General features: G+C 47.2%; 5 protein-coding genes across 5 annotated transcripts; 2 read left to right on the forward strand and 3 right to left on the reverse strand.

Moving 5' to 3' along the window:
• The first annotated feature begins 25,395 nt into the window (after positions 1–25,395).
• On the forward strand, positions 25,396–28,221 carry LOC123116595 (bZIP transcription factor 29). Its single transcript, XM_044537534.1, has 4 exons — positions 25,396–26,457; positions 26,547–26,679; positions 26,824–26,908; positions 27,735–28,221. Exons 1-4 carry the CDS (start codon positions 25,460–25,462, stop codon positions 27,920–27,922), a joined length of 1,404 nt encoding a protein of 467 aa, XP_044393469.1. The 5' UTR covers positions 25,396–25,459; the 3' UTR covers positions 27,923–28,221.
• An 876-nt stretch (positions 28,222–29,097) lies between these two features.
• On the reverse strand, positions 29,098–29,883 carry LOC123116596 (protein LITTLE ZIPPER 1). The gene is made up of 2 exons (XM_044537535.1): positions 29,643–29,883; positions 29,098–29,520 (listed from the first exon to the last, which is right to left on the reverse strand). The coding sequence occupies exons 1-2, from the start codon at positions 29,744–29,746 to the stop codon at positions 29,301–29,303; spliced, it is 324 nt and encodes a 107-aa protein (XP_044393470.1). The 5' UTR covers positions 29,747–29,883; the 3' UTR covers positions 29,098–29,300.
• Positions 29,884–40,122: 10,239 nt separating this feature from the next.
• LOC123112749 (ycf49-like protein) lies at positions 40,123–41,666 on the reverse strand. The gene is made up of 4 exons (XM_044533823.1): positions 41,381–41,666; positions 41,191–41,269; positions 40,797–40,865; positions 40,123–40,345 (listed from the first exon to the last, which is right to left on the reverse strand). Exons 1-4 carry the CDS (start codon positions 41,617–41,619, stop codon positions 40,232–40,234), a joined length of 501 nt encoding a protein of 166 aa, XP_044389758.1. The 5' UTR covers positions 41,620–41,666; the 3' UTR covers positions 40,123–40,231.
• A 193-nt stretch (positions 41,667–41,859) lies between these two features.
• LOC123112748 (probable sodium/metabolite cotransporter BASS5, chloroplastic) lies at positions 41,860–45,275 on the reverse strand. The gene is made up of 8 exons (XM_044533822.1): positions 45,000–45,275; positions 44,720–44,826; positions 44,456–44,586; positions 43,563–43,756; positions 43,215–43,467; positions 42,817–43,070; positions 42,660–42,742; positions 41,860–42,311 (listed from the first exon to the last, which is right to left on the reverse strand). The coding sequence occupies exons 1-8, from the start codon at positions 45,136–45,138 to the stop codon at positions 42,246–42,248; spliced, it is 1,227 nt and encodes a 408-aa protein (XP_044389757.1). The 5' UTR covers positions 45,139–45,275; the 3' UTR covers positions 41,860–42,245.
• Positions 45,276–63,229: 17,954 nt separating this feature from the next.
• Positions 63,230–65,058, forward strand: LOC123116597 (disease resistance protein RGA2-like). The gene has a single exon (XM_044537536.1). The coding sequence runs from the start codon at positions 63,230–63,232 to the stop codon at positions 64,469–64,471; it is 1,242 nt and encodes a 413-aa protein (XP_044393471.1). The 3' UTR covers positions 64,472–65,058.
• The last annotated feature ends 5,494 nt before the right edge of the window (positions 65,059–70,552 follow it).

Here is a 70,552-nt window from a genome sequence, read left to right on the forward strand (position 1 = left end):
GGGATAAATTATACCTGCCTCAAGGAGCTTTAGTATCTCCTTTCTTACCACTTCTTTCATCTTAGGATTTAACCGTCGTTGAGGATCTCTAACTGGTTTGGCGTATTTCTCCACATTTATTTTGTGTTGGCATAGAGTGGGACTAATGCCCTTAAGATCATCCAGAGTATATCCAATAGCAGCACGGTGCTTCTTCAGAGTTTTCAATAATCTTTCTTCTTCTTGCTTTGAAAGGTTAGCACTAATAATAACAGGATATATTTTCTTTTCATCAAGATAAGCATACTTAAGATTATCGGGTAATGGTTTGAGCTCAAACACGAGATCACCCTTGGGTGGAGGGGGATCCCCTAGGATTTCAACAGGTAGGTTGTGTTTCAGAATAGGACCCTATTGAAGGAAAACTTCATCTATTTCCCTTCTTTCATTCATAAACATATCATTTTCATGGTCTAACAAATATTGTTCTAACGGATCAGTAGGAGGCACGGCAATAGAATCAAGACCAATAATCTCATCCTTACTAGGTGATTCTTTATCACGGGGTTGTCTACGAAACTTAGCAAAATTAAACTCATGAGACATATCCCCTAAGCCAATTGTAACAATATCCTTTTCATAATCAATCATAGCATTAATAGTATTCAAGAAGGGTCTACCAAATATAATGGGACAAAAGTCATCTTGTGGGGGACCAAGAACAAGAAAATCAGCAGGATATTTAACTTTCCCACAAAAGACTTCAACATCTCGAACAATCCCAACTGGCTTAATAGTGTCTCTATTGGCAAGCTTAATAGTAACATTAATATCTTCTATTTCAGCAGGTGCAATATCATGCATAATTTCTTTATATAAGTCATAGGGTATTGCACTAGCACCCATATCACATAAGCCATGATAACAATGATCTCCTATTTTAACAAAAACGATAGGCATGCCTACAACAGGTCTATGTATCTTAGCGTCTGGTCTAGCAATATTAGCAGCCTGTTCACAGAAGTAAATAACATGCCCATCTAAATTATCATCCAAGAGATCTTTAACTATAGCAATACTAGGTTCAACTTTGATTTGCTTAGGAGGTGTATAAGTCCTAGTATTACTCTTATGAACAATAGTTGAAGTTTTAGCATGATCCTTTATCCTAACAGGAAAAGGTGGTTTCTCAACATAACTAGTAGGAACAATAGGATCATTATAAGTGATAGTCTTATCTTCAACTGTAATAGGTGCGACTACTTTTACTTCAATGGGAGGATTATATTTAAACCACTTCTCTTTAGGGAGATCAACGTGAGTAGCAAAAGATTCACAAAAAGCAGCTACTATCTCAGAGTCAAGTCCATATTTAGCGTTAAATCCATGAGAAGCATCGGTATCCATAAAAGATTTAACACAATCAAACTTAGGTGTTATACCTGACTCCTTACCATCGTCGTAACCCCAATCTTCAGAGTTGCATTTAATTCTTTCCAATAAATCCCACTTGAATTCAGTAGTCTTCAGCATATAAGAACCAGCACAGGAAGTATTGAGCATGGTGCGATCATTGAGAGAAAGCCGAGCATAAAAGTTTTGAATAATCATTTCTCTTGAGAGCTCATGATTGGGGCATGAATATAACATTGACTTAAGCCTCCCCCAAGCTTGAGCGATGCTTTCTCCTTCACGAGGCCAGAAATTATATATGTAATTATGATCACGATGAACAAGATGCATAGGATAGAACTTCTGGTGAAATTCCAACTTCAATCGTTTATAATTCCAAGATCCCGTATCATCACATAGCCTATACAATGTCAATGCCTCTCCCTTCAAAGATAAAGGGAAGACCTTCCTTTTAACAACATCATCAGGAATACCTGCAAGCTTAAATAATCCACAAACTTCATCCACAAAGATAAGGTGTAAATCGGGATGCAATGTTCCATCTCCTGCAAAGGGATTAGCTTGCAGTTTCTCTATCACACGCGAAGGAATATCAAAGTAAACATTTTAAGTAGGTTGAGGACCAACTCTTTGCTCTACTAGTCGGGGTGAAGATACCCCGAACAAGCCCCTCAAAGGATTACTTTCCATAGTAACAAGTGACAGAAAATTTCAGCACACTATATAAATGTTTCCTTACCAAGTTCCACTCACCAAAGGCGCTTCACTCCCCGGCAACGGCGCCAGAAAGAGTCTTGATGACCCACAAGTATAGGGGATCTATCGTACTCCTTTCGATAAGTAAGAGTGTCGAACCCAACGAGGAGCAGAAGGAAATGACATGCGGTTTTCAGTAAGGTTTTCTCTGCAAGCACTGAAATTGTAGGTAACAGATAGTTTTGTGATAAGATAAATTGTAACGAGTAACAAGCAATGAAACTAAATAAAGTGCAGCAAGGTGGCCCAATCCTTTTTGTAGCAAAGTAAAAGCCTGGACAATTTCTCATAGTGAGAAAAGCGCTCCCGAGGACACACGGGAATTATCGTCAAGCTAGTTTTCATCACGCTCATATGATTCGCGTTCGGTACTTTGATAATTTGATATGTGGGTGGACCGGTGCTTGGGTACTGCCCTTACTTGTACTAGCATCCCACTTATGATTAACCCCTATTGCAAGCATCCGCAACTACAAAATAAGTATTGAGGTAAACTTAACCAGAGCATTAGACATATGGATCCAAATCAGCCTCTTACGAAGCAACGCATAAACTAGGGTTTAAGCTTCTGTCACTCTAGCAACCCATCATCTACTTATTACTTCCCAATGCCTTCCTCTAGGCCCAAATAATGGTGAAGTGTCATGTAGTCGACGTTCACATAACAGAACTAGAGGAGAGACAACATACATCTCATCAAAATATCGAACGAATACCAAATTCACATGACTACTAATAGCAAGACTTCACCCATGTCCTCAGGAACAAACATAACTACTCACAAAGCATATTCATGTTCATAATCAGAGGAGTATTAATATGCATTAAGGATATGAACATATGATCTTCCACCAAGTAAACCAATTAGCATCAACTACAAGGAGTAATCAACACTACTAGCAACCCACACGTACCAATTTGTGGTTTTGATACAAGATTGGATACAAGAGATGAACTAGGGTTTTGAGAGGATATGGTGCTGGTGAAGATGTTGATGGAGATTGACCCCCTCCCGATGAGAGGATCGTTGGTGATGACGATGGTGATGATTTCCCCCTCCTGGAGGGAAGTTTCCCCGGCAGAACAGCTCCGCCGGAGCCCTAGATTGGTTCCGCCAAGGTTCCGCCTCGTGGTGGCGGAGTTTCGTCCCGTAAGCTTGCTTATGATTTTTTCCAGGGTAAAAGCCTTCATATAGAAGAAGATGGGCACCGGAGGGCCACCCAGGGGCCCAGGAGACAGGGGGCGCGCCCAGTAGGGGTGGGCGCGCCCCCACCCTCCAGGCCAGGGTGTGGGCCCCCTCTGGTGTTTTCTTCGCTCAATAATTCTTATTAATTCCAAAAATAACTTCCATGGAGTTTCAGGATTTTTGGAGTTGTGCAGAATAGGTTTCGAATATTTGCTCCTTTTCCAGCCAGAATTCCAGCTGCGGCATTCCCCCTCTTCATGGTAAACCTTGTAAAATAAGAGAGAATAGCCATAAGTATTGAGACATAATGTGTAATAACAGCCCATAATGCAATAAATATTGATATAAAAGCATCATGCAAAATGGACGTATCATCTGGCATACCGCAAAATGGAGGAAACACACTTGTCTTGGACCTCCTATGGTCGAAACGGGGTCCTGTTGATCGGGAGGGGTGTGGCATACCGCAAAACGGAGGAAACGGACTTGTGTTGGAGCGCTACAGTTGAAATGGGGCTCCTGTTCATCGGGAGGGGTGTGGCGTACCGCAAAATGGGACTCCACGGGATATTGTTCATCTCCATCGTCAACCTCCTCCAGCCTCCACAGGCTAGTGTTCATCCACCGTCGACCTCCTCCAGCCTCCACCTGTGACTGTTCATCCATGGGCTCCTGTTCATCCAGCCTCCACCGTGCGCTACTCCACCGGCTACTGTTCAACCACCCCTCTCCACGGGCTCCTATTCAACCACCCCTCCATGGGCTACTGTTCAACCACCCCTCCACCGTCTACTGTTCATCCACCCCTCCACCGTCTACTGTTCATCCACCCCTCCACGGGGTCGTCCTGTTCATCCAGCCCTCCACGGGGTCCTGTTCATCCAGCCCCAACCGGCTCGATCGATCGGGGTCATGTTCATCCAGAGGCAACACCACGGGGTCCTATTCATCCACCCCCACCGGGAACTGTTCATCCAAACCCCCCTACAACACTCACTATTCATCCAGAGGCAGCATCGATTGGCTTCAGTTAGTAGCAGTAGCGAAGGAATCGCTCGATCGGGTTCAGTTAACAGCCATCGATCGATCGCGGGTTCAGTAACGCGTAGCCTGCAGTGCAATCGCCCGGGTTTAGTTAGAGCCCATCGCCTCGCTCGGGTTCAGTTACAGCCCAACGCCTCGCACACACGCGTGTACGTGTACGAGAGAAACGCGAATCGCTCGGCCCCCGACCACCCATCGTAATCGGGAACTCCCTGAAATTTTCCTCGCCCTCGCTTCTACCATGGTTTTTTTTGTCATGGACGGCCCAAAGAATGTCATGCAGTTGCGTCTCCGGCCCGCCCAGGACGAAAAGCCCATTTTCTGTCATGATTTTTTGTCATAGAAGTAGGAGCCCACCACATCTATGATGATACCGGGTTTTGTCACAATTATCGTCATAGAAGTGTCATAAGTATGATAGGAAAAAAATTCGTTCAGCCCAAAATGTCACGCATGTGTCTTTTATTTGTAGTGGGTGTCCACGGATGCCAAGAAGCAGGCTAGGTCCCGGTAGGGTCTCAACCCCAAGTTGCGTCGTGATCTCCACCTGCATCATTGTGATACATTCCAGGCTCTTGTGAACAAGGCCATTAATGTAGAGAGAGCTCAGCTCACTTATGAGGGATCTCTATCCGGCTCTAGCCCTCAGAAGCGCCGGATTTGGGTTCCGAACTCCGCTCTTCCACCCGATTATCCACCGAGGCCATCCTACATGGCGCCTCACCCAGCTCAGTCGGATGCTCCACCCAGGCCTACTGGTAGACCGCTTGTAAGTGCCGGTCTGTGTCCAACTTCAGTAACTTGCTTCACATGCGGGAAGCCAGGACACTATGCACGTGACTGCTCTCACACTAGTTATGCTCCAGCCCAGCCCGAGAAGTCTGTTGGTTGTGCTAAGCCATCAGGAAAGATGATCAGTGCCAAGCCAGCTCGCACTAAACGTGGACATGTGCATCACGTCTCAGCTAAAGACGCTCATGATGATCCGGATGTCGTTCTTGGTACACTCCTTGTCAATTGTCATCCAGCATCGGTTTTGTTTGATACTGGAGCATCTCACTCTTTCGTTTCTGAAGGCTATGCTCGTTTGCACGAAATGTCATTTTGTGATATGCCAACTCCGCTTGAAATCCAAACCCTAGGGTCTAACCAGCAGAATAAGCTATGGTAACGAAATCCTTGTTGACAGACTTGTATTCCTTGCATCACTAGTAGCCCTCAAGTCTTCATATATTAACATCATCTTGGGTATGGACTGGATGACAGCTCATCATGCCAAGATTGACTGTTACACCAGGTCTGTTCAGCTTACACACCCATCTGGCAAGATAGTCACTGTCTCCACTAGAGTTGCAAAGCGTCAGCTCTATGCTCTTAATGCCAGCCCTCTTCCAGACCTTGAAGATATTCCGGTAGTCCGTGACTTTCCGGATGTCTTTCCAGAGGAACTGCCAGGTGTTCCACCTGATAGAGATGTAGAGTTCGTCATAGATCTTATCCCAGGAATCGCTCCAATCTCTAGGAGACCTTATAAGATGGCACCCTTAGAACTAGCCGAGCTTAAGAAACAACTTGATGAGTCCTTGCAAAAGGGCTTCATCCGTCCTAGTTCTTCTCCTTGGGCTTGCCCCGTCCTCTTCTTCAAGAAGAAGGATGGTACGGACCAGATGGTTATAGATTATCGCCCCGTTAATCTGGTCACGATAAAGAACAAATATCCGCTCCCCAGGATCAATGACCTGTATGATCAGCTCACTAGATCCTCAGTCTTCTCCAAGATGGATTTGAGGTTAGGCTATCACCAAATCAAGATCAGAAATGGGGACATACCGAAGACGGCCTTTGTCACTCGTTATGGCCAGTACGAGTATACCGTCATGTCTTTCGGTCTGACCAACTCTCCAGCTACATTCTCTCGCTTGATGAACTCGATCTTCATGGAGTACCTAGATAAGTTCGTCGTGGCTTATCTCCATGATATTCTTATTTACTCGAAGAACGAGGAAGAGCATGTCGAACATCTTAGACTTGTGTTAGAAAAACTCAGAGAGCACCGCCTTTATGCCAAGTTCTCCAAGTGTGAATTTTGGTTGCCAAAAGTGACCTACCTAGGCCATGTGATCTCTAGTAAGGGCATTGCTGTCAATTCTGAGAGAGTTAAGGCCGTTCTTGATTGGACTCCACCTGAAACAGTTAAATGATGTCTACTACACAACCTTCTTCTTGTAGACGTTGTTGGGCCGCCAAGTGCAGAGGTTTGTAGGCCAGTAGCAAATTTCCCTCAAGTGGATGACCTAAGGTTTATCAATCCGTGGGAGGCGTAGGATGAAGATGGTCTATCTCAAACAACCCTGCAACCAAATAACAGAGAGTCTCTTGTGTCCCAGCCACACCCAATACAATGGTAAATTGTATAGGTGCACTAGTTAGGCGAAGAGATGGTGATACAAGTGCAATATGGATAGTAGATATAGGTTTTTGTAATCTGAAAATATAAAAACAGCAAGGTAACTAACGATAAAAGTGAGCGTAAATGGTATTGCAATGGTAGGAAACAAGGCCTAGGGTTCATACTTTCACTAGTGCAAGTTCTCTCAACAATAATAACATAGATAGATCATATAACAATCCCTCAACATGCAACAAAGAGTCACTCCAAAGCCACTAATAGTGGAGAAAAAATGAAGAGATTATGGTAGGGTACGAAACCACCTCAAAGTTATCCTTTCTGTTCTATCTATTCAAGAGTCCGTAGTAAAATAACATGAAGCTATTCTTTCCGTTCAATCCATCATAGAGTTCATACTAGAATAATACCTTAAGACACAAATCAACCAAAACCCTAATGTCACCTAGATACTCCATTATCACCTCAAGTATCCGTGGGTATGATTATACGATATGCATCACATAATCTCAGATTCATCTATCCAACCAACACAAAGTACTTCAAAGAGTGCCCAAAATTTCTACCGGAGAGTCAAGACGAAAACATGTGCCAACCCCTATGCATAGGTTCATGGGCGGAACCCGTGAGTTGATCACCAAAACATACATCAAGTGGATCACGTGATATCTCATTGTCACCATAGATAAGCACGGCAAGACATACATCAAGTGTTCTCAAATCCTTAAAGACGTAATCCAACAAAATAACTTCAAGGGGAAAACTCAATTCATCACAAGAGAATAGAGGGGGAGAAACATCATAAGATCCAACTATAATAGCAAAGCTCGCGATACATCAAGATCGTGCCATAGAGAGAACACAAGAGAGAGAGAGATCAAACACATATCTACTGGTACATACCCTCAGCCCCGAGGGTGAAATACTCCCTCCTCGTCATGGAGAGCGCCGGGATGATGAAGATGGCCACCGGTGAGGGATCCCCCTCCAGCAAGGCGCCAAAACGGGCTCCTGAGAGGTTTTTGGTGGCTACAGAGGCTTGCGGCGGCGGAACTCCCGATCTATCTTCGTATTCGATGGTTTTAGGGTATAAGGGAATATATAGGAGAAAGAAGTCGGTTGGGGGAGCCTCAAGGGGGCCACGAAACAGGGGGGCGTGCCCAGGGGTGGGTGCGCCCTCCTATCTCCTGGCCTCCTTGAAGCTTCCCTGGCATGTACTCCAAGTCTCCCGGATCATGTTCGTTTCAAAAATCACGCTCCCGAAGGTTTCATTCCGTTTGGACTCCGTTTGATATTCCTTTTCTTCGAAATACTGAAACAAGCAATAAAACAGCAATATGGGCTGGGCCTCCGGTTAATATGTTAGTCCCAAAAGTAATATAAAAGTGTATAATAAAGCCCGTAATCATTCAAAACAAATAATAAAACAACATGAATGCTTCATAAATTATAGATACGTTGGAGACGTATCATTAAACAAGTTAGGAGTTTCCTTGGTCTAGCCAGTTATTGTCGCTGCTTTGTTGAAAACTTCTCCAAAGTGGCCAAACCTCTCACGGAACTTCTCAAGAAAGATAAAAAAGTTGAGTGGTCCCCACAGTGTGAGTACAGTTTTCAGGAACTGAAAAGATGCCTGACTTCTGCTCCCATACTTCTGCCACCGCATTTCACAAAGGACTTTGTTATCTATTGCGATGCCTCACAACAGGGACTAGGTTGCATTCTTATGCAGGATCGTCATGTGATTGCCTATGCATCTTGACAGTTGCATCCACATGAGGAGAATTACCCTACACATGATCTAGAGCTTGCAGCCGTAGTCTATGCACTCAAGACCTAGCGACACTACCTTCTTGGTAAACGTTGCGAGATCTACACCGATCACCAGAGTCTCAAGTATATCTTCACCCAACCAGATGTGAACCTTAGGCAAAGACGTTGGTTGGAGGTGATCTCAGATTATGATCTAGGTATTACCTACACCCCAGGCAAAGCCAATGTCATGGCTGATGCGCTAAGTCGTAAATCCTATTGCAGCAATCTCATGTTGCAGCGGGGCCAACCACTTCTCCATGAGGAATTCTGTAAGCTTAATCTTCACATTACTCCTCACGGATTCATTTCTACCTTGGTGGCGAAACCTACTCTTGTGGATCATATCATAGAAGCCCAAAAGCATGATACGGGGATTACCCGGATCAAGAGAAACATTGCCAAGGGTATTGCTGGTAGTTTCTCTATAGATGATCGAGGTGTTGTTTTCTTTGGGAACCGCTTGGTGGTCCCCAAGAAGCAACATCTTTGGCAACTGGTTCTTAAGGAGGCACATGAATCTCCTCTCACGATTCATCCCAGTAGTACTAAGATGTATCAGTACCTACGCTAGAGGTTCTGGTGGACTAGGATGACGAGAGAAATTGCTCAGTTCATAGCTAACTGTGACGTTTGTCGTCGCGTTAAGGCAGAGCATCAGAGACCTGCTGGCACCCTTCAGCCTTTAGGTATTCCTGAATGGAAATGGGATAAAGTTGGTATGGACTTCATCACTGGCTTTCTCAGGACCAAGAGAGGGAATAATGATATCTTCGTAGTCATTGATCGACTTTCCAAAGTGGCTCACTTCCTACCTATTCGAGAGAGTATCACTGCTAGTCAGATCAAAGACTTATATATTTCTCGAATAGTGTCACTTCATGGTGTTCCACTAGAAATCAAGTTAGACCGTGGTAGTCTTTTCACATCTCATTTCTGGGAGAGTTTCCAAACTGCTATGGGAACCCATCTTTCCTTCAGTATCGCTTTCCACCCTTAGTCAAGTGGTCAGGTGGAAAGGGTCAACCAAATTCTCGAAGACATGCTTAGAGCTTGCGTTATCTCATTCGGTATGGATTGGGAGAAATGTCTTCCTTTTCCCGAGTTTGCTTATAACAATAGCTATCAATCCAGTCTCAAGAAAGCTCCTTTTGAGATTCTCTATGGACAAAGATGTCAAACACCTTTGAACTGGTTAGAAACCGGTGAAAGACAATTCTTTGGATCGGACATGATCCAGGAGGTAGAAGAGCAAGTTTGCATCATTCGTGAGAACTTGAAAATAGCCCAGTCTCATCAGAAGAGTCAGTATGATCGACGTCATAAGGAAATGACTTATGAAATTGGCGACAAGGCTTACCTTCGGGTTACTCCTTTGAAGGGTACCCATCGTTTCGGTATCAAGGGCAAATTGGCTCCTTGTTACATTGGTCCTTTTCGCATTCTCGCTAAATGAGGAGAGGTTGCCTACCAATTGGAACTACCTCCACATCTTTCCAGAGTGCATGATGTCTTCCACGTCTCTCAACTCAGGTGTTGCTTCTCGGATCCCATCCGCAGAGCGGACCACGAAACGCTTGATCTCCAAGATAACCTCACCTACCGAGAGTACCTGGTTCGCATTCTTGATCAAGCAGTGCGTCTTACCCGATGTCAGAACATCAAGTTTCTCAAGGTTCAGTGGTCTCATCATTCCGAGAGAGAAGCTATTTGGGAGCGAGAAGATCGTCTTCGACTGGAGTACCCCACTTTCTTTCCGTCGACCCCTGAATCTCGGGGCGAGATTTTTTCAAGTGGGGGTGAGTTGTCACATCCCTAGTTCTGGTATGCTCAAGGCTAGCTAGTCATGTGTGCATCATGTTTAAATTCCATTTAAGTTTGAAATGGGGATTTCTGAAACCCTCAGAAACCATTTCTGGAAATGACCTAGATAAAAATTGCTCCAAAAAGGTCCAAGAAAATGTTCATGATGCTCTCTGGAAATTTTGGTCAGAGGTAAAAATCAAACCAATATTTTTAGGAGCTCATAAGTATTTATTTTGGCCATTTGGATTAATCTAGTAATTATATATATATATATATATATATATATATACGGTCTATTCTGCTAATATTAGTAGAATAACTATTCTGCACACCACTTCTGCACTGCACGCTGAACGCAAGTGCACGTCATTCTTTGAACCAAGTGTGCTGCAGTACTCACACGAGTGAACTTCTCGTTGAAAAAAACTGCACGCGTTATTTTTTCGGTACTGTTTTCGCTCTAATTTATTAACCGTTTATAGGAATGAGGCATGTAATATACCGTTGAAAAGCTATGGATTAGTCGCAACTTCGACCTGTTGAACACTTTTTGATATTACACACAGTTTAAGAGCAGTTTTGAAATTGGCGCGTCCCATGACGAGTGACAGCGAGTGTTTTTTGGCGATTTCTTATAAACCGCTCTCGGAAAATGAAGCAAACGATACGCCGTTGGATAGATATCGTCGAGGCGCATCTTTTTCATATATAATGTTTTCTCTAATTCGTTACAGTTTAAGAGCAGTTTCAAATTTACTAAATCGCGGAACTCTGTTTTTCAATTTGTTTTGAAATTTTTGGTACTGTTTTCGCTCCAGTTTTTGAACCGTTTATCGAAACGAGGCGTGTGATACGTTGTTGGAAAGCTATGGACAAGGCGCAACTTTCATATGTTGAAATGGTTTTGAGATTCCTTACGGTTTTTAGTTAATTTTGAAAATCATGCGGCTGACTTTGAGAGGCAGCGGCTGTTTTTTCGCGAAATTTTTACGAACGGCTGGTCGGAATAATTCAAATCATACGCTGTTGGAAAGATATCGACGAGAAGCAACTTTTTTATGTAGAACACTCTCTCTAATTCCTTACGGTTTAAGAGCAGTTTTGATTTTATCGAAAAGCGGACACTGTTTTTCGCGACACCCAAATGGACGTGTGTACTTCATCCGATTGAAAACCGCACTGCAACGGACGAAAAACCACACTTCATCACACGGGTAAGAGAACTGCATAGTTTCTTTTATTCAAATGTGATTTTTTCAAGAATGGGAAAGTAGAGTGCACTTCACATCGGGTGTAAATGAACCACAACACTATCAAGAAGTGAACCGCGTTACTTTTTTTCGCTTCCGTAACAATTTTTTTGCACTTACGAGATGAACAACATCATACGGCCGACCGCACTGCTTTTGAATGAAAACCGCACTGCATCGGATGGGCAAGCGAGCTGCATAATTTGTTTTGTCGGACGATTTTTTCTCATACGCAAGTGAACAGCATCACTCTCAAAAGTGAACGACATTCGAAGACCGAACGCACTGCAAGTGTTGATGTAGTCGACTGAATTCTGAGACACACGAAAACATTTTTTGCGACACTCTGTTTTTCATGACACCAAAATCGACGAAGAAACTACATCAAACAGGGAACCGCACTGCTTCAGACTAAAAACCGCACTGCATCATACAGTCAGGTGATCTTCATGGGTTCTTTCATTATTTTTCTAACTTTTTTATGAAACATGAAACACCTTTGTGGGATGAGTGCAATGCACATCAAAGGTAAAGTGAACCACAACACAAATCAAAGTGGGATGCATGACTTTTTTGTCGTTTTCAAACTACCTTTTTATAAATACTCTCGCACTGAATTACCAGGCTAGGGTAATGCATTTTTTAAACGCATTTTATGAAGTTTGCATGGTTGAGAGTAGTTAACTGCACTATTATTTTCCATTTCTTCTTCTCACTTTTTTATGAATGCCACACACACACACACATACATACATACAAAAAACCTACACTGTCGCTAGCCGAACCGCAATTGAGGACTAGCTGAGCTACACTATACCACAGACCTAGCATCGATCCAAAAGAGGATTGCAGAGCGCCCGTGCTGAAATGCATCCATCCAAAAGAGGATGTCACCTGAAAAGGACGTTTTCGTGTTTTAAATTGTGTGGACGAGGCAGCAATCGAGCTGCGCAGGGGAAAAACAACCCCATGGAACTTCACACAGCCTTGTTGCCACACTACATCACACGCACTGCACACACAAGCGAACCTAACCGCAGTGCACATCCGGGCGGACAGCATTGGGGAAACCGCACTGCACACGCGGGCGAACATCACTGGGAAACCACACGCCTGAGTGTCACGCCGCCAAAATCCCGAGCTGCACACGCCAATTCAACAAACTGCATTGTTGTACGCATTGCAGCGATGGCGAAGCTGCACAGCCAAAATCCCGTGAGGCCAAACCGCACACATCGCTTGACCGCACTGCAGCGCTGGCCAAGCTGCACACGCCACAACTGCAGAAGCCACATGTTGTGCAAACAACAAACTGTAGCAAGGTCGCCGACGACCAATTCACGACACCGGAGTTGACCATCGCTGGACTGCACACACACACACACACGAGTTGAATTGTCGGAGCTACGCACTGCCACGCCGCCGAGCTGCACGAAAATATGAAAATAGAACCGCATTAGGTGCTGGAGGCAGATACACGCAAAGAGCAGCCCGAGGAAGATGGGCGGGGGCGGCACACCGAGATCCGCACCGGAGATGCGAGGTAGGTGACCCCTGCGTTTGGATCCGGCGTGAGATGGGGCATGGCACGGCAAGGTCGCCATCGCCGGAGGATGGAGCAGATGTTCGCAGCGGCGTCGTCAAGCTTGGTTGGGGGCGGGGGCGTTGTGGACTACGCCGTGGAGACCCGCCCGTGAAGACCGACCATCGTGGGGGTGGGGCCGTGGCCGTGGAGGCCGGCCGTCGCGGGGCGGGGAAGTGGCCGTGGAGGCCGGCCATCGTGAGCCAGGGTCGGGGTGGGGCGAGGGCGGTGCCTCGGGGTTGGGGGCGGACAGGCCCTCTTCCGGCGGCCATGGAGGCGCGGGGATCCAGGCTAATGGAGGCATGGTGGCGCGGATCCAGGGCCTCGGCTGGTGGCAGCGGGGTGGACCATCACCGGAGCGGCCTTGGGAGGCCGGGGTAGGGGGTGGTGGGAAGGGGCTGCTCGGGGCGGGGCGTGGTTGGAGGTGGTGGCTGTCTGGCTCCGGTGCGGGGCAGAAGGCAGTTGGAGGCGGCGGCGCCGAGATAGGAGAGGGAGCTGGTTGGTCGTGGGGAATCGGAGGAGGCATCGGTGGGAGAGGAAGATGGACAAAGAGGTGGAAGAGTGGTGGGGGTGGGGACGGTTATTTTCGGTGGGTTCGTGGGAGGCTCAGGGTGTTAGTAGAATAAGACGTTTCGGTGTGCAGAATAAGACTCTTAAGGGTGTTATCAGAATAGACCCATCAATCGGGCTTATTCTGCTAACAGCCGACGCAAACCCCGCGCAGAACAAAAAAATGAAAACCCACCCGACCGGCGCATCTTCCCAACTCCTCCCTCGATCCACTCCACCTTCCTCCCACGCCCCACCCCCAGATCCACCAACCCCATTGCCGCGCGCCATGCCCAGGCCGGCCTCCCCCCGCCGCTCTGCCCAACTGCCCCACCTTCTCCAGCACCCCCGCCCCGCCCTCGCCGCCTTCCCGCCCGCAAAAAACGTCCTGGATAGAGCAGCCCGCCTCGTGATGCACCGGCCGGAGGGGCACTCGTTCCACGCCAACCCACCAGCGCCGCCAGGGCCCCGGCCGCCCTCCCGCCCCACTCCCGAGCGGCGCGGCCTCACGGTGGATTTGGACAACCACCGCAGCGGCCTCACCCGTTCCCCTCCTTCCCCCGACACCCATGGATCCATGGTGGCACCCCCGCCTCCCGATGTGTGCTGGAGCGAGGTGGCCGGCGAGCTGCCTCCTCCCGGCGTGGTCAGGCTCCATGGCCGGCGGAACAACATCGCAGTGCTGTCGGGCTGCTCGGCTCCACCCTATCCCCCACAACCGTAGCCTCCGACGACACTCCAGGCAACGGGATCGAGCCATCCCATGTCAGATCCCACCGCCACGTTCCCTGCAGGTGAGCGGCAGAGGGATCCAGTGCGCGCGGTTCCCACGGCTCCCCGTCTCATCCTCTTTCCACACATACTGTTGTCTGGCCGCCGCCCTTCACTTCCTCTAGATCCCATCACTGTCACCCCTTCCTGGCCTACCCAACGCCTCCACAGCATCGCTGCCACTCATGCACGCAAAAAATGTGCAGCTCGTCGACCATGGCAGTGCAGCTCGCGGGTGCGCGTGATGCGGTCCTCTTTCCTCTCTGCATTACACTTGTGTTCATCCACCCGGTTGAGCCTCTATGCATTTTTTTCATTCTTCTGACGCAGTTCGCCGATCTGGCTGGTGCGGCTCGCCGCTACGTGTGTGTTCAGTTTTTTCATTCGCTTTCATGCCGACCAGATTACTGGATTTTTGCAAAAGATGAGAGAACATCAAAAGACACGTGTATATATAGTATTGATTTTTTCCTGTTCATTGTGAACACACTTATTGTTTACGTTGTAAAAAACCCAAAGAAGGCGGTTCATTCCATTCGGGAGGAAGCTCGGTTGTGCGGGCGTGCGGCTCGGCCAGCTCGATCGTGCAGTTCGCTTGATGCGCCTGTGGTGTTGTGTGTACAAAAACAATAAAAAATGCATCGGCGCTTGCAGTGCGCTTCGTCGTAGTGTGAAGTTCCGTGTGTCGCCATTTCAGTGCGGTTGCCCGTCTTTTTAGAAGTAAAATGTGAGTGTGGTCGTGTACAAATCATGCAGCCTGCTTACACGTTTGATGCAGTGTCGTTTTTACTCTGTAGAAGTGTGTTTTTCTATCTCAAAGAAGCTCACTCGCTCAGTCCCCGCGGTTTACTCGCCCGGTCTACGCACGTAAAAGAAATGAGTTTGGAATAAACTCACGTGGTTCACTTTTGGTAGTGTCGCAGCCCGTTTACCGTAGTCTCGAGGTTCATTTTTCATAGTATTGTGGTTCACCAACACTTGACATGAAGTGCACTCCACCTTGTGTGGGAAAATTTACGTCCCACAAAAAAATCATGCAATGCACTTGTCCATCTCATGAAGTGCAGTTTTTAGTCTAAAGCAATGCGCTTTGCTACCTTGTTTGGAAAAAAATTTACATCCCACAAAAAATAATCATGTGGTGCACTTGTCCGCCTGATGAAGTGCAGTTTTTAGTCCAAAGCATTGCTTTTTCTGTCTGATGCAGTTCCCTTCATCGATTTTGGGTCCGCAAAAAACAGTGTCCGCATTTCGCTAATTTTAAAACTGCTCTTAAACCGTAAGGAATTAGAGAGAGTATTGTACATGAAAACTTTGTGTCTCGTCGATATCTGTCCAATGGCATATCATTTGAATTATTTCGACAAAGCGGTTTGTAAAAATTTCACGAAAAATGGCTGCTGCCACTCATCATCCGCCACATCATTTTCAAAATTAACTTAAAACCGTAAGGAATCTAAAAAATATTTCAACATATGAAATTTGTGCCTCGTCCATAGCTTTTCAACAGTATATTACACGCCTCGTTTCGACATACGGTTAAAAAACTGGAGCAAAATCAGTACCGAAAATTTGAAAATAAAAATAAAAAACAAAATTCCGCGATTTAGTAAATTTGAAACTGCTCTTAAACCTTAATGAATTAGAGAAAACGATAGGTATGAAAAAGATGCACCTTGATGATATCTTTCCAACGGTGTATCATTTGCTTCGTTTCGACGAGCGGTTTAGAAGAAATCGCAAAAAAGCTCGCTGCCACTCATCATGTCTGCACCATTTTCAAAATTGCTATTAAACTGTGTGGAATCTCGGAAAGTGTTCAACATGTAGAAGTTGCGCCTAATCCATAGCTTTTCAACGGTATATTACACACCTCATTCTGATAAACGGTTAAAAAACTAAAGCGAAAACAGTACCAAAAAACAACGCATGCAGTTTTTTCCGACGGAAAGTTCACTCGTGTGAGTACTGCAGCACACTTGGTTCAAAGAATGACGTGCACTTGCGTTGAGCGTGCAGTGCGGAAGTGTTACCAGAATAGTTATATGTCCAAAAATTATGCTAGTTGTTGAGGAGCTCTGGAATAATACCACTAGCTCCTACAAAAATTGGCATAAGAAAATAAAATGGTTTAGTAATTTTTTATTAAATCAAAACAAATGTCAGAAAAAGAAAAAAACAGAAACAAAACAGAACAGGAAAACTTACCTGGCGCCTCTGGCCGGCCCGTTCCTGTTCTGGCCTAGCCCACCAGGGGCATAGCCGTCTTCCTCCTCTTTCTAGTAGGCAGAGGGGAAGCGGTGCCCGACGCCGTGCGCGCCGGCACGCAGCTGCCTGCCTGGCCTCTCTAGGCCTTCTCCTAACGCCCAGACATCGCCCCGCACCCCCTCCCAAGCCTCTCTCACTCTCTTCGGTGCCCATTCCCTCTTCCCCCTCGCTCTCTCTCTCGCGGCCGAACGCACCCATCATCGCCGTCCACAGCCATTGTGGCCTCGGCCACTGCCGCACCTCCCCGACGCGCTCCATAGCTCCGTCGCGCGACCCCCTCTCCCTCCTCATCGAGCCAAGCAACCCGGGCAGCTCCGCTTTGTCCTCGGTGTCGTCGTCTTCATCTTCGACCGCCCGAGATCAACGACGACCCTCTGGTCACACCAGCCCTCCCCTGAGCTCTCCGACGACGCCCCTGAATTTGATGTGAGCTTCCGCATCGGTTCCTCCTTCTCCCCTACCTCCCCGTGCTCCGTAGCCGTGCGCCCACTCGAACCGAGCTCCGGCCGCCGCCGCGAGCTTCGCTCCGGCGAGCTCCGCTGCCCTGCAGCCTCCCGCTTGCCCCCTGGATGCGGACGAGCACGGGCTTTGTCCCGGTGCTCTCAGTCGTCGTCCCCGCGGCCTGTGGCACGGACTCCGCCGCGTCCAGAGGTCGCCGGCGACGAGCCCCGTTGCCTGAGCCCTACCACGTGGGCCCGGCCTGGTAGGTGATTAGCTTAGCGCTAATCGCCGACTAACTAACCCCCCTGTCACTGACAGATGGGCCCCGGTGCCCTAATCTTTTATTTAGGCTAATAACCCCCCCCCCCCATTAACCTTGAGACACTGGTTTGACCTAGTCAGCTCCGTTGACCTGCTGACGCAGGCATGACACACTGTTGGCGCAATTATTCTTTTCTGGTTTTAAAATAAATCAGGAAATCGAGAAAATGATATAAACTTCAAAAATTCATAGAAATTCAACCGTAGCTCAGATTGGAATAATTTATATATGAAAAATTATCAAAAAAATTCAATCTATCCATCTATACTAGTTTCATGCATGACAAACCAACTTATACTTACTGTATAAATGAAAACATATAAATGGCATTTATAAAGACTTCACTTGGAGTTGCATTTGAATTCTTGGTTCAAATGGACTTCATCCAAATAAAAGCTAGTTGCATTAGCTCAAACAACATCTCATACTCATGCCATGTTCATGCATCATATTGTTGCATATGCTTGTGTATTGATTGTCGACATCGTTCCCTCTCGATAGGTCCTGCTCCGGAGAGTGTTCCAGAGTACCTGTCTGAGGAGCAGTTCCCCCCCTGTTGATCTACCAGGCAAGCAAACCGCCGTGTTCATTCTCATACAATCCTACTCTCTCGCTCCTACTCTCTGTCATTGCATTAGAACAACAACAATTCAACTGCTACTTTGTGCTGTGGTAGTTGAACCCATTCCTCTACATGACCTGTCATTGCCACGGTAAATAGTTGAAACCCACTAGCATGTGTAGGAGTTGATTGAAGCCATTGTTGTGTTCCTACCATGCCATGCCTGCTATTGCTTAGAGTGTGTCAGGTCTGGTTCATTGGGAATGAATTGGAGTGTAGTGCTCTATGTTCTGATGCTGAGGGTTAAGTGTGTGAACACGATTTGGTAAAGGTAGCGGTGAGAGGCCATGTAGGAGTACATGGTGTGTTGTCTCACTAGAACTGTCCTTAAGCACTGAGTTCTGTGTATGTTGTCCAATGACTAGTTACTACCACACATTGGGTTCTGGTAACTCGACCTCTCTCGACTTATTAACCGACTTGATCTCTATCCAGGAGTCGCAACTAGTTTCTAGTGTTTGTAGATAGTGTTATTTTTCTACCAAGTGGCACCCGGTAGGGTGGGCTTGGGACAGACTAGGCACACGTGGCCTGGTGTACCGAGTGGCACCCGGATGGTGGGCTCGGGAACCCTGCACACATCGTTTGGGGTCATAATGGAAACCTCGGCCGGACTCCCTTGCGGATAGAACCCGAATAGGCGATAAACCTGGACTAGAGTCTTGTGTGGTTAGCCAGGTCGTGGCCGACACCCTGATACGTCTCCAACATATCTATAATTTTTTATTGTTTCATGCTATTATATTACCCGTTTTGGATGCTATCTTGAGAGAAGCCACTAGTGAAACCAATGGCCCCCGGGTCTATCTTCTATCATATAAGTTTACCATCTACTTTTATTTGCATCTTTACTTTTCCAATCTATATCATAAAAATACCAAAAATATTTATCTTATCATATTATCTCTATCAGATCTCACTTTCGCAAGTGGCCGTGAAGGGATTGACAACCCCTTTATTGCGTTGGTTGTGAGGTTCTTGTTTGTTTGTGTAGGTGCGTGGGACTTTTGAAGAGCCTCCTACTGGATTGATACCTTGGTTCTCAAAAACTGAGGGAAATACTTACGCTACTTTGTTGCATCACCCTTTCCTCTTCAAGGAAAACCAACGCAAGCTCAAGACGTAGCAAGAAGGATTTCTGGCGCCGTTGCCGGGGAGGTCTTCGCTCAAGTCTAGACATGCCAAGTACCCATCACAAACTCATCTCCCTCGCATTACATTATTTGCCATTATCCTCTCGTTTTTCTCTCCCCCACTACACCCTTGCCGTTTTATTCGCCCTCTCTTTCCGAATCTTCCCCCTCTTTACCGTTTGTCTTCCTGTTGCCATGGCTGAATTAAAAAGAGCTAAGGGTCCTTTCCAGGGTTTTAGTACCTTGGATAGTCCCACTATCCTCTCTAAGCTCATAAATAATGATGCTATGGACAGACCCACCGGTGTCACCAATGAGAGTTTGAATAATTTTGATGAAGATGACTCCGGAATTTTTCGTTATTTACTTGATGAGCCTTTAAAAGATGCTTGGGATAGGTTATTAAGGATTCGGGCTAGCTATGTGCCACAATATCAAATTGAGGTTTACTTAAAAAGTTTATATGTTGGCTTACCCGCTTATTTCAAGCAAGTTCTAGATTCTATTTTTGAAGGAGGTTTTCTTGAAGGGTGTGCTATAGATACCTATGAAAGAATGAAAACTATATTTGGGCACCCCATGAATGATAAGGTTGAATCTACCACCCTCTTATGCTTTTATCAAAATGAAATTATCAAAGAGATGAAGGCTAGCTTAGATGCATATTTCCGTAACGTGCTTAATCTTACTTCCTCCATTAATGGCAATGTGCTTTCCCAAAATAGAAGGATGAATGCCATAGAAAGGAAATTTGCTCTTTTCATTCCGAATGCCAAAGATGGCACTACTTAGATCTATTCTCGCTTTTATGCCTAGCTAGGGCGTTAGACGATAGCGCTAGTTGGGAGGCAACCCAATTTTATTTTTGTTTTTTGTTTTTGCTTATTTTTAGTAATAAATTTTTCATCTAGCTTATGTTTAGATGTGTTTTCATGTTTTAATTAGTGTTTGTACCAAGTAGAACCTATAAGATAACCTATGGTGATAGTTAATTTGATTCTGCTGAAAAACAGAAACTTTGTGTACACGCAAATAATTTTAGTAATTCACATAAAAGTGCTTTTGCGTTGATTCTTTTTGCTGTAGATAAATAGAAATATTTTCCAGGACTTCCTATTTTGGTAGGATTTTTAGAGTTCCATAAGTATTCGAGAGTTACAGATTACTACAGACTGTTCTGTTTTTGATAGATTCTGTTTTTCGTGTGTTGTTTGCTTATTTTGATGCATCTATGGCTAGTATGTAGGGGTATGAACCATAGAGAAGTTGGAATACAATAGGTTTAAAACCAATATAAATAAATAATGAGTTCATTACAGTACCTTATGTGGTGGTTTTTCTTTCTTGCACTAACGGAGCTTATGAGATTTCCTGTTGAGTTTTGTGTTGTGAAGTTTGCAAGTTTTGGGTAAAGATTTGATGGATTATGGAATAAGGAGTGGCAAGAGCCTAAGCTTGGGGATGCCCATGGCACCCCAAGATATTCAAGGATAACCAAAAGCCTAAGCTTGGGGATGCCCCGGAAGGCATCCCCTCTTTCGTCTTCGTCTATCAGTAACTTTACTTGGAGCTATATTTTTCTTCGCCACATGATATGTGTTTTGCTTGGAGCGTCTTGTATAATATTAGTCTTTGCTTTTTAGTTTACCAAAATTATACTTGCTGTACACACCTTTTTGGAGAAGCCCACTTAATTAGAATTTATTAGAATACGCTATGTGCTTCACTTATATCTTTTGAGCTAGATAGTTTTGCTCTAGTGCTTCACTTATATCTTTTAGAGCACGGCGGTGGCTTAATTTTGTAGAAATTGTTGATCTCTCATGCTTCACCTATATTATTTTGAGTCTCTTAGAACAGCATGGTATTTGCTATGGTTATAAAATTGGTCCTAGAATGATGGGCATCCAAGTTGGGTATAATAAAACTATCATAGAAAGTGAATTGGATGCTATGATCAATTTGATACTTAATAATTGTTTTGAGATATAGAGGTGGTAATATTAGAGTCATGCTAGTTGGGTGATTATGAATTCAAAGAATACTTGTGTTGAAGATTGTGATTCCCGAAGCATGCACGTATGGTGAACCGCTTTGTGATGAAGTTGGAGCATAATTTTATTTATTGATTGTCTTCCTTATGAGTGGCGGTCGGGGACGAGCGGCATGAGTTTATCCCTCTACATCATGTCATCTTTCTTAATGCGTTACTCTGTTCTTATGAACTTAATACTCTAGATGCATGCTAGATAGCGGTCGATGTGTGGAGTAATAGTAGTAGATGCAGGCAGGAGTCGGTCTACTTGTCACGGACATGATGCCTATATACATGATCATGCCTAGATAATCTCATAATTATTCGCTTTTCTATCAATTGCTCGACAGTAATTTGTTCACCCACCGTAATACTTATGCTATCTTGGAGAAGCCACTAGTGAAATCTATGGCCCCCGGGTCTATCTTCTATCATATAAGTTTACCATCTACTTTTATTGGCATCTTTACTTTTCCAATCTATATCATAAAAATACCAAAAATATTTATCTTATCATATTATCTCTATCAGATCTCACTTTCGCAAGTGGCCGTGAAGGGATTGACAACCCATTTATTGCGTTGGTTGCGAGGTTCTTGTTTGTTTGTGTAGGTGCGTGGGACTTTTGAGGAGCCTCCTACTGGATTGATACCTTGGTTCTCAAAAACTAAGGGAAATACTTACACTACATTGATGCATCACCCTTTCCTCTTCAAGGAAAACCAACGCAAGCTCAAGACGTAGCACACCCTCGCCAGGATTTCGCTTGAAGGTTGCCGAGATACATGATGTGTACATGGCGGTAAGTGGCGAGAGCGTGTGTGAAGAAGTACACCCTTGAAGGGTTAACATGATCTATTCGAATAGTCGGGTCCGCGGTTATGGACTTCTTGGATGCTTACGTGGTACATAGAAAACCTGAAGTGGATACTCTAAAATGCTCAAGACAAGTGTGAGTGTTATGGATGGCCTTATCATAGGGAGACGGTTATGAATCCATAGTAGTGTATTGTGTGGTGATTAGTGGACTCGTGTGCGCTATCTCACCTCAAAGAAGTTACTCGTAGTCGTAGAACAGGATAGCCACTGAGTCAAAGCTGGCTTGCTGCAAGTAAACACCACATTACCTTCTTGATACAAATGCATGTATGATAGGATCTGATGTAAGTCTTGCTGAGTACCTTTGTACTCATGTTGCTTTGTTTATGTTTTTGCAGCGGAGACTTCGGTCTTACTAGTTTCCGTGGACTTCGAGAAGTAGCTTGTACCTCAGCTACGATCTTGATCGGATGTTGTAGATAGTCAGGCTCTTCAGCCTTTTTCATTTGTAGATGTCTGTACTCAGACATGTAATGCTTTCGTTTGTTGCTTGTATGCTCTGAATGTAGGGTCATGTGACCCCTGTTTGTAATAAATGCTATGATGTCTCTTCTGAGTCTTTGTCTATATGAGTTGTTGAGTTATGTTGTGATGCCATGTTGTACATCACATACTTGCATGTTATGCATATGTGTAATGTGTATTGCTATGTGTGGGATCCGACAACCTAGTTGTTTATTCTTGGTAGCCTCTCTTATGGGAAAATGTCTCCTAGTGCTTCCACTGAGCCATGATAGCTTGCTACTGCTCCGGAACACTTAGGCTGGTTGGCATGTGTCCTTCTTCGTTCCTGTGTCTATCCCTTTGGAGAAATGTCACACGTTGTTCCTTTAAGTCCTTGTAGCTCGCTACGACTTGGGTTCACACGTTGTTGATCGACACGTTCGTTGCTGGGTCATGTATGCCTGTTCCTATAAGTTAGTGCCACTTTGAGTTTACGACTAGTCATGTCGGCCCGGGTTCTCTTTCATATGGATGCTAGCGACACAATCATATACGTGAGCCAAAAGGCGCAAACGGTTCCGGGCCAGGTAAGGTGGCACCGGTGGGAATACCGTGCGTGAGGCCGCAAAGTGATATGATGTGTTACATGCTAGATCGGTGTGACTTAGAATCGGGGTCCCGACACCATGCGTCATTCCATTTCTTCCACATGTGTGTGGGCCCATCACGGCCATGCGGCGCATGCGAAAGAGATCGTTTCATGTTTTCCTCGATGCTCCATGTGTTCCCTCTCCACATTCACTCGACGGATCCTTGTTGCACCATCGACACCTACATTATCCCACATTTTGCCTCACCGTATTTCATCCCCTTGATTACCTTAGCGGCCCGACCAAACCCCTCCATTCCTGCCTCTTCTCGACATGGATGATGACCCAGTGCACCGCCGCCACCTCCTCCCATTGTCGGGCCCACATGGACAGCCAACACTACGTAGCCATGTGCCACAGTGGCTTTTATTCTACCCAACCACGAGCCACATGTGCATGGTCCATGAGGCAAAGCCAGAAGGACTCTGAGGGAGTCCTGGATTAGGGGGTGTCCGGATGGCCGGACTAAGACCTTTGGCCGGACTGCCAGGCTATGAAGATACAAGATTGAAGACTCTGTCCCGTGTCCGGATGGGACTTTCCTTGGCGTGGAAGACAAGCTTGGCGATACGATATGAAGATCTCCTCCCATTGTAAACGACGCTGTGTAACCCTAGCCCTCTCCAGTGTCTATATAAACCGGAGAGTTTTAGTCCGTAGGACGAACAACAATCATACCATAGGCTAGCTTCTAGGGTTTAGCCACTCCGATCTCGTGGTAGATCTACTCTTGTACTACCCATATCATCAATATTAATCAAGCATGAGTAGGGTTTTACCTCCATCGAGAGGGCCCGAACCTGGGTAAAAACATCGTGTCCCTTGTCTCCTGTTACCATCCGCCTAGACGCACAGTTCGGGACCCCCTACCCGAGATCCGCCGGTTTTGACACCGACAGACTCCAACTAGGCAAAAACCTCGAAGCAAAGAAAAAATGTGATAGAGACACCACCTGATGCGTCATGTTTTGCTCGATGCTCTATGTGTTCTGTCTCGGCGTTCACTCGACGACTCATCACTGCACCGTCGGCACCCGCATCATCCTGCATTTAGCCTCACCATATTAGTATCCCCCCGAGAGCCCTAGCGGCCTGACCAGACCCTCCCCTCCTCCCTCCCCTCACCATGGGTGACGACACAGCGCAACTCCGCCACCTCCTCCCATAGTCGGGCCCACATGGACAAGCAATACCATGTAGCCATGTGCCATGGTGGATTTGATTCTACACAACCATGAGCCACGTGTGCATGAGCCATGAGGCAAGGACGGAAGGAGTCTAACTAGGCAAGAAAAACCTCGAAGCGAAGACAAAATGAGATAGACACCCCACACAGCTTTCCATTTTCATCACGTATGTGTGGGCCCACCATGGCCATGCGATAGAACGTGAGAGAGAACGCTTGACGTTGTGCTCAATGCTAAATGTATTCGGTCTCGGTGTTCACTCGACAGCTCCTCGCCGCATTGTCGACACCCGTGTCATCCTGCGTTTGGCTGCACCATATTAGTATCCTCTCGAGAACCCTAGCGGCCTGATCAGACCCCCCCCCCCCCTTCCTCCCTCCCCTCGCCATGGGCGACGAGCCAGCGCACTGCTGCCACCTTCTCCCACTGTCAGACCCACGTGGACACCCAACACTACGTGGCCATGTGCCACAGTGGCTTTCATTCTAGCAAACCATGAGCCACGAGGGCAGAAACCTTAGCGAAAAAATAGGATAGACACTCCACGCGCCTTTACATTTCTGTCACGTGTGTGTGGGCCCACCATGGCCATGCGGTGGCACGCGAGAGAGTACACTTCATGTTTTACTTGATTCTCCGTGTGTTCCTTCTCGACGTTCACTCGACCGCCTCCTCACCATACCTCGACACCGCAACGTCCCGCGTTCCGCGACACCGTATTAGTATCCCCGAGAACCCTAGGGGCCCGACCAGACCCCTCCCTTCCCCCCCCTCCCCCCCTCCCCCCCTCCCTCGCCATGGACGACGACTCCGCGCACCGCCGCCACCTCCTCCCGCTGCCGGGCCCACATGGACGCCCCCGCGCACCGCCGCCGCGTCCTCCGGCTGCTGGGCCCACATGGACGCCTGCCTCTAGACAATCCATGCGTGTTCCCCCTCTCATCCCATCGCCACCGACCTCTCATCCCGCCGCCGCCGACCTCTCCTCGTCCCTACACCGCCTCCCGCCCTCGCTCCGACTCCCGCCGGCCCACCCCGCCTCCGTAGCCGCCCGTTTCGTTCCGGGCTTCGGCTACTACCGCGTGCCGCCGCCACCGCCGCCGCCGCTGCCGCCGGCGGCGAGCGGTGGCGCAGGATCCCATCGCTCGCGCTTGCTGTCGCAGCCCCAGTTCTTCTCCATGGACTTTCTCTTCCGGCCCCCGTACCCCGATCCGTCTGCGCCGGCGGCGATCGCGCTCTCCCCGCCGCCGCCGCCGCCGCTGCCGTCGGGCTCAGACCGGGGGGCGTCCGGACTGCCGCCGCCGCCGGGCTCCGAGCGGGGTGCGTCCGGACTGCCGCCGCTGCGGGCGGGGCATCAGCGGTCGCAGAGCGACGTTCTCCTGGCGTTCTCCTCCCAGCCGAACCTGCGAATGCCACCTCCGGCGCCGGTGAACGCGGAGTCCCTGGTGGCCGCGAACAACAGCACCCTCGACGGGGTCCTCGGCGCGTATATGAGTACGACTGGCCTGGGCGCGGTCGGCTCCTCCGGGCCCGTCGGCCAGGAGCGGCGCGACCAGCTGGACAGCCAAGCTCCCGCGTGGAGCCCCGTTGACAGCAGCGAGAACGAAGCCGAGAGCGCGGACGGCAGCTTGCCCAGGCATTGCCGCAGCTTGTCGGCGGACAGCCTTGTAGGGAAGTTCAAGTTTGGACCTTCCGGCCTGGAGCCGTCCAACTCCAACTCCAACCTGCCGCTTCCATCTCCGGGGCCAGGTGCTGCTGGTCGGCTGGCACGGAGTGGAAGTGGTTCCATTGGTGGTGCCGCTGCTCTCTTCGCCAAGGAATTTGCAAACAGCAAGGAATTCAGTGAGGCAGAAAAGAAGGTTATCATGGACAGCGAGCACCTCGCACAGATTGTGCTGACCGATCCTAAGAGGGTCAGGAGGTGTGTTGGGCGTCCATGATCACAATAAGGTTGTCATTGATAAAAATGTTTCTTTTACTGAAAATTGATCGTCTTGTAAAATTTTCCAGGATCCTAAACAATCGGCTGTCTGCTGCTAAGTCAAAGGAGCGCAAGGCAAAATACATAGTGGAGCTTGAGGGCAAGGTTCAGGTGCTGCAGGGGGAGACTATGAACTTATCTGCACAAGTGAAAATGATTAAGGTTCGTTCTCTGAAGTTGGTGGGCGTTTTTTTTTCCTTCTTACAGACAAGAGGCTTTCTGGCCCAGCTTTATGTGTGGTGAGCATTTTGATTTGGATTTGAAGGTTTGACAGTCTTAGTTACTGTGAATGCATATATTTTGCAGAAGGGCCAGGCTAGGCTTTCAATTCACAACCAAGAGATGAGAATCAGGCTGCAATCTTTGGAGGAGCAAGCACGGTTGAAAGAGGGTGAGTTTGCTTCCTTATTTTCCAGCATCAATGTTCGTTTCTTGATGTTGTGGTAAAAATAGATAATGCGTCGCAGTAGAAGTCTGCGTATGTATGATATGAGTTGGTGCCCACTGCTGTATGTTCTGGCTCTGCACGTGCAACTTGTGATGTTGTAATAGAAGTTGTGATGATATCTACAACCAAATCTTGGCTTTGTGTTTACAGTGATAAAAATAGATAATGCGTTTGCAACATATAAGCATGTTGGGGCAACTGGAATTCAGGAATTGTTTGGACTGTTAGGGCGACTGGAGTTTTCAATGTTAAGAACTGAATGTGTAGTTCAGAAAACCAAATGGTAGGATGGAGTCTAGGCATAACACCAAAAACATTATGTTGAACTCTGGTGCCGCGTTGTCAAACTAGCCCATATATGCATGCCTGAATAGTGTACTGCACTTGATACCGTAGAATATTCTAAATGTGCCAAAAAACTTGGATCTTTTGACAATGGTTCCTCTTCTGGGTAACTTAATTCAAACAGAACCTGCATGTTATTGTTTAATCTCATAATGTTCTCATTCGTTGGCTGGTATATTTGCTTTCTTTATTGACCGGCACTGCAAGTTTTTTCTGCTGATTTACTTCAAGTTGTGTTCTTCCAATGGTTGATTGTAAACTATCAGTATTTTGCACTATTACTTCAGTTATATGTTGAGTCCTTTTAGTCATGTGGTATCCTGTGTTAACGTGCTTGTTACCCCTACTTCGCCTATGTTAGAATGAACTTTATTGTTTATTTGTCATAGTCAATTAACTTGGGTTTTCACTACTCCGTGTCCAGCTCTGAACGAAGCATTGAATGCTGAGGTCGAACGCCTAAATCTGGTTGTTGCAGAGGCCAGTAATCCTCATATGCCGAACAGTTCAGACCAACGGATGAGCTCCCAGATGATTCAGCTTCACCAGCTACAAATTCGAAGGCAGACATCACAGCTCCAGCAAGGTCAGCAACGCCAGCGGAACTTCTAGGATGCTTTCGCAAATGAGATCTTCCAAGGGAAATTTGATACTACAGATTCAGTTAAAAACACCATATGCTCTGGAAAATACTTTACTTAGGTCGCGGGAAACAATCATAGGAAAAAAAAACATCTCTTGTTGTGTCGAAATTATTTTTGTTCAATCCTGGGAAAAACTCTGGTCGATTTTTGAACTGTATAAAGTGTCTGTCTGTCTCTGTAGCTGTGTGCTGGATTCATCCGGTTATGGTACAATTCCTTGTGCCCCGACTCTGAACCGATAACTTGATGGAAATGTACGACATATTCTTTGGGGCAACTCCGGTGGCATGCTTTGTTGTTTGTACCTCATATCATTGTTTTCTCCATTTTGCGGTTTTGAGGGATGCACAATGGGTATTACTAGTATAAGCTTAGCTCCATTTGTTGTATGATCTAAGCTGCAAGATGACCTGACTGTTTCCCCCATCGTCGCAGCTTGGTGATAGTAATTGTTTTGGGTTTGTTTGTTCTTGTTCCGAAGAAGAGCTCAGCTCCGGCTTCAGTTTTGGTGTTGCGATTTTTGCCGCCATTTGGAAGTTTGATTCAGGCTCTGCAGTTGTAGATATTATACTGGCACATATAATGCATTGCCAGTAACATTCATCAAAGTAAAGGGGGGTATGTCTAGGTAATAAAGGTGTAAAAGGGAAAGCTCACAAGGATATCTGCCAATATATGCTTTTGAGCAGAATGAAAAAGGCTGGAAAAGGTTTCTTGAGGAGTTCATGGTATTTAATCATTGGCGATCTTAAGGTGTAAGTAAACATTGAGCATGTAGAGGGACAAAGGACTACTGCCATCTTTTTGCCTTTAATCTTTTGATTTTAACAAGAGAAAGTAGAGTTGACATCTTTACCCTTTTGATCAAAGCTGCCTTCCATTTTCCTCCCCCCTTTCCTTTTCAAAAAAGAGCCGGCCACCCAAATACTTGTTAACTAATCTCTGCACTTCAGACTAATTGAACATATAATGTCCAACCATGATCAAGCCACAAATCACACAAATTTTCTGGTTTTAACAAGAGAAAGTTGAGTTGACATGTTTGCCCTTTTGATCAAAGCCGCCTTTCATTTTCCTCCCCCCTTTTCTTTTCAAAAGAGCCAGCCACACAAAAACTTGCTAACTAATCCCTGCACTTCCAAATTAAACATATAATGTGCAACCATGATCTATTGATCTTGCCACAAATCACACAAATTAGGTCCAAGAAAAACCTTGCGGTTGATCAATAAGCACAGATCATCAGCCAGCCAGCCATCTCCAACAGGCCAAGGAGCTACCATCAACACACCTAGACAAGCTAGCACAAGCACAACAAGGAGCCACCAAGGAGAACGGCCGGAGGCTCAGCAGCCGGGGGCGGCCTCTGCCAGCGCTGGCGCCGCCTTGCAGAGGTTGGCACGCAGCGTGAGGTTCTCGCGGCGGAGCACGCCGGCCCTCTCCCGGAGCCTCTCGTTCTCGGCCAGGATGCGCCGGTTCTCCAGGTGGAGCCTCAGGTTCAGCATCGCCATCTCCGCCCCTCCAGCAGCCCTCCTCAGCTCCCTCCTCCTCCTGATCAGCATTAACCTGAAAGCATACGGGTGTAGCTGCATGTAAGCACACATGCACGCAGCATCATGTTCCATAAGCTCCATTGCTGCCGCTGTTACGGTTAATCTGGAACAGAAACATGCTGAGATGTTAATTACCTCTTCCTCCTGAGAGTCATTGAGACATGTGGCTTCTTCTTCCCCTGCTGCCTGATGAAGAGCACACCAGGAGGCGAGGAGTTCCAGGAAGCAGAGCTGCACATGTTGGTGAGGCTCCTAGAAATGACTTGTGAGGAGCTCAAGGTGTTTGGAATGAGCCGTCTGTCGGCAACACACGCCGCATATATAAGGTGGATCTTTGGCTTTGACGCCGTAAGTATGTGAGTGAGCCTGCCGTGGTGAGCTTTAGGTGTTTTGTCTGGTGGTGCATGCACACACGTACTATATACCTTTGAGGTTTGACATGACACCATGCATGTGAAGGATGATAGGAGATGGAGGCAGGCGTTCCTCCCCATCATGCCCACCATGGACCAAGGGATCCATATCTTCCATGAACTAATCATTCGGCACACAATCTCATCTCAAAAGTAAAGAAAAAAGTAGAGTGAATGGATAAAAATCGATGCGATTATTACATTGGTTTTGGATGCCATGGCGCATTGCACACGAGACACCATGATCTGCCTTTTGACATGGACGGCGAGGCTGGGATGGAGGACAAAAGGAGAGAATCATTTCAGCAGGGAAGCTAAGCTCCAGCCTCCAAGAAACCAGTGCACTTAGTTTCTACGCTCTTCTAATTAATCGTGCCAATCCGCTTCAAAAGTTGACTAAGAAAGAAAGGCATATCACGCTCTGCATCGTGCGGAGTATCATTGAGACTTGAGCCAAGGTGTTGGCGTGCATGCATGATGAGGCTTGAGAGTTTTTTCCTTGCCACTCCATCGAGGCAAGAGACACACCAAGTCAAAAGGCTTTCGAGCGAGCGTATCATTCTTCTTTGCTCCTGCGGTTTCTTCGCTAAAATGATACGTTGACACGCCTTTTGTGCTCTCCATGATGCGCTCCCCATCCTTCCATACATAGCACTTGCTTTCCGCGATGCATACTAGTGATTATTTCTCTCTTGCAATTGGCAAACTCTTCCTTTAATCAGTCACTAAAAAGTTGGAATTGTGCGCTGCTGAGCATGGAATTGCATGTACTTTAGTGAGATGTGAGTAGTAGTTTCGGTTTGCACGTTATGTATGGAGTAACTCAGAAATGAGGACGCAGAGGCTTAGAAATGCGACTGACATCTATTCTCCTGGAGCCTCAGATCTATTGGTGTCACCCAGTTGGCTAGGCTCACAGGGAGCGAGTTAGACCGCCCGCGCTCGAGTCCGAAGTGGCGCATGGTGCTTAGAGACTTTCTTCCATAAAAATATGCCTCCAAGGGCTAGTTCCAGATGGTCTCGGTTTTTTCTAATGGACACACGTTGATGTGGATCTAAGGAATGCATAACTGTATGATACACAATTAATGCATGGCAATACCACGATAAAAAGAAAATAATAAGAGTAATTGATTGTATTGATCATATAATCTTTGCCAATACAAAAGAGGAAGAGAATATTGTGCAATTAATGCACCGTCATAAGTACTATAAGAAAATATGGAGGGTAATAAATGATATTGATTACATGATATTCGGTCCATACAAATCAGGAAGGAAATATTTTATAATTAATGCATGACAATAACTAGGAAGAAAATCAGAAAAGATAACATTGATATTGATTAGGTTGCAAGATGGCGACTCCGACAACTGTAGCCTCTTGGCTCCTTGTGACACGACTTCCGGTGGCGGGTCCACATAAGATCATCTCCAAGGGCAACGGGCAGATTTGAGCCCTTGTATGCAGTGGGGAATCTAGAAAAAAACTAAGGGAAGGCTGGGCTGCCTATGTTGTGTGAACATGGCTTGGGCTGGGCTGGCAAGTGGTTGGGCTGGACTGAGACTAGTAATAAAAGTAAAATATGCAGTGCTGGAGGGGGGCTTGAGCCTGTTTAAACCCCCCCCCCCCCACCTCAGCAGATTCGTCATTGCCTGTATGTCCATGGACATATTCACGAACAGCAAGGGGTTGAGCCCTAGTTGTCCGCACTGACATTGGTGCTCCTCATTACCCCTCCGCAAGTCCATGCAACGTAGATCATTCAATAAAACATTCTATATTTCATAGTTCAACATACGACAAATTAAAACATAGGACATGACAACATAGTTCAACATAGGATGGGACACTACTATAAAAAGGAGCATTAGAGGCGGTTTTGGTACATGGGCATGCAGTAGTTCCACATTTCGCGTCAAAGTTGGTGTCGCTGATACTCAGAAAATAGGAGGCGGTTTCGAACCCGCCTTGAATGTGTTCACCCGCGGGCAGTTCCTACAATATAACCGCTTCCAATGCTTTAAGGCCCCAAGGTGTTTTCCAGTACATAACCACCCGGAATACTTTGACATTCGAATCGGCTTCCTTTTTACAACTGCCTCCAATAAGGTTCCCCTACCAAGTCATACCACAGAAATTTGAAACTCACATAGAAGATATATTCAACATAGGACGGGAACAACTACATAAAGGAGCATTAGAGGCGGTTTCCTACAATATAACCGCTTCCAATGCTTTAAGGCCCTGAGGCGGTTTTCAGTACATAACCGCCTGGAATACATTATCATTTGAAGTGGCTTCCTTTTTACAACCGCCTCCAGTAAGGTTTCGCTACAAAGTCGTACCACTGAAGACATATACATATATAGAGGCGTACATGTTCTCAGTAACCGCACAAGTCACTTGCATCTCATAATACATTCAAATATGTTGAAGAGTTACACATACTTCACAATCTACATATGAAAGAAAGATCTAAAATAAAAATATTTATCACATCTAACATAGGAAAGGAAGATCTAAGATCCTAAGATTCATACACTATGCATCTCACCTTTTGGCAAAAAAGTGGAGGCACCACTACAGGAAGGAGATGGCGAGAATGATCATACCACTACTCTCTATCCAACATTCAATCGAATTGCCAGTGGAAAAGTTCCTAACAAAATACGTCGATGCTTACACCAATAGGAAAATTTGTAGCACCACTGGTGATCTTCGTTTGTGCAGTGTCACAAAAATATTTCCTTCATATTAACCATTATTGGTAGTGCAATAGCTTGTGTGTGGATATATGCAGCCAATAGGTGGTGCAATTTATTTTGTATAGCACACAATTAGCATCCCATTCATTTTGTGCAGTGCAACTAAAATTTATTTACATATGAAAACATTATCAAGTTATTAGAAATCAAATGCAAGAAAATTTAATTAGTAATATTTATTCATCAATTGATATTAACAAATAAGTAATTGATCAACCTAAACTCCGATGATTAGTGTGGTGACGAAGTCATTTGTACTTACTCCAATCCGGTTATTTATTTGTGTAGTGCAACTAAAAGATAATACACCTCCGTGATATATATGCACAAATTTGAAGTCATAAATATGACATTTATTTATTCAGTGTACTTCGTCAAGAAGTTTATACACGACTTGGGTGGTGGTGTGATGAGGGCAGACAACACTCTCAAAGTTATTCTAGATCATGTGCACCATTTCTCAAGTAGGTAGAGACCTGGTACAAAGCAGAGACCATGTCATCTCATCTTTAAGTGCCCTCCCATCTTCTCGAGGAAAAGAAATAAAATTGCTAACTCTCTCAGCATCTTGATGACCTTCAAGACACACAAGGTTAGTGTAGCACCAGTGTAAGTAGTCTAGTGTAGTATTGTTCCCAGCGAAGAGCAGGAGGAGAGTGTTAATGCGAGTTTTCTGACGCACACAAGTTGTCACTGGACTTGTAAGAATTAACTGTTTTGGTATCTGCAAGGATTATGATGCTGGCAGAAGCAAGTAATTAACGCACAAAGTAAAATTTCAAGAGTAGTGAACAAAGAACACAAAATAACATACTGGAAATAACGGTGAGTTGTCTGCAATGTAGAGATTAGGTGTGGAGAGATGTCCGGTAGGCGAGTCACCCTTGAATGTGTCAGTGCAGCGGCAACGCATAGCCACCTATTCATGTGATTATACCACTTGTATTCGATGTCCGGTAGGCGACTCACCCTTGAATAGTCAAACTCCTCCCGTCGGGATTATTTGACTCTATTGTCTTGCCTTCCCTTGACCATCGGTTGGAAATATGCCGTAGAGTATTATATTTCTATATTCATAATTAAGAGTTTATATTCTATGCTATAAATGCCATGACCTTAAAATGTGTGATTAGGAGGGATGAGTGTATGTGCGTATATATAAACGTTTGCGTCTGTTTGAAAAGGAAATTTTCATATTGGAAAATAAAGGTTAAATTTTCCGTCCCGCACGCCACTTTGCCTTGGACACCGTGAGCTTGGAGGACAAAAGAAGGGAATCATTTCAGCAGGATAATAATGATAAAGCTCCAAGAGGCCGGCTGGTTGAATTCTCATGCCGCCTCTGATTAATCGTCGTGGTGCTAGTCTTCTTCAACAGTTGACTAAGAAGCCATCACGCCCTTGCATCAAAAGCAGATGGCCGTGAACTGTTGTGGGGAGTATCATTGATCCTTGAGCGAAGGTGCCCGCACGCACGAGGCTTCAGCGACTCCTTTTTTCTTGGCACTCGATGGATGGATGTATACCAAGTCAAAAAGGCTTTCGAGCGTATCATCTTTTCCCTGCTCGTGCAGTTTCTTCTCGGCTAAAATGATACCCTTTGCGCGCCTTTTCTGCTCTCCATGATGCGCTACACTCCTCTTCCCCCCTCCGTGTCCTTCCGGAAATAGCACCCGTTTCACTGCCACCCAAGGACCTTGCACTTCATTAGCAGCCCTCCATCGCCATTACGGACCATCATGGATGGAGGAGGGAATCTTTCTTTCGAGAGAGAAAGCCAAGGAAAAACGCTTTGCTTTGCCAAAAGATGCACTCATGGCTCACACACAGGCACACAGCAACCAGGGGCATGAATTTGTTTGTGGACTTTGAATTGTCTTAAGATAGTGACGCATGTGTGTGGTTCTTGGATAGATCCGGCACCATTTCTGTTGAATCTTTGTATTTGGCTCTGAAAACAGCTCAAGTTATATGCCCTTATAAAAACCTTTAGTTTATTAAAGTCCGGTTCAAAATCCAGAAACTCAGAGCGGCACGCAGATGCACCTTCTCAACCATGCCGGCCGCTTGATTGCCTAGCGATAAGCAAAGTTGTTAGATCCCGCACGAGGGCACAACAAGTTCTAAGTTTTAGTTTCTGAATATATAATTTTGCCGGTCGCAGGTTCTAAAATTTACAATTTTGTCGGTTGCTCCAACCAAGTTTGAGAAGTTAAAATCTAACGAAGTTTTGAAAACTCGTCTCATTTGAAAGACCTCGTCACCAGAAACATGAATATGAGGGATGCAAAAACGAAACTTAATTTGAGACTTTTGGTTTAAAAGATATGAAAGATTCAAAATCAAAAGCCAAAAGAAAATGGGGGTTGCATGTCCCCGCCCCTGCGTGCTACAAATCCCATCCCATTTAAAATCAAGGTTTTTGGTGTTCGTTGTTAGGAAAAAGCATTCTCCTTTGCTGAAAAGGGGTTGAAGGGAGAGTAACAAGTGTGTGTTTTGCAGTGATAAAGAGAGGAGAAAGGCATTTTGGAGCTCGGCCTCCATGGAGGCCATTTTTTTTTAAAAAAAACTCAAAATTCATACTTTTTGGTTTAAGAAAAATGAAAAAATTTGTACAAGTACACAAGGATGTGATGTGTATGTGTGTAAAATTTCAAAATGAAATACCATAAGATGCGATCTGTGCAAAACGAACAAATTCATGGACTTTTGTGATGAATAGTATCTTGTGTCGAAAAGCCACAGATTTGTCTTTTTTGCACAACCCTCTTTTCAATGTATTTGGTCCTGAAAATTTACACACATGTGTGTGTTATGTCTCCATGTATATCTGTATTTTTCAGAATTAATTAAAATGTAAAATATGAATGTTATTGAATTTTATATTTTATTTTATTTTTATTTTAAGCAGAGGCAAAAGCTTTGCCTCACTCATTAATTAAGAAGAAGGTGTTACAGAGTTATCGCTCATCTCTTAAAGGGGGTCTATAAAACAATTACTCTCATGGCATTATGGTATCCAGATGCTTAACCCCCGCAAGCATCTGCGTCGCGCTGGAGTTTGACAAAACAATTACTATTCGGCGTTGTAATGGCGTCGACGGTAGTTGGGTCATTGGATTAGATGGTGTGCATTGATGCGAGGTCAAAGCACATCATCATACTAGTAGGTATGGCGACATAGTCACCAGAAAGGTGGCTTTGTGTTGATCTATGCATTAATTTTGACAGATTGTCGAATAATATAATAAAAATGGCCGTGTGCATCGTTCGACACAGAGGCAGGGGATTATCCTCCTTTTCAAAAAGGATGCTTAGCCCCCGCCGTGATCAAAAGCTTAGTCTCGTCTTGCACGCTTCAAGATGTAGTACGACGGTGTAGATTTCTTCTGGAGGACCGGTGCATTTCTCTCATTCCATAAGATCCAGCTCACTAGCATAGTGTGGGATGGGATGCCATCAGCTTCTGATTCGTGGTGTTGGGTACCGACATGGCAGTCCACCAGGCTCGGACAGACCGGTGATTCATCCGACTAGAGGTGTCCAATATCCCCAAGCCGAGACAGTCCTTGATCATTCTCCAAACTCTCTTAGTGTATCTCCACTTGAAGAACACGTGGGGCACAGTCTCGTTAGCTCTCTTACACAGGATGCACGCCTCTTGGTGATTGTGTCCTCCCTCTTGCAACCGCGTCGCCCCCGCGGGCGACCGGTCGCGCCCCCCGCGCCTCCTCTCCGAGCCCTTCCCCTCCCCTCCTTCCTTGCCACCGTCGCTGGCGTCCGGCGTCGGGCCTGGCCCGGGAGGCGCTGGCGGCGGTGGCCGCGGGCCTTCCCCTCTCGGGTCGCACTGACGCGGGGCGGTGCGGTGCCGCAAGATGCTCCTAGGCGGCGGCGGTCCGGCGCGCCGGCGGGTGATCTACTGGGCGGCGGCGCTACCGTTGGCGGCGGGGCAGCGCGGTGGCGCGATCTGGCGGCGCCCGTTCGGCCCAGATCGGGGCCCTCCCGGCCCCATCTGGGTCTGGACGGGCCGGCAGCGGGGAGGGTCATCGGCGTGGCTTTCGGGAGGCAGGGGAGCGGCGATGGGCGGGCGGATGCTGGCGGCGCTGGTGCCGCCCTGCTGAAGCGTGGCCGGCGCGGCTTTACGGGCCCGATTTGGGCCTGGCCGGGCCAGGGGTGGCCTGGTATGCCCTGCTGCTGCGTCCGGACGGCGACCGCGACGGTGTCGGAGACTCGGGCCTCCCACACGACGGCGGTGGAGGTAGTTCCCTCCCGCGTAGCTCCGGTGCTGCTGCTCCCGTCGCCTCGTGCGTCTCTCTCCATCCTCTTGGCCTCGTGGTGGTGATCTCGGTGAGGCGGCGTGGGTGGCGTCAAGACCGCGCTGGCGCATGCTGGTGGGCGGCGAGGTGGCTGGTTGGCTCCGGCCTAGTTGGGCGGTGGGGTTTGGAGTGTGGGAGAAATCCCTTGCCGGCTCGTCCGGCTCCGATGCGGTGACACCTGCGGTTGCCACCATCCCTTCCTGGAGGGTGTCAGAGGTATCCATCCCCTCTCCCTTCCGCGTGCCGGAGGAAACCCTAGGACACGTCCAGGCAGCAGCGTCGTCGACGTGGCATCCCTTCTTGGAGGTGCTGCTTGGTACGCGGCGGATCGGAGCCTTGGTTTGTGGTGGGTCGATTCTGGAGGGCGCAACGGTGGCGGGTCATCCGCGCTTTGTCGAACTGCCGTTGTTGGCATTTCTTTCTTCTTCTTTGTTCTTTCTCTTTTCTTTTGGGCTTGTTGTGCTTCTCGTCCGAGCATTGCTCTGTGATCAGTGTTGGTTGCTTTGTAATACAAAAGCGGGGGGAAACCATTTTTCGATACACAGGATGCATGGCCCACAATTAGTCCAATCACTCTTTTCCAGGCAGTCAACACTCCAGACCTTGTTTTGAATAGCAAGCCACACAAAGAACTTAACCTTGGGGGAGGCAAACCTTCCAAACGGTCTTGCTCATTGTGGATAGTATAGACTGCTCCCATGAACTGTGCCTTCTAGGAAGATGCTGCCAAGTACTCTCTGTTCGTCGACAATCTCCATGTCATGCGATCCTCAATCTCCTCGCGCGGCTGGACATGACTCACAAGGGTCCAGAGGTCAACATACTCGAAAATGTGCTTAATAATGAAACCATGAGATTTTCAATCTTCCCAATCCACGCATTATTCCGAAGAGCCTTCTTCGTCTTGGAGCAATGACGGAGCTTCATGGGGGCCAACCTGGGCGGTGCCCCCCTCCTCCCCAGCCCAAGAAAAAATCACCTACCACTCCTTAGTTTTTGTGTCGTAAGTTAAGTAAAAACAGACTAAACCTCATAATTATGCCCCCCTTAGTCCATTGCCCCTCCAAATATTTGGCCCAAGCTCTACCACTGTCTTGGAGGCGGCAAAAATGAGGGATGCAATGTCCTTGTGCTTTCTCCCTTGTAAGCTTGTAGCCACAGAGAGTCCTAGAAAGGTGCCTTGCCACCATTTTAAATGCCAATGGTGGTGGACTCATAAAAATGGGTCATGTCTATCTCGTCGCACGGATTCCCCATACATTCCCCATACCAACCCACATCTGACTCGGATCCTCCCATTAGAGCCAAGGCCACCCTCAACCTGAGAGTATAGGCAAACTTCTCCATGTGTAGAATCCCCAAACCCTAAATGAGGTGGGGCGGCAAACCGTCTCCCAATTAACTTTGCAATTCGCCCTGAAGGCCTTATCCGTTGCCGCCCAAAGAAAAGCACGTTCCACTTCTTAATACTAGATAACACGCCTGGGGGGGGGGGGGATTAGAGGGGTGAGGGGATACCCCCCCCCCCCCCCCTGCTAGGGTGGAATCTTCGCAACATTCTTGGCCTCAAGGTATTGACATTCGATACTCTTTAGCTGCCAAACCGAAAGCAGAAGGCCAAGATGTCTGATGGGGAAGAGGGTTCTTGAGGCCAGAAGACCGTGGAGGATTACATCAAGATCGAGGTGGCCACATTGACAAGGAACAACCGAGCTCCTGTGGAAGTTGGTAGCCATATCGGTAACCTCGTCAAAGGACCTTAAAATGACTGCAAGGTAACCTCGCCAAAGAGAGTATTGATCATATGTTCTTTAGTTGTCCCATGGTATGCATGGGGTGCGATTAAAGTGGCCTTTAGTATCGATATGGATTTTAACAAGGTAGATGAGATAGTGGGGCGATCTATGAATTTTAGGGGGAGTAGCAGAAACCTCGTTGTTGCAGGAGTTGTTGCGTTGCTCTGGTCGATCTGGAAAACAAGAAATGCCGTGGGTTTTCTTTTTTGATAGTTAAGTTTCCCTATGATCCTACTAGTGTAATAAGTAGCTCAAATGGCTAGATGGTTGGCTTTTTAGAGTGGGTTGCATAGGCAAGGTATATGAGGAACGCAACTCAGCGGATAAATGAGCAGCAGAGCAAAGGAGAGAGAGAAAAAAAAGTAAAGAGAAGGGAAGGAAGCTGCAAGTTCTACAACGATGCTGAAAGGTTCTGAGTTCTGAAGCGCGAGAAGTTCACTGTTGGCTCTGTAAGGTTTCCCAGTTTTAATGGCACGTAAGGTTTGCTGAAAAACTTGGGTGTTGGCTCTGTATTATCACTTTCAGCAATGACTCAAGTGCCTTGAAGCTGCTCCCACCCTCCGATGCTGCGCCGCACCTTCCCGATGCGCGACACATGTCAAGTCGGGGTTCCTGCGTCGACCCAAGTGTAGGTTTCATTCCTATGCTAGATGCTTGACCTCCCGACATCATTGACAAGGCACCAGCGATCATTGCCGGGCGTGCATGAACCTGTCCTGCTGCACCGTTGTTTGGCAATAATGCGCATGTGTGCATCATGAACACACGCACGAACCAAGTCAAGTACCAGGAAGTGTTTATCTTGGCTCAAAATTTACTAAATTAGCATCATGAGGACGGCATCGTCGCACCGAGGCGTAGGGCAATGTGCTTCAAGGGCCTCTTTGGTTCACAGCAATTTCACATTGAAACGATTCAATCTCTTAACAATGGATAAAGTATGCAAAGGTGAATGTGAATCTTCAGTGATCAGTATCAGACATGGCACGCTTGCATGTCATTCAAAAGTGAGAAGTTTAGTACTCCCTCTGTAAACTAATATAAGAGCGTTTAAATCAGTACTTTAGCATTCTAAACGCTCTTATATTAGTTTACGGAGGGAGTAAGGTTCTTCTTACACAAATTTCAGGGTGGATTTTTTTGGACTGACATTTGAATTATAGGTGGACAAGAATAAGTTTCTTTCGTTCTGTCAGTAGGCCTTTTTATGGTGACCCTCTGAGTAACTTTCTTTGTCTACCTTCTTTGCATCCATCATTTGCATTTTCTTGAATCAGGTGTGTGACAGAATTACAAATTAAGAACGGTATACAAATCTACGGAAGAAAAAACTCTGTCATTCAAGAAGTTTCCACCTCTTAGTAACAAGGAAAAGGAAGCTGAAGCTTCCACCCGACAGACAGATGTTCGAGAAAGAGTGCATACACAGGTTATGGACTGTTGCTGTTAGTGCTTTCTTGGGACCCTTTGTAGATGCGGTACGCGGCTATGCACATTGTTATGTTACCGATCACCGTTAGAGCGCCTTGAAGCGCCACAAGTACCTGTGGAATTCGGACAGAAAACATCACAACTAAGGAAAAGGAACATGGGCAGAATAATGCTTTGAAGCACAAATAGCATACTCATTCAGCAAAACTAACAAGCGCAAAGAATTCAGGATATAGCTGCTGAAAGTAGTTAGCAACGTCTGGCCCGCTAATTATCAAGTGCATTGTGATTAAGTTGGTGGAAATATTCAGGGTAGACAAGGCGCACAACGACAGTTGACAAGTGAAGACAGCTAAGTACAAAACTTGGAAAGGTAGATGATACTATCAAGCAACTAGTAGTAGCAATCAGCAAAGGGGATGCAACTGCTTTGCCTTCAGGTTAATATGACAAGTGAAGACAGCTAAGTACAAAACTTGGAAAGGTAGATGATACTATCAAGCAACTAGTAGTAGCAATCAGCAAAGGGGATGCAACTGCTTTGCCTTCAGGTTAATATGTTACCTCGAGAGACTCTGAATTGTAGAAGAAATGCCAGGTGCACGCGCACATCGCTCCACCGAGAAGTGGAACCTGTTATTGGGCAGAAATGCAAACTTGTTAGTGAACAAGCAGCACATGAACTGTCATCAACAAAACTTTGCTACTTGCAATAGCCATCTCAATGGAATGGATGCACACTTCAATAAGGAGGGTCCCTGAAGAAACACAAATGCTCAGTTTACGGCGATGAAATCATTGGGTGAAGCGAACCAAATCATCTTCCAGAATCCTAATGACATGCAATGCTTGCAGCATTTCACACATACTAGTCTACAGATACATACATTATCCACAACAAAATTCTTCAGAAAATGGCTTCTTTACCAAAACTCTGCATCAAAAAGTTTGCACTTACCATCCCCCAGGATAGGCCCTTCCATCCCTTCAGCCCCGTGCGCTCCCCGTAATCCCAGACCAGCGCCATCGCCGTCACCCTGCAATTGCAATTCCCCTCCTCACTCCTCAGAGATTTGATCTTTGCAGGAAGCAGAAATCGATCGGAGCTTCGATAGGAGTGGACTGTGGCAAAGAAAGCATGTGCGTACCACTCGGCGACGCTGGAGACGTGGACGGCCCAGGTGGGCAGCGACAGCGCGTTCGCCGGCTCGGCCAGCGCCGCGAGCGCCGGCGGCGAGGCCGCAGCCGCGGCCACGGTGGCGGCCGCCGCCGCGAGGGCGACGTCCCTCGCCAGGCGGGCCCCGGGCGGCGGAGGCTTCCGCGTCTCCCGCCGGGATGAGGGCGGGGGTGAGGGCGGCAATGCTGCCACGAGCCGGAGAGACGCCATGAAGTGGGAAGAGCTTTGCTTTGCTTGGCGTTCACAGAACTCGTGATAGCTTCTGTACAACTGGACGCATCAGTCAGTGTAACTGTACTGTGACCGTACCTGTACCACAAAATGGCCTGTATTTTCTTTCTTTTTTGGTTATTTTTCAAGCTGCCTTACAAACAAAATGAGATGTACTCCGAGATTGTTATTATTGCCATTCTAGTTTGCAACTCAATTAAGAAAATAAAAACAGTTGCATAAGCAGCATGAGTGGATATTATCATTTTTGTCACAAGAAATGCAGACGGATTATCATCATCAGATGATAAATCCACCAGCACGTAGGTTTCTTCTCCCTTTCTATCTTCTGTCAGAATCAACTAGGGAGAGGTTATCCCTATGAATCCCCAAAACGTTACACAGACATATATTTCCACCAAGGATCAAAGGAAACGAGAGTGACAAGGATCCAGACGTGTCACGGTGATCGTGGTCTCTCTCACTTGGCACCCTGGCCATCTACGGTCTGCAATCGTCATCTTTCCGCCAAGGATCGGGTTGTTCTTGGCGATTTGGTCAGCGCCATCGAAAAAATCGCAGAGAAGTATATCGGCCGTTGATCCAGCCCAGTGGCTTTGCGGAGGCTATGCTTGTGTTTTCTTGGACCATAACATGACAAGACCAAACCCCATCAGGGACATCAGCACAACCTACACACACAAGCAGGAAATATTAACTCCTACTAGTTGATATCTGCGCAACAGATGGTAACAGAGAACAAGTGATGATGCTGTAATTGCAGAGTCCATCATATATGGTACCTAGCTCAAATATATTTAGAAAGTGCTTCGTCTGAATAAGCCCCCTCGAAACACATGTAACTATAATTTTCGAAAGAGACGTTACTCCGTGATATCGTGACGAGATTAAGACAAAACGCCATAGCTGCTCTTTAGATGAAAGTCACTAAAGTTGCATTTAAAAGCGAATAAACAAAACGGTTCATGCTTAATGCGGATATAAAAGCAACAGACGGGGCCTTGGGGGAGTAGACATACTGATACTGCTGGAGGCACTCCCACCAGAGGGTCTGGGAAGAACCTGTTTGCTAAAGCAAGAGCAAGAAGGCTACTTTGCATCCCTGTATGAAATATTGGTAAGACAAGAAGCAACCGCAAACAACATATCGTAATCCAATCGCAAACAACAACATACCTGTCTCAAAAGATATCGTTCTTTGCAGGGCCTTCACATCAGGTGACTTGCGGAACCAAGTACCAGCAAGATGATACCCAGCTACAAAAGATGTTGTATGGAATGCAAAAAGCAGAAACACAATGGATAGTCCATATGGTGACAAAACAGCCTTGATATTTATAGCCAATGGTGAGCCAACACATAAAGCAGTCACAAACACCGATAGTGGAGGGAGAAATGGCTGAATAGCCGAACAGAGTCTTGGGAGAAATCTTCATAGTATAAAAAATGCTAAGTTAGACACATTAGATATTTACTCTAGGTGGGCAGCAAAAGATAAAAAGCACATAGCATAGACTGTGTCAGATCTAGCACAGTTATCTCTTATACTTCAGACAGAGAAATTACGTGGGTACCTATTCAGAAGCAATCCAGCTGCAATTGGAGCAACCACTATTTGGACAATGCTGGACATCATTCCTACGACATCAACAGGTAATTTCTTGCCGATAAGCAAGTAAGATAAAGTTGGGGTAATAAAAACCGCACTAGCTGTCGACAGTGATGTCATAACAATGCTGAGGGGAGCCATATGTGGATCTGTCAGGAACGTTGCATAATTTGACAATTGTGCTCCGCTCACACATGAAACCAACATGATCCCAGCACCTAGAAACAAGTCCAAGTCAGGGTTCACTTCATTACTCTGCCTGCAATGTCCCTTATGAAATCATGCTAAAAGTGAGTAAATTCAAATCTCCTACCTACAGCAGTAGGAAGATTGAAAGTATTAACTGCAAGTGTGCCAAAGAGGAATCCAAAGAAAGGTTTGGCAATAAACTGTCCAATATAGCCAGCAGCGATAGCATCTGGCCTTTTTATTGCTTCAATGAAGTCCTTAACGCTTGAATTGACACCTACAGCAAACATCAAGAACCCCAATGCCGGTGCATAGTATCTGCCAGGTTATTAGCACAGAGTCACACTCATATAAAAATGCAAAAACGACATGCAGTAGCACAACACTGATTTGTATTGCATCAAGCATTGTACCAATGTGTGTTTTGAGCTACTGAATGTGGGGTTTGCATGTTCATCGAGTATTTCAGTTGTACTTGTGGAATGCAGCTGTTTCTTGGCTAGTTTTACCTGAAGACTCATTTGATTTAGTTAGATTCAGTTTTAAAAAGTTTAAATGTTTCTGAACCATTCTCATTCACTTGATAACATTTGGTTCCCGTGTTCCTTCACAAGTACTCCCTCCGTTCCTAAATACTAAGTCTTTTTAGAGATTTCACTATAGACTACATACAGAACAAAATGAGTGAATCTACACTTTAAACTATATCTATATACATCCGTATGTAGTTTGTAGTGGAATCTCTAAAAAGACATACATTTAGGAACGAAGGGAGTATGTTAACAGTTGAGTTCCCGTGTTCCTTCACAAGTATGTTAACAGTTGATAACATTCAGTTTCCAAAGGTAACATCTCTCTAACTCAACTGAGTACATGGAACATTTATACATCGCCATTATTGTACCAGTGAGCTCAAATTAGTGCAGAAGATATAATTGTGCTGGTATTTGTGAAAAAACAGCCTTTAGATTTCAGGAGCTGAATCAAAGCAAGCAGCGAAAACATCGGAAGACCGACCTGGTTGTGAACCATGTAAACGAAGGTGGGTACAGCAGTGCAAGAATGGTGCTCCCCAGCACTGCATGGGGGATAACGGAGTTGGCACTCTTCAGAATCTTGAGAAAATCAACTCTGCCCTCCTCCACTCCCTGCAAGATACAAGGCTGAAGCATGAAGCAGGCAGGCACAGAAGCGAACAAACCAATGGGTCTTATTCTGCTAGAAACAAAAAATACAGTAGAGTAATACTATTACTGATCGCCAACCGCATCAGAAGGGCACCTGAGGGGGAGAATGTGACGCAGCGCCCACCCCGATGCGATCTTGCTCGAACGAACCACCGGCCCTCGCCCAGACTCGTCCCCTGATGGGCACCCCGGATCCCTGCTCTGCTTGGAACAAGAAGCATCGAATAAAAGTTACCCCAGTTCCTAACCAAATCAATACCAGGGTAAGAATCCCTGAAGATGGCTACTCGCGAGTCGCGACCACGGGAGCCTCCAGACTCCGCTGATCTACACACAAAGCTGGGAAGTGGGACGCTCGGGTCCAGAGCACGTACCCCATGAAACGCGCGGCGGCGAGGCCGCGGGGGGAGCCAGCGAGACGCGATCCGCCCTCCCGTGGAACCGCCGGCCGGCCGACGGGCAGGAGCTGGCGAAGTGGACCCGCCTCACGGCGGCGGCGGCGGCGGGTGCCATTTGACCACGGTGGGAGCGAGGAGGGGGGAGAGGGTTCAGGTTTGTGTGCGTGGGTTTCAGAGTTCAGACGTCAGATGGAGAGGAGAGAGAGGCCGGAGATGATGGGCAGTTTGGGACAGGGACAGCAAGAACATTATTAGTACGTACTCGTACATTATACTACTACTGACTACGGATTAGCATCTTCGGATTTGGATTTATGCGAGTAGCATGGAGATAGTGTAGAGTAGTAGTATCTCGTGTCGTCACTCGTCACGTCAGTAACCCTCAAACAAAATCGTGTCACGCCAGGTTTTTCTCGTGATGTAGCTGAGATAGCGAGTATGTACTCGGGCAGTTGATCCTAGTTCATTCCCACTCTAACAAGCATCTACAACCGGGCTTCCCAAACCATACTCTTGGGCGGACGGTCTGGTAAAAAAAAATCTGATCTAGATGCCTTATCATACCGGCTCTATATATGTCCGGGTTGACGGGCTCTATTGCATAGTGATTGGATACGTATCAGATTCATGATACGGGGATATGCCCGATACATCATTTAAAAAAAATAAGAATACTTGGATACATTTATATATGGTATTAATTATTAAAAATATGAAGAAGAAAAATAAAGAGCTTCCAGGAATGCATCAATAAGATTACCCGATCAATGCTACATCTACGAAGAAGTTACATTAGGTTTTACGTAATTACCTAGTTGGAAAGTTGTGATTGGGAGTGGGGGGGGGGGGGGCGGGGGCCACTGTCGTGGTTTTAAGTCTGACAGTAGAGTGGGGGGTAGGTATGGAGAGGCAAGATCCTAGCTATGGAGTAGTTGTACACACGAGTGTTTAACGAGTTCAGGCCCTTCCCTGAGGAAGTAATAGCCTAGAGGCGGTCGACTGGTTTATGTGTTTAAGGATTACAGGGGTGCGAACCTTTCTACCAGTGGAGGGGGTGGCTTATATAGAGGATGCCAGGACCCCAGCCAACCCACGTAGCAGAGGATTAAAGTACATTAAGGCCGGGCATTACTGGTAACGCCCTACATAAAGTGTCATCATGACCATTAAGACTACTTAATTACAGACCGTTTGGATACAGAGTAGATCCTGAACTCCTGATGGTCGAGTGAGTCTTCATGGTCGAGTGTCTTTAGGTTCGTCGAGTGTCTTCTAGCCGGTCGAGTGAAGTCTCTCTTGATCGACTGGAAGGTAGCTTCGTCTAAGGATGTCCTTGGGTATGGTATCCTAGATAGGTCCATGACCCTACCCTAGGTACATAACATCATCATTAGCCCCCGAATGGATCGAGGTTCGAGTGAGGAAGGAGTTGATGATTTTCTCCGACTCATTTCCTATGCTTTGATTATGTCGTATCTTGGATCGGCGATTTTTCTTTCGGCGTTGGCGTCAACTTTTGCTTCAGTCGCCTTGATCCATTCTTGTCTTCTGTCGAGTGAACTTTTTGAACTTTGGTGAACTTTCGAGCGACGGATCGCAAGAAAGATATCGTCTGACAGATTGATCTGTTGTTTAGCGGATTCTGCGGGATCCGAAATTTGGGAAGCGCGCGAAGCGGGCCGGACCGCGGCAATCGGATGGGATAAGGCGTGGACGCCTCGATTTCCGTGCCGCCTTTTTCGCCACGTATCGTGCGTGCGCGACTGTTTCGGGATGTGGCCGGATCGCTCGGACCCACTCGTCAGCCACTCGGAAGCGTCCTTATATAAAGCGCCGGGGGAGGGTTTTTTGAACAGTGCCTTCCCATTCTTCTCTCCTCCCTCTTTGCCTCCGCCTGCTCTCGCCTCCGCCTATCCGCTCCTCGCGCGCTTCGCCGGCGACAATGGTGAAGGAGAAGACGGCGGCCCTAGAGCGCGCGAAGAAGGCGACGGCGACGGGGAAAGCGAAGGGGAGACCGTCCAGTCGGGGCGGATCGTCGTCAAGGTCCCGCCTGCCAAAGGGTTGGGTCCAAGGGGATTGGATCCGCTCGACCATCACGGAGAAATATCTCAATGACCTGGCCAATGAGGGACTGATCCCCCACGGGTCAGCAAGGCTTCCGGGGACCGAGTGTCAGCCGCAGCCGCAGGAGGGTGAGTGCGTTCTCTTAGCCACTCATGTAGACCGTGGTTTTTCTCTGCCGCCGAGTGTTTTCTTCCGAGGGTTTCTGAATTTCTTTGGGGCGCAACTCCATCATTTCAATCCCAATTCCATCGCCTGTCTTGCTGCCTTTGTGTCCATGTGCGAGAACTTCCTGGGTTGTCGACCACACTGGGGTCTCTTCAAGCACATATTCACCTGTCGCTCATAGACAGTGAAAAAGGCGAGTCCGGACGATGAGAGGACCAAGGTTATTCAGATGTGCGGGGGTCTTGGGATTCAGTTGAGGAATAAGAGCACTTTCCCGGCCATGACCCTTCCTGAGTCGGTCAGAGGGTGGCAGTCGACTTGGTTCTACTGCCAAGACGAGTCGACGCCGGGGCAGTCGACTGGTCTCCCTCCGTTCTCCATGGACCGAGTGGACAAACCGTCTTCTCTGAAGGTGCTTCCTGAGGAGAAAGCCGAGGTAAAAATGTTGATGGAGCGCGTGGTCCAACTCGTTCGGGACGGAGTGACGGGCATGGATCTTCTGGAAGTCTTCCTTAGGCGGCGCATCCAACCGCTTCAGTACCGAGGCCACCCGATGTGGTTGTACTGCGGTACCGAAGACACCACTCGGGTCCATCCAGAAGCAGTCGACGACGCCACACTGGAGAGGTGGGTGGCCGCCATCACAGGGAACAAGGACAAACCTCGAGGGGCCAGGAGGATCCTGCCACTCGACTGTACTTATACGCCAGACACGGTATGGTCACTTATCTCCGATTGTAATCTTGCTTTATCCATTCTGCTTTACCGCGAATTGGTCGATTGATCTTTGTTTTGCTTTGTTGTCTGACAGGCCACCACTGAATTATACTCGATGCCCAATGGAGCGCAGGCGCCGACTGAGGAGGAGGAAGGAAGCGGGGCGAAAGCCCGGAGGAGAGGGATTCGGATGCTGACGACGATGACGAGGGCGATGACTCTGGTGAGGAGGAAGAAGAGGAGGAGGAGGAGGAGGAAGTTGCACCTCCCCGCTCGGAAAGACGCTCGAAACTTGTCCATGATCCCGCAACTGAGCGTGGTAAGGGGGTCGCGACCGCTACCCAGTCGACCAAACACCCTCGGACTACTTCTCCGGCACCGACTGAGAAGGCTCCGAAGCAATCTCGAGTGGCACCGTCGAAACCTGCGAAGGTCTTGCCGAAGATGAAGATGGTGATCTCCACGATCTCAGGGTAATGGTAGTCTTGAGTTTTCCCCGTTTCATGAACTTTCCCTTGGTCGACTCATGGGTCAATCGACTGACTTCCGGAACTGCAGCGCTGCTACTTCTGATACTTCGGCCAGGGCCGAAGACCACGAGATGGAGGATGCTGCTACCTCAAAACCTGGTATGACTCTTGTGATGCCGTTTTCAGTCGACTGACTTATTGTCTCTAATTTTGATTCTTTCTGCAGTTTCATCTAACATTGTTATTGACCTTCCTGACGACGACGATGAAGAACCACCGCGGTAGAGGAGGAGCAAGAAAACGTCTGCTGGCAAGGCGACTCATGATGTGCCGGCACCCGAGACGTTGGTCATGGAGGGAGACAATGTCACTCGACCCACCGTAACCTTTGCGGTGTCGTTGACGAGTGCTCGCCCTTCGTCGTCGAGTGCTGCTCAACCCTCGCTTTTCTCCACCTACCCCGTTCCAGAAGACCAAGCTAGTGCTGCTAAAGAAGCAATACGCCAAGCGGGGGTCATGATGGAGCAAGTGAAGGCAATACGAGAAGCCAGCCAGGCAGCCTATGACGCCAGTTCGGCTCTCCAGAGTAATGTTCAGGCCAGTCGGTCACTGCCTGTTCTGTTAGGATATGATATCTGAAAACTCTTCTTTCTGAAATTCCTAGAGTTTGACCTACACCCACTGGGTGTGTCGATTGAAATTCCGGATTAGTGGGGGCACGCTGAGTGCACCCACTGGGTGTAGTCCCCAAGGCTATGGTCGACTGCTGGCAGTCGACCATAGGCTTTATGTCTTAAGTTTTTTCCTTACTCGACTAGGTCGAATAGATTCATAGACCGGTGGGGGCACACTGAGTGCACCCACTGGGTGTAGTCCCCGAGACTGTGGTCGACTGCGGGCAGTTGACTATAGTCTGAAGAACATCTCCCCTTTTTTTTGATGTGTTGTTGGTCGACTGGTCGACTCTAACTGATGAAACTAGTGGGGGCACGCTGAGTGCACCCACTGGGTGTAGTCCCCGAGACTATGGTCGAATGTTTGCATTCAGCCGTAGTCTTAGAAACGCTATGATTTTTCGTTACTCACTCGGAAGTGAATTGTCTTTGACATCTATCGATTGGTTCTTCGTAGAAATCCTGTGACCTTGCGGCTCATTATACTGAGTTGGAGAACAAACACATTCAGCTCGAGCTCAATCTGAAACTGGCCCAAGAGAACTTGACGAAGGCGAAGGAGGAAGATAAAGGTATGCTTGGTGAGGCCTTTGACGACTGCCTTTGCCTCTCACTTGTTTCCGAATCTAATCTCACTGTAACTTTGCAGACAAAGTGAGGGATGCCCTGAAGAAGCAAGAGCTTGACTTGGCCGAGATGCAAAAAACTGCTTTAGAGAAGACCAAGCTTGAAGAAGAAAACACCAATCTGAAAGTTGCTCTTGATGCTGCCAACCAGGAGGTCAGTCGACTGAAAAGTGACAAGACCACCCTGAATGACAAGGCCAGTGAGTTGAAGAGAAAGAAGAACGATCTAGAGGCTTATCTGGGTGGACTCGCGAAGAAGTTGTTCCTCATGCTTGAAGGTAATCCTTTGTATCAAACAAATATTTTAATTGTAACCTCCGACTGTTTGTCTTGACTCGGTGGTTGTGCTTGCAGAATTTTGTCAGAACTTTGAAGAGGAGACTGGTCGACTGGAGGTAAATCTGGACCCCATCAACTCTCCTGTGAAAGATGAAGTCGCCATGAACGTGCTCCGGCTTGAATCTCGTGTTGCTGCTGTCATCGATTATCTCGCAAGGCTGAAGGTCGCAACTTCTCGCATCGACACAACACTCTGGCCAAGAGAGACACTCCAGAAAGACCTCGAGTCCCTGATGACTCGACTGAACGAGGTCCCAAGTCGAGTGCAGGAGTGGAAGAAGTCTTCGGCCAGGTGCGGTGCGGATGTTGCTCTGTCTCTGGTCCGCGTTCACTGCAAGGATGCACGAGAGGACAAGCTGGTGGCTCTAAGGGTGGCTAACACCAAGAAGCACGATTTCAGATCTTTCATGGAGACCTTCATTGCCGCTGCCACTCGGATTGCAAATGGAATTGATCTGGACGAGTTTGTGGCACCTTCCAGCCCTCCACAGGAGGGGTAAAAAACTTCTGAGCTTGATACTTTAAATTTGCCTCGGTATGCCGAGTGAATTTTGTAACCGACAAACCTTAACAGGCCTAGCACCTGAACACTTTCAGTTCCGTTAGGTCTTATCCGAACTTGGATTCGTCGTTGAATATGTTTGCATTTGGTTTGAGGTGTCTTTTGCAGGTTAAAGCGAAGCGCTTATTGCAATCGACTTGTTCCCCAATACACTTAGGCGAGCACTGGGCTGCAGCTAAGCCCCCGAGTGAGAGGTTTGCTCTCCACTCGGTAGGATTTTTAGATACTTAGGCGAGCACTGGGCTGCAGCTAAGCCCCCGAGTGGGAGGTTTGCTCTCCACTCAGTAGGATTTTCACATACCTAGGCGAGCGCTAGGCTGCAGCTAAGCCCCCGAGTGGGAGGTCTGCTCTCTACTCGGTAGGATTTCAGATACTTAGGCGAGCACTGGGCTGCAGCTAAGCCCCTGAGTGGGAGGTTTTCTCTCCACTCGGTAGGATTTCAGATACTTAGGCGAGCGTTAGGCTGCAGCTAAGCCCCCGAGTGGGAGGTCTGCTCTCCACTCGGTAGGATTTTAGATACTTAGGCGAGCACTGGGCTGCAGCTAAGCCCCCGAGTGGGAGGTTTGCTCTCCACTTGGTAGGACTTCAAATACTTAGGCGAGCACTGGGCTGCAGCTAAGCCCCCGAGTGGGAGGTTTGCTCTCCACTTGGTAGGATTTTGAATTGGTGGCATAGCTCGGAAGGAGAGGGTAGTAGTCGACCTGCACCTCGTCCTCCTTGCAGAGCGCATGTTGTACTTGTGGCGTAGCTCGGAAGGAGAGGGTAGCAGTCTACCTGCGCCTCGTCCTCCTTGCGAAGCGCATGTTGTACTTGTGGAGTAGCTCGGAAGGAGAGGGTAGCAGTCGACCTGCACCTCGTCCTCCTTGCGAAGCGCACGTTGTATTTGTACTTAGGCGAGCGCAATGCTGCAGCTAAGCCTCCGAGTGGAAGGCTGGCTTACCACTCGACATGATTTTGTTTATCTTAGGCGAGTACTTGGACTGCAGCTAAGCCTCCGAGTGGAAGGCTGGCTTACCACTCGGTAGGATTTTATTTATCTTAGGCGAGTACTTGGACTGCAGCTAAGCCTCCGAGTGGAAGGCTGGCTTACCACTCGGTAGGAATTTATTTATCTTAGGCGAGTACTTGGACTGCAGCTAAGCCTCCGAGTGGAAGGCTGGCTTACCACTCGGTAGGATTTTGTTTATCTTAGGTGAGTACTTGGACTGCAGCTAAGCCTCCGAGTGGAAGGCTGGCTTACCACTCGGTAGGATTTTGTTTATCTTAGGCGAAACGGATTTCGCAGCTAAGCCTTCGTGTGGGAGACTGGCTCACCACTCGGTTAGGATTTTTTTTACAAACTTGGGCGAATTGGATTCGCAGCCAACCCACCCACTGGGGGATTGTTTTGAGTGGACAAAAGAAATAACGATTACTGGGAAGATTATAAAGCTCTTGTCTTTGATAAATAAACTACAGAAGTACTTTTATTACAACTCGTCCGAGTGAATACTTTAGGTGTAAAAGGGGCGGAGAAGTTCCGCGTTCCAAGCTCGGGGCTCATCGATCTGATGCTCGACATTGTAAAGACGGTATGCTCCATTATGGAGAACCTTGGTGACGATGAAGGGACCTTCCCAAGAAGGAGCAAGCTTGTGTGGTTTCTGCTGATCCACTCGGAGAACTAAATCTCCTTCCTGGAAGGCTCGACTCTTCACATTTTTGGCGTGGAAGCGACGCAAGTCTTGTTGGTAAATGGTCGATCTGATCAGAGCCATCTCCCTCTCTTCCTCTAAAAGGTCGACTGCATCCTGCCGCGCTTGTTCTGCTTCGGCTTCAGTGTAGAGCTCGACCCGGGGAGCATTGTGGAGAAGGTCACTCGGCAAGACTGCTTCAGCTCCGTAGACCAAGAAGAATGGAGTTCTTCCAGTCGACCGGTTGGGCGTGGTCCTTAACCCCCAAAGCACTGAGGGAAGTTCGTCGACCCATGCACCAGCCGCATGCTTAAGATCACGCATCAAACGGGGTTTCAACCCTTTGAGAATCAAACCGTTGGCTCGTTCTGCTTGTCCATTCGACTGTGGGTGAGCGACTGAAGCATAGTCGACTCGCGTGCCTTGAGATGTGCAGAAAGCTCTGAACTCTTCGGAGTCGAAGTTTGACCCGTTGTCAGTGATGATGCTGTGCGGGACCCCATATCTGAATATCAATTCTCTGATGAAGCTGACAGCAGTACCGGCATCGAGGTTCTTGATGGGTTTAGCTTCGATCCACTTAGTGAACTTGTCGACTGCTACCAGCACATGGGTAAAACCGCTTCTGCCTGTTCTCAAAGGACCGACCATATCCAAACCCCACACTGCAAAGGGCCAGACGAGTGGTATAGTCTTCAAAGCTGACGCGGGCTTGTGTGACATATTGGAGTAAAATTGGCATCCCTCGCACTTGTCGACTATCTCCTTCGCCATTTCATTCGCTCTTGGCCAATAAAATCCGGCTCGGTATGCTTTGGCCACGATGGTCCGAGAGGACGCATGATGGCCACAGGTTCCCGAGTGGATGTCATCAAGGATTATTCGACCTTCCTCCGGCGTTATGCATTTCTGACCAACTCCAGTCGCGCTTTCTCTGTACAACTGTCCCTTTATCACGGTAAAGGCTTTAGATCGGCGGACGATCTGTCGAGCCTCTTCTTCGTCCTCCGGGAGCTCTTTCCTCAAGATATACGCGATATATGGTACTGTCCAATCTGGAGTGATCACTAGAACTTCCATGATCAGGTCGACCACTGCTGGGACTTCAACCTCAGTCGGGTCCGTGACACTCTTAGGTTGCGGGGCTTCATCGGTAAAAGGATCTTCTACGACTGACGGAGTGTGGATATGCTCCAAAAACACATCACTGGGGATGGCTTCTCTCTTGGATCCTATCTTCGCCAGATCGTCAGCTGCTTGATTTTTCAGTCGGGGTATGTGGTGGAGCTCTAACCCTTCGAACTTCTTTTCGAGCTTCCTCACTGCATTGCAGTATCCAGTCATGGCTGGGCTTCTAACGTCCCACTCCTTCATCACTTGATTGACCACCAAATCTGAATCGCCATAGACCATAAGGCGACGGACGCCGAGTGAAATGGCCATGCGTAATCCATACAAGAGTGCTTCATATTCTGCTTCATTGTTGGAGGAATCAGTGGATCTGGAGCACATATCTGAGCTTGTCTCCTCGGGGGGAAACCAAAACAACCCCAGCACCAGAACCATTTAACATCTTAGAGCCATCAAAGAACATGGTCCAATGTTCCGAGTGGACTTGAGTCGGCTGTTGTTGCTCAATCCACTCGGCAAGGAAATCTGCTATAGCCTGGGACTTAATGGCTTTCTTTGCCTCGAATTTGATATCAAGGGGAAGGAGTTCAATCGCCCATTTAGCCACTCAACCAGTTGCATCTCTGTTGTGCAGAATCTCTGACAATGGTGCGTCGCTGACAACTGTAATGTCATGATCAGAGAAATAATGAGCAACCTTCTTCATGGTCATGTAGATCCCATATACGAGCTTCTGATAATGAGGATATCTTTGCTTCGATGGGGTCAAAACTTCAGAGAGATAATACACTGGGCGCTGAACTTTGAAGGCTTTCCCTTCTTCTTCCCGCTCGATTGTAAGTACTGTACTAACGACTTGTCCTGTGGCTGCAATATAAAGCAACAGAGGCTCTTTGCTGATTGGAGCAGCAAGCACCGGCTGGGTGGAGAGCAGATTTTTTAACTCGGCAAACGCGGCATCAGCTTCTAGAGTCAACTCGAACTTGTCTGCCTTCTTCATCAGTCGGTAAAGGGGCAACGCCTTTTCACCGAGGCGAGAGATGAATCGACTTAACACGGCCAAGCATCCAGTAAGCTTCTGGACGTCGTGCACACGCACAGGGCGTTTCATTCGGAGTATGGTGCCAACTTTTTCTGGGTTAGCATCGATTCCTTGTTCGGAAACGAGAAAACCGAGTAACTTTCCGCCAGGTACTCCGAATGTGCACTTTGATGGATTGAGCTTGATATCATACCTCCTGAGATTGGCAAATGTTTCAGCTAAGTCAGTCAACAGGTCGGAACCCTTTCGCGACTTGACCACGATATCATCCATGTACGCTTCCACATTCCGACTGATTTGAGTGAGTAAACACTTTTGAATCATTCTCATGAACGTGGCTCCGGCATTCTTGAGGCCGAATGGCATGGTGATATAGCAGAAGCACCCGAATGGAGTGATGAAAGATGTTTTGATTTCGTCGGGCCCATACAGACGGATCTGATGATACCCGGAATAAGCCTCTAGAAAAGACAATCTCTCGCACCCTGCGGTCGAGTCGACAGTTTGGTTGATGCGAGGGAGAGGAAAATGATCTTTTGGGCAGGCCCGATTGATATGTTTGAAATCAATGCACATATGAAGTGAATTGTCCTTTTTGGGAACCATGACGACATTGGCGAGCCACTCGGAGTGGTATATCTCTCGGATGAACTCTGCTGCAAGGAGTCGAGCCACCTCCTTGCCAATGGCTTTTTTCTTCTGAACGGCGGACCGTCGAAGATGTTCTTTAACAGGTTTTGCTTTTGAATCGACTCTAAGGCGATGCTCAGCCAGCCCCCTGGGAACACCCGGCATGTCAGCTGGCTTCCATGCAAAGATGTCCCAGTTCTCACGGAGGAACTGGATGAGCGCTTCTTCCTATTTAGAGTCGAGTGTTGTGGAAATATGGGTCGGAGCTGCATTGGGATCAGTCGGGTGGATATGAACTGGCTTCGTCTCACCGGACGACTGAAATGCTGACTCTGTGGTGGGCTTCTTGGCCCGCAGTAAATCACTCGGATCTGCATTCTTCTTGTATTCCTCCAGCTCTACCACTGTTATCTGGTCATCCGCAATCTTTGAGCCTTTCTGGAAACACTCTTCTGCTTTCTTCCGGCTACCAGTGATGGTGATCACGCCTTTGGGGCCAGGCATCTTTAACTTGAGGTACACATAACATGGTCGAGCCATGAAGCGGGCGTAGGCTGGTCTTCCCAAAATAGCGTGGTAGGCGCTTCGAAAATCCACGACTTCAAATGTCAGCTTCTCTTTGCGAAAATGCTTCGAGTCGCCGAACACTACATCCAGAGCTATTTGGCCGAGTGACTCAGCCTTCTTTCTTGGGATGACTCCGTGAAAACTCATGTTGCTGGAACTGAGCCTGGACATCAGAATGCCCATTCCCTTGAGCGTCTCTGCATACAGTATATTCAACCCGCTGCCGCCATACATCAATACCTTCGTCAGTCGACTGCCTTCGACGACCGGGTCGACCACCAGCGCTTGCCTCCCAGGGTGGCAATGTGAGTAGGATGGTTAGACTGGTCGAAAGTAATGGGAGTTTGCGACCATCTCAGATAGTTTGGTGTCGCCGGGGCGACCATATTGACCTCACGGTTGATCACTTTCAGTCGACTTTTGCTCTCTACATTAGCAAAAATCATCAGAGTGGAGTTGACATGAGGGTACTCTCCATCACTGTCCTCCTTGTCCTCAGCCTTGTCCGACTCCTTCTCTTTGTCTTTTGGTTGTTTCCCTTGAAACTGCTGGATTAAGAGCCGACACTGGCGAGTGGTATGCTTTGGGTAGATGAAGTTACCCTCTTCGTCTTTCTTCGTGTGGATATGACACGGTAGATCCATCACGTCATTACCTTCCTTATCTTTCACCTTCTTGGGGTTCCAAGATCCTTTGGGCTTCCCTTTGAATTTACCCTGAGTCACGGCCAGAGCCTCTCCAGGAGCAGCTGGCTCGGTCTTCCGCTTCTGCTTTCGACTGGAATTTCCTTTCTCCGACTGACTCGGCTTGTACTTGCCACTCCGGAGTCGGTCCTCTTCTTCGCCATTGGCGTACTTGGTGGCTATTTCCATCATCCGACTCAGGGTCATATCTCTAGTTCGACCAAACTTCAGGCTCAACTCTCTGTTCTTGACGCCATCCTTGAAGGCGCAGACCGCTTGGTGGTCTGACACATTCTCTACAGTATGATGCAAAGTGATCCATCTCTGGATGTAATCTCTTAGTGGTTCACTCGACTTTTGTACGCAAACTTGCAGCTCTGTCAATCCGGCCGGTCGCTTGCAAGTTCCCTCGAACGTCCTGACTAACACTCGGGAAAGATCTTCCCAAGTGTAAATGCTGCTAGGAGCTAACTGATTCAACCACGCCCTGGCTGAACCCTCTAGCATAAGTGGCAAATGCTTGATGGCCACCTCATCATTACCGCCACCAATCTGAACAGCCACCCGGTAGTCTTCAAGCCAAGTTTCAGGCTTAGACTCTCCGGTGAACTTACTCACTCCAGTCGCCAACCTGAAGTTGGGGGGTATCACTGCGGCTCTGATGGCTCTGCTAAAGCATTCTGGACCTGAAATGTGGACTTGACTGCTTGTGGGCACATCTCTATCGTGGCCACCTCTATGAGCTCTATTCCGGTCGACCAAACCTTGCACGATGATGGACCTCGCGTCAAAGCCTGGCTCTCTGGGGTCGACTGGAGCCCTCCGCCCAACACTGAGCTGGCGTCTGTTATCTTGTTGCCGATGGGCGTTAGACCCACTTCTCGGGGGAGGAGTGGGCACTCGATGCCTGTCATCACGATCAAATCGATCATCGTAGTGGTCCCGCCGGCCTTCACGTCCCACTCGCCTCAGAGGCGACCTTGGGCTGTGAGCCGACTGAACAGTATTCGCAGTGACGAATCAACTGTGAATCCTGTTGCGCGACTGAGACACGGTTGAATTCTGATCTCTTGCCGCCCGGAGCAAATCTCTGATTTGCATCAAGCCTCTTCCAGCCTCCGACTGAGAGGGCTGAATTGACTCCGCTATGCGGGCTGCAGTTGCCAAATTCTGAATTGGGGTTCAATATACCTGAGTCGGTAGCGGAAAGAGCTGACGTCGGTTGGAGTTGGTCACTCGTTGACGCGCATGCTCGTCGAGTGCTCGCTGGAGGTTCTCCAGTCGAGTGCGTTCAGCCAGGTTGGCTAAACGCGCCTCTTCCAGGGCACGAGCCTCAGGAGTTTCTCCTGCAATGAGAGTATGCAGGGCATCCATGTTCCGGCGGCGAAGTTCTTCCCTCTGCTGAGAAGTGAGCGGCTCAGGCTGATACTCTTCATGGGCTTGAGCGGGGTCGCCCCCGTCGTCCATCCCATTGTCGCGGGGGAAACCGGGAGGACTACGAGGCGCGTTAACCATCAGGACCTCCACCGCTGGATCACTGCTATCGCACTCGGATGCAGTCTCTACGGAGCCAGTCGACAGGTCGAACAGGCCGTAGAGAGATTCGTCGGGCTCAATTGCCGCGACTTGGGTGGTGGCCGATTGGCGAGCCACTGTGTGTCTCACCCATCGCTGGAGCCTTGACCGACCGGAGCGCTTGCACTGGCGGGAGACAGGGAGGGAGGACAAAGTAGGAGTCGACCGGTATGGGGTCGACGACTGTCGCAGCAAGACGCCACGGACACACGCCCGAAAGTGCGTCGCCCCACGGACGGGGAGCGCGTCGATGTCGAGTGGTGCCTCCTGGAGCCAAGCGGAGTCGTCGGTGATGAAAGCGAGCGCACCGAGACGGATCTCGCGGCCCTTGACCAGAGCTCCGCCGGAAACCACGATGAAGGCGATCGGACAAATTGCAACTTCTCCAAAAAAGTTGCTAAGACACCTGCCCCACGGTGGGCGCCAACTGTCGTGGTTCTAAGTCTGACAGTAGAGTGGGGGTAGGTATGGAGAGGCAAGATCCTAGCTATGGAGTAGTTGTACACACGAGTGTTTAACGAGTTCAGGCCCTTCTCTGAGGAAGTAATAGCCCTACGTCTCGGAGCCCAGAGGCGGTCGACTGGTTTATGTGTTTAAGGATTACAGGGGTGCGAACCTTTCTACCAGTGGAGGGGGTGGCTTATATAGAGTGTTTAAGTACATTAAGACCGGGCGTTACTGGTAACGCCCTACATAAAGTGTCATCATGACCATTAAGACTACTTAATTACAGACCTTTTGGATACAGAGTAGATCCTAAACTCCTGATGGTCGAGTGAGTCTTCATGGTCGAGCGTCTTTAGGTTCGTCGAGTGTCTTCTAGCCGGTCGAGTGAAGTCTCTCTTGATCGACTGGAAGGTAGCTTCGTCTAAGGATGTCCTTGGGTATGGTATCCTAGATAGGTCCATGACCCTACCCTAGGTACATAACATCATCAGCCACCGCAGTTGAAATTCAGGGGGCCAAAGAGAATTGTAAAGGAAAGTTATGTAGCCTTTCGTAACTTGTTTTGTAGGTGTAGGATTATCGGGACTACTCTCCCTTCTTTTGCTTGCACTTGGTCCACTTCCATGAGTTGGCGGTGGGATTTCCCTAGGTTTGCTGCTCTTAATTAGTGCATCGACTCTCTCTTACTCACCTTAAAACTGAACAAGAACATTGACAGTCATCTTTTGACACAACCCACGCCCATGTTGGGAATCTTCAAAAGGTGTGCCTTTACTCTTGTGGGAATTTCATGTCGAACGAGGGATTCATGTATCCAGAACGTATCTCAAGAGCATCAAGCATTAGTTTCCTTTTTAAAATCAAAAAATTTAGGGATGCATATGGGATATGGCGTGGCAATATCTGGATACGTACGCTTTCTGAAGTATCCGCGCAATGTAGCCGACCGACACCCCTCATATTCAGTCCAAATCTGGGGCGGATATGAGGAGGCCTAGGCGTGTCCGCCAAGCCGGACCATACGTGTCGGACCCACCTCATATTGCATCAAATTGACAAAGTCCACAAAATCCAACGTCTTCCTCCTACGCCCGTCCGCCATTTCCCGCGTCCAAACTGTCGTCGTGTTCCACCCTTCCTCCCCATATACTACCCTAGATGTCATCGTCGGGTACCCCATCCCCAACCACCACCATGAATGTTGCCTCGGCGTGGTCCGTGGGGCTCCCGTCCATGGAGCTAAGCTGCAAATCGGAGAACGTCGCCCATAGGGACCGGTAGAAGAGGCAGTGCGAGAGGCAAAGTGGCTTCGCATGGAGTTCCGATCAAGGATGTCGCGGACCTTGAGGAGGATGTGTCCCTTCCGCCGTGCCCCCCCTCCCCCCAACCGCGTCCATCCTACCGCTACCAAGGAAGGCATTGTCCGTCCCGCCCACGACCAACGATGATACGACGGTCGAATGGGCCATTCCGGACTGTTTTCCACCAACACACGCGATGCGGGACAACTTGTGTGACTCGCCGCAGCTCTAATGGGCGTGGACAAGCATGGATAGTGTGGTGTGATGTCGTTTGAACTACGCTGATATTTCCCCAAAGAGGAAGGGATGATGCAGCACAGCTACAGTAGGTATTTCCCTCAGTTATGAAACCAAGATATCAATACAGTAGGAGAACCAAGCAACACTATGTAAACGGTACTTGCACAAAAAGAACAAATACTTGCAACCCGACGCGTAAGAGAGATTGTCAATCCCTCCACGGTAAAAAGATAAATAGTTTTGTGATAGATTGGATAAATAGCTCTCGATAAAATGTGAAATAAAATAAGTAATAAAAAAGTGCGGCAAGGTATTTTTGGGTTTTTGGAATAATAGATCTGAAAATAAAAGCGAATAAAAAAAGATCTCAAAGCAAATATGATAAAGAATAGACCCGGGGGCGTAGATTTCACTAGCGACTTCTCTCGAGAAAATAGCACACGGTGGGTAAACAAACTACTGTTGGGCAATTGATAGAAGATCGAATAATTATGACAATATCCAGGCAATGATCATTATATAGGCATCACGTCCAAAATTTGTAGACTGACTCCTGCCTGCATCTACTACTATTACTCCACACATCGACCGCTATCTAGCATGCATCTAGTGTATTAAGTTTATGGAGAAACAGAGTAATGCAATAAGAACGATGACATGATGTAGACGAGATATATGCATGTAGGAATAGCCCAGAGCACTCAATTCTTTCCGTGCCAATTGCAAATTCTTGCAGGTAGATTTCCTCACAATATGAGAGCTTCTAATTTTGTTTTTATGCCCACGCGAATTCATCGAGGCTCATGTATACCGTATACTAATACACCCTTGCTGGCCCCCAACAAGCACCGTTGGAACGCAAGTTGGTTAGCTCAAATATCCCCCTCTCCTACTCTTCCTTGATGGTGGTTGTTGTTCTGCTGTGCTGATCCTATGCGGTCTTAGCACGTCGACTTCCCGACTGTTTAGCTACTACAACAAGTTTAGCCTGACTCCGGCAAGGATGGGCAATGACGACGACACGTATTTGGCTTGCTTCAGTGTTTAGTCGTCGCTAGGTGGTCTACGGATCTGGATGTAATTTTTATTATTTCTGATGTTCGTTGTACTGTCATGACTGAAGATGAATAGATCAGAAGTTTTCTCGCAAAAAAGGGCATTTCTAACCGACCCCTTAAAAATAGTGTAGTATCCGGTGGAGTAAACCGTTAGTGGAGTATATTTACTTCACTAAGTTTTGGCCGGACCTAGCCGATCTCCTATAATTAACAGAGTAAATTTTTGTTTCTTCTAAACTTTGCAATTCTAGTATATATCAAACTACATATTAGCACACATGTAGAAACTAAACATAAATTTGAATGTTCAAGCAAATCGCGAATATAGTTTACAAACCGAATTCAAAGTTTACAAAGAGAATTATTCAAATTTAAACGCGCTGAATGTTCCAAATGTAGCAAATATCAAGTGATAGAACAACTAGGACTCGCTAAGACGTTGCGAATGATGTTCAACAAGATCTTGTTGGAGCTCAGTGTGAACTTGTCGGTTCTCGATCTTGCGATGCTCCTCAAGTATATGTTAGGATCATGTTCGTATCATACTCTGGCTCAATCTGAGTCCCATTGGTGATGTACAGAAAGTTCTTAGACATATCCCTCTCGTCTTCGAAGATCATGCTATGCAATATGATGCAACAAGTCATGATCCGCCACAGAACCTTGGAGCTCTAGTACTCGGCAGGGCCACAGACAATTACAAAGTGTTTCTGAGGCACACCGAAGGCTCTCTCAACATCTTTCCTAGCAGCTTCATGACATTGGGCAAAGTGAATGTTTTCTTTGCGTTTTGGACGCAAAATTGTGTTTGACCAAGGTGGCTTGTGTGCATCCAAAAGCGTTGGCAAAAGTACTTCTCCGGATAGGTTGGCTTTGGATCAAAGTAATCTCTCATGATCTTGGCGTGGCCTCCGCTCTTTCACGGTTGATGTGTATGCAGCCAAACTGATCCTTTCTTAGGCCGTTGAACATCATCGGCGTCTTCTTCCTCTTCAGATGACAAGGAGTCCTCCAAGATCATCTCCCTCAACCTCTTCATCTACATTTCAAATGGCTAGGTTCAATCCAAACGGCTCGATTCAAAATAAACGAACAAAAAACTCACCTAGGAAATTCGTTGAACACTTGCGGTGCGGTAGTGGTGCACCGACTGACCGGTGTCGTTTAGACCAAATCGGCGTGCAGCGACGCGTGCGAATGACATGCAGTGGTGTGCAAGCAAGGTGAGATGTGGCGGGCGACAGAAAATGGAGAAGTTCCGAAGCAATCCGATGAATCGGCTATGGCGGCGGCGGCTGCGTTTCACCTTGATTCCGACAACAACGACGGGGGACGAATAGGCTCGACGCCAGGCAGAAAGGCGACAAGGGCCAAGGAAGGAAACGAGGTAGCGGCGGGGCCGACGGGCGGTTGCCGGGAGGCGCGCCGATGAAGAGGCGTGAGCGGGGGGCGACGTAAGGGAGAGGCGCAGCTTTTACCTAGAGCCTCAGCGACCAAGTATATTTAGGGAGAAGGTTGACGCCTGAGTGCGGTGGATTGGAGATCTGTTAGTTGCACGTTAGAGGAGTAAACCGACTTTCTACTTCTCTAACGCCGGACAGGGAATCGGTTAGAAATGCCTTAACTACACTTAGTTCATTATCCATGAATCTAAAATTTACAGTAAAGCAGTCATGTCTGCTAGTTCGTTAGTTGTTTCTTATTCTGATAAATAACCCATCGCTCCAGATTTCATTAGCAAAATCAACAAAGTTCAGTTCGTGGGTTGAGAAAATGTATTGTGAATTAGTCATTAACTGAGTGAAACGTAAAAATTTCACTAGGAAGTTATCGGCTGGCAAAATATAGTCAAGATGAAGCTAAGATTAGACTCTCAGAAATAAATAGTTTTGTGGGGCATTCAATTTGTTTTTCTCACCCTTTTTTGGAGGAGGTTTTTTTTGCGGGAACTTCAGAGAGTTTTTTTGGAGGAGTTGAGCCCTTGACATAAACAAATTGCCCAAAGTATACTGATCCTAACCTCACCTTCCATGATGGACCCATCTTCACCTAATCTTTAGTTCTTTCTGCATTATTGCACGCCTAACTTAGTCTTCACCTAATATGCACTGCAGTAGGTCGATCTCTTTTTGGTCAGCATTGAGACTCAATTAACAGTACCATGGCAGAATCACCGCTTCTTCCTGTAATACGAGGCGTGGCCAGCAAGGTGGCAGGCGCCCTCGTCCAAACCGGCACCCGCATGTGCGGTGTTGATGATGACCGCTACAAGTTGGAGCGCCAGCTGCTAGCCGTCCAGTGCAAGCTGACCGGTGCCAAGGTGAAGAGCGAAACCAACCAGTATGTCAAGAGGTGGATGAAGGACTTCAGGACCGTCACCTATGAGGCCGACGACGTCCTCGACGACTTCCAGTATGAGGCGCTGCACTGCCAAGCCCAGATCGGCGTGTCCAGGACACACAAGGTACTCAGCCACTTCACGTCACACAGCCCGCTACTCTTCCGTCTTACTATGAGCAGGAAGCTGAGAAACGTCCTCGAGAAGATCAATGAACTTGTCACAGAGATGAACACTTTTGGCCTGCTGAACAGTGTGGAGCCGCCGCAGGTTCTTTGCCAGCAGACACACTCAGCACTGGATGAATATGCGGAGATCTTTGGAAGGGATGATGACAAGGAGGTGGTGGTGAAACTTTTGCTCGACAAGCAAGATAATCAGAAGTTGCAGGTGCTGCCAATCTTTGGGATGGGAGGTTTGGGCAAGACGACTCTTGCCAAGATGGTGTACAAGGACCACAGGGTCCAGCACCATTTTCATTTGAGCATGTGGCGCTGTGTCTCTGAAAACTTTGGAGCCACTACTCTTGTGAGATCAGTCATTGAATTGGCTACCAAGGTAACATGCAACTTGCCAGACAACCTCGAGATATTGCGGGGGCGACTTCAGGAAGTCATTGGGCAGAAAAGGTATCTCCTTGTTCTTGATGACATATGGAATGAAGAGGAGAGGAAGTGGGAAGACGATCTGAAGCCACTGCTCTGTTCTGTTGGTGGGCCAGGAAGTGTTGTAGTTGTCACATGTCGAAACCAGCAAGTGGCGTCCATAATGGGCACGCTAGGACCTCATAAGCTAGCATGTCTAAGCGAAGAGGATTCATGGGAACTGTTCTCGAAGAAATCTTTTAGTAATGGTGTAGAGGAGCGAGCAGAGTTGGTCGCCATTGTCAAACATATTGTCAAGAAATGCAGGGGGCTCCCTCTTGCTCTGAAGACGATGGGTGGCCTGATGAGTTCCAAACAACTAGTGCAGGAATGGGAGGCCATAGAAGAAAGCAGTATTGGGGATAGTTTAAGAGGCAAAGATGAGATCCTATCCATACTGAAATTGAGCTACCGACACTTGACATCCGAAATGAAGCAATGTTTTGCCTTCTGTCCGCTCTTTCACAAGGACTTTGAGATGGAAAAGGACATATTGATCTAGCTATGGATAGCAAATGGTTTTATTCAAGAAGAAGGCACAGTGGATTTGACACAGAAGGGAGAATCCATTTTCTGTGATTTGGTTTGGAGATCCTTCCTCCAAGATGTGAAGACAAAGAAACTTTATTCCATTGGCACAAGATATGAGGCAGTTGGATGTAAAATGCATGATTTAATGCATGACCTAGCGAAAGATGTCACGGACGAATGTGCAACTATAGAAGAGCTGGTTCAGCAAAAGGCAATGATAAAAGATGTTCGTCACATGACAACTGTATATGTATGGTCTGAACAGGAGCATAATAGTAGTGTGTTGAAAGACACCGTCTCTCTCTGCACTTTCTTTGAGCCATTAATACTACCCAAGAATCTTAAGGAGTCAGGACTGGAATCGTTAAGAGTCTTGTGTTGCTACAATCCTTCTATTATCCATAATCACGTCATAAATGGAAAACATTTGAGGTATCTGGATCTTTCCATGTCTGGCATTATTAGATTGCCGAATTCAATATATTTGTTGTATAACTTGCAATCTTTGAGGCTCAATGGTTGCAGCCTTCTACAACAGTTACCAGGAGGCATGAGTACTATGAGGAAGCTTATCCATCTTTATCTTTTTAATTGTAGTAGTTTGGAACGGATGCCTCCAAATATTGGACTACTGCACGACCTTCATACCCTAACAAATTTTGTTGTCGATATTGAAGTTGGATGTGGAATTGAGCAGCTCAAAGATCTGAGGCACCTTTCAAATAGGTTAGAACTATACAATTTGGGAAAAATAAAGAGTGAAAACAATGTTAAAGAAGTCAATATCCACCAGAAGCAGAATATAAGTGAATTGTTGATGCATTGGGGACGTGGGAAATATGACATGCTTGAAGATGAGGCTTGTAATGATGAAGAAGTGATGCAGTCTCTTATACCTCACAGTAAGCTTGAAATTTTGGGGGTGCATGGATATGGTGGCCTAGAAATATCGCAATGGATGAGAGAGCCTGAGATGTTCCGCTGCCTGAGAAAGCTTGATATGTCCAACTGCCCAAGCTGCAAGAGTATACCTATTGTATGGCTGTCAGACTCTCTTGAGTATTTGTTGCTACACGACATGTGTAACCTGACCATATTATGTAATAGTCTTGAGGTGGAAGGTGTAGGATACATCACCCCTGTTCGGATTTTCTCGAAGTTAACGGAAATGACTTTAAATAAGTTACCCAACTTGGAGATATGGGTAGAGAACAGTGTAAGAGAGACGGATAGGTTGATAATGTTCCCAATGCTCAAAGTGTTAAAAATGAAGGATTGCCCGAAACTTGCAAGTGTTCCGGAAAGCACCGTCCTGAAAGATCTGAACATAGAAAACTGCTGTAGTCTTCCAATGAGTTCACTTGCACATCTAAAATCATTGTGTGACCTCCGATGCGATGGAAAAGGTATCGTGTGTACAAATATGCCTTTGGCTCTTGGCCATCTCTTGTCGGTTTAACTGTTCTCTCGCTCGCGAACATGATGATGGTGCCTCTAGAGGACCAGCAAACCCAGAGACACATGCGGAAACCCTTCGGTTTTTGAAGCTTCATGGTCCCAACTGCTTCTTAACAACACCAGGATTGTCAAAATCGCAACTTGGCCTTTAGGAATGCTTTTCTTTTGTGAAAGAATTGTGGCTTAATCAGTGTGATGATCTTGCCCGCTGGCCAACAGAGGAGCTCCAGAGCTTGCAACGCCTCCGTTGTCTGCATATTTGGTCTTGTGCCAACCTGGAGGGGAGGGGTTCAACGTCTGACGAGACTTTGCAACTGTCTCATCTGAAGAAGTTCGATATTCGCAATTGTCGCACTTTATTCGAGATTCCCAAGTTGCCTGCATCCCTGGAGGAATTGCAGATTACCTAGTGCAAGAACCTGATGGCCCTGCCTTCAAACCTTGGAGATCTAGCAAAGCTGAGGGTTCTCTATGCGGATTGTTGTTGTGGCCTTACAGAATTACCTGGTGTGATGAATGGCTTCACTTCCCTCGAGCGATTGCAAATTCACAGGGTGGAGGAATTCCAACAGGTTCAATTCAGTGGCTCCCAGCCATCAAATCCTTCATAATAATGGGCTGCCCAGAGTTGCAAAGACGCTGCAGAGAAGGCGGGGAGTATTTCCACTTGGTCTCCTCTATCCCGGGTAAATTCATTCCATCACCAGAACCCCAGCACGAAGAAACCGAATCGAGCATGAAGAAGTTTCTGAAGAGGCTCCTCCCTTCGTGTGCTGATGGCTTACTGTAACTTAACTCTAATTCAGCCAATCAAGTGCGTATGCCCGCCTGTGCCCCACCCCTGTTCCATTACCTCTGTCCACTGCTAACCTGGATTTCTCGGGTGCAGCATGTTCTTCTGCATGTTCGAGTTAGGATCCTAGATGAAAATCCACCTTCACCTTTGCTGACTTTGATATTTTTGGGTTGGGTCACATGGACTCCAGTTGTCACATTTGTTCTCCAGAGTTCACATTTGGGCCATTCCCAGCACGTTGACCTTATCTCATCGGTCACTGTAATTAGCACAGAGGTGAATTTCCAATCCAATGCAATTATAATAATTCGTACAATTGCCTTGTGTTAAGTTATCAACTCTGCATATGCAACTCATGGAGATCTTATTAGTAGCTACTCGAACTGTTAGCTGGTGATTCAGCTGGAGATATTAAGCATCTACCATTCTGGTGGTCGGCTTGCGAGTGTGATGTTGCCCTGTGTCCCATGAGGAATTGGCGATTTCAGGTTGCGAAAAGGTTTTGTGGCGTGTCTTTCGAACATGAGAAAATTGGGCAAGCTAAGGATGCTCTGACAGCGCCGCATGATGGACTGAATGGCCTCACTTCTCTTCAGCAATAGGTAAACTTCCAGTCAGTCATGTACTCATATCATCATATGCCATCTACTACTACTACCTGTGCAACTGCATTATGTCACCATCAGTCCGTATGAGTTCATTCGCTACATCCAGGGACCCCTTGTTCCTTTTCAAACATTGCATTTGTCTCTGTGCTCCCACCACCAGGGCATTTGTGGGTGCATCTAGGGGATTTTTTATTTTTATTTTCCCTCCCCCAGGCATAGCTTGGGTTTGTATGACTTTGCTATTTGCCTTCGTGTTTCTTTCTGTGTGTGAGTTGATGTTGGTTGTGTGCATCCTAATTATGCAGAGGTCGGGTGTGTATTCATCATGTTTGTATCACTTGATGCTTCATTTCACCCTTTGTCAAAAAAATGACCCTTGTTGTCATTGTCTTTGATCTTCAGCAAGCCAATAGTGGTAGAATGGAGAGTCATGAAACTTTTGTTTATTTCTTGTACTTGTGCAGTTAGAGCATCTCCAATGACATGTGTATATTTGGATGTCTATATATCCATATAGACAATGGTTTAAAAATATTTCTTCGTATACCCATCCAGTTTTACAGCAGAACGTCTATATACAGAACGTCTCTAGTCTCTTATACCTCACAGTAAGCTTGAAATTTTGGGGGTGCATGGATATGGTGGCCTAGAAATATCGCAATGGATGAGAGAGCCTGAGATGTTCCGCTGCCTGAGAAAGCTTGATATGTCCAACTGCCCAAGCTGCAAGAGTATGCCTATTGTATGGACGTCAAACTCTCTTGAGTATTTGTTGCTACACGACATGTGTAACCTGACCACATTATGTAATAGTCTTGAGGTGGAAGGTGCAGGATACATCACCCATGTTCGGATTTTCCCGAAGTTAACGGAAATGACTTTAAATAAGTTACCCAACTTGGAGATATGGGTAGAGAACAGTGTAAGAGAGCCGAATAGGTTGGTAATGTTGCCAATGCTCAAAGTGTTAAAAATGAAGGATTGCCTGAAACTTGCAAGTGTTCCGGAAAGCACCATCCTGAAAGATCTGAACATAGAAAACTGTTGCAGTCTTCCAATGAGTTCACTTGCACATCTAAAATCATTGTGTGACCTCCAATGCGATCAAAAAGGTATCATGTGTACAAATATGCCTTTGGGACCTTGGCCATCTCTTGTCAGTTTAACTATTCTCTCGCTCGCAAACATGATGATGGTGCCTCTAGAGGACCACCAAACCCGGAGACATGCGGAAACCCTTCGGTTTTTGAAGCATCATGGTCCCAACTGCTTCTTAACAACACCAGGATTGTCAAAATCGCAACTTGGCCTTTGGAAATGCTTTTCTTTTGTGAAAGAATTGTGGCTTAATCAGTGTGATGATCTTGCCCGCTGGCCAACAAAGGAGCTCCAGAGCTTGCAACGCCTCCGTTGTCTGCATATTTGGTCTTGTGCCAACCTGGAGGGGGGGGGGGGGGGTTCATCGTCTGACGAGACTTTGCCACTGTCTCATCTAGAAAAGTTCGATATTCGCAATTGTCGCACTTTATTCGAGATTCCCAAGTTGCCTGCATCCTTGGAGGAATTGCAGATTACCTAGTGCAAGAACCTGGTGGCGCTGCCTTCAAACCTTGGAGATCTAGCCAAGCTGAGGGTTCTCTATGCGGATCGCTGTTGTGGCCTTATAGAATTACCTGGTGTGATGAATGGCTTCACTTCCCTCGAGCGATTGCAAATTCACGGGGTGGAGGAATTTCAGCAGGTTCCCATTCAGTAGCTCCCAGCCATCAAATCCTTCATAATAATGGGCTGCCCAGAGTATCAAAGACGTTGCAGAGAAGGCGGGGAGTATTTCCACTTGGTCTCCTCTATCCCGGGTAAATTCATTCCACCACCAGAACCCCAACACGAAGAAACCGAATCGAGCATGAAGAAGTTTCTGAAGAGGCTCCTCCCTTCGTGTGCTGATGGCTCACTGTAACTTAACTCTGATTCAGCCACTCAGGTGCGTATGCTCGCCTGTGCCCCACCCCTGTTCCACTACCTCTTTCCACTACTAACCTGGATTTCTTGAGTGCAGCATGTTCTTTTGCATGTTCGAGTTAGGATCCTAGATGAAAATCCACCTTCACCTTTGCTGACTTTGAGATTTTTGGGTTGGGTCACATGGACTCCAGTTGTCACATTTGTTCTCCAGAGTTCACATTTGGGCCATTCCCAGCACGTTGACCTTATCTCATCGGTCACTGTAATTAGCACAGAGGTGAACTTCCAATCCAATGAAATTATAGTAATTCGTACAATTGCCTTGTGTTAAGTTGTCAACTCTGCAGATGCAACTCATGGAGATCTTATTAGTAGCTACTCGAACTGTTAGCTGGTGATTCAGCTAGAGATATTAAGCATCTACCATTCTGGTGGTCGGCTTGCGAGTGTGACGTTGCCCTGTGTCCCATGAGGAATTGGCGATTTCAGGTTGCAAAAAGGTTTTGTGGCGTGTCTTTCGAACCTGAGAAAATTGGGCAAGCTAAGGATGCTCTGACAGCGCCGCATGATGGACTGAATGGCCTCACTTCTCTTCAGCAATAGGTAAACTTCTAGTCACTCATGTACTCATATCATCATATGCCATCTACTACTACTACCTGTGCAGCTGCATTATGTCACCATCAGTCCGTATGAGTTCATTCGCTACATCCAGGGACCCCTTGTTCCTTTTCAAGCATTGCATTTGTCTCTATGCTCCCACCACCAGGGCATTTGTGGGTGCATCTAGGGGATTTTTTATTTTTATTTTCCCTCCCCCAGGCATAGCTTGGGTTTGTATGACTTTGCTATTTGCCTTCGTGTTTCTTTCTGTGTGTGAGTTGATGTTGGTTGTGTGCATCCTAATTATTCAGAGGTCGGGTGTGTATTCATCATGTTTATATCACTTGATGCTTCATTTCACCCTTTGTTGAAAAAATGACCCTTGTTGTCATTGTCTTTGATCTTCAGCAAGCCAATAGTGGTAGAATGGAGAGTCCTTAAACTTTTGTTTATTTCTTGTCCTTGTGCAGTTAGAGCATCTCCAATGACATGTGTATATTTGGATGTCTATATATCCATATAGACAATGGTTTAAAAAGATTTCTTCGTATACACGTCCAATTTTACAACAGAACATCTATATACAGAACGTCTATAGTCTCTTATACCTCACAGTAAGCTC

The sequence above is a fragment of the Triticum aestivum genome, chromosome 5B, assembly GCF_018294505.1.
Source record: "Triticum aestivum cultivar Chinese Spring chromosome 5B, IWGSC CS RefSeq v2.1, whole genome shotgun sequence".
Taxonomy (NCBI): domain Eukaryota; kingdom Viridiplantae; phylum Streptophyta; class Magnoliopsida; order Poales; family Poaceae; genus Triticum; species Triticum aestivum.

Excerpts from the sequence above, each read along its gene's own strand:
- LOC123116595 (XM_044537534.1), top strand. The coding sequence starts at position 25,460 with ATGCGTGTTCCCCCTCTCATCCCATCGCCACCGACCTCTCATCCCGCC. Across the intron at positions 26,458-26,546 it reads GATCCTAAGAGGGTCAGGAG|GATCCTAAACAATCGGCTGT; the intron begins GTGTGTTGGGCG and ends AAAATTTTCCAG. Across the intron at positions 26,909-27,734 it reads GCAAGCACGGTTGAAAGAGG|CTCTGAACGAAGCATTGAAT; the intron begins GTGAGTTTGCTT and ends CTCCGTGTCCAG.
- LOC123112748 (XM_044533822.1), bottom strand. The coding sequence starts at position 45,138 with ATGGCACCCGCCGCCGCCGCCGCCGTGAGGCGGGTCCACTTCGCCAGC. Across the intron at positions 43,071-43,214 it reads GCTGGATTGCTTCTGAATAG|ATTTCTCCCAAGACTCTGTT; the intron begins GTACCCACGTAA and ends TATACTATGAAG. Across the intron at positions 42,743-42,816 it reads AACGATATCTTTTGAGACAG|GGATGCAAAGTAGCCTTCTT; the intron begins GTATGTTGTTGT and ends TATTTCATACAG.
- LOC123116597 (XM_044537536.1), top strand. The coding sequence starts at position 63,230 with ATGTGCGGTGTTGATGATGACCGCTACAAGTTGGAGCGCCAGCTGCTA.
- LOC123112749 (XM_044533823.1), bottom strand. The coding sequence starts at position 41,619 with ATGGCGTCTCTCCGGCTCGTGGCAGCATTGCCGCCCTCACCCCCGCCC. Across the intron at positions 40,866-41,190 it reads AGGGCCTATCCTGGGGGATG|GTTCCACTTCTCGGTGGAGC; the intron begins GTAAGTGCAAAC and ends GCCCAATAACAG. Across the intron at positions 40,346-40,796 it reads ACAATTCAGAGTCTCTCGAG|GTACTTGTGGCGCTTCAAGG; the intron begins GTAACATATTAA and ends CGAATTCCACAG.
- LOC123116596 (XM_044537535.1), bottom strand. The coding sequence starts at position 29,746 with ATGTGCAGCTCTGCTTCCTGGAACTCCTCGCCTCCTGGTGTGCTCTTC. Across the intron at positions 29,521-29,642 it reads ATGACTCTCAGGAGGAAGAG|GTTAATGCTGATCAGGAGGA; the intron begins GTAATTAACATC and ends GTATGCTTTCAG.